Genomic DNA, 72,089 nt, shown 5'->3' with positions numbered 1-72,089 from the left:
GGAGAGTTGCCAGTCGAGTTAATGGGAAAAAATCAGTGCTGTGCACTCAACTGCCCTAGCTAATGGCTAGGTTACACAGTAAATTTGTTTACAATCACTTCATACCCTTTCATTCTAACAAACAATAAAGGAAAATTACCATTCTTAATCTATACCTTTACATTTGTAGTCATAAAGGATGGAGTTTACAAGAATGCTCTAAATGTTACCACTGCCCCAATATAGCCTGTACTGTTTGTTTACATTACAATGCATCAAAAACTCTAATCTTAAATCCTATCATAGACAAAATTAATACAAAAGACACGACAAACAAACCTGTCAGCTGCTTAATCAGCTTAGTCCCTCCATTGTCATGGCTCATTTAAAGACAACTGCAACCGTTCATGTGTCAGGAAATAAGTATGGCCATTTGACATCTTCTCTGTACCATAGCTGTCTTCCTTCCTCCACAAAGCTCCTGTTGGGGATCTTAGGCGAGTGTTCGGCTATTTTGGTGTCCGTGTCATGTTTTTGTTCCTTTTTTCAGAACTAGCCTACTAACTGCTTAGCAAGTGTCAAAACTCTTATGCTTTGGTAAAAAATATACAAAGTCTTGACAGAAGTTGCACAGTGGTGAGATAAGGCACTCAAGCTCTTCATATTTTTAATGCACAAAGAGTTTCTTAACTATAAAGTAGTCTTTGCTAATTCTGGTTTTATAAAGAATTAAACTAAAAAGACCATTCATTTTTGGGATAAGGGAAAAACAATGAGTGAAAGCTCAAAGAATTAAAGACAATAAACAACAAATGTTGGGTAGTTAGATTTTTTTTCTGTCATCGGGATAAGGAAGAGTAATTATCATATTTAAATAAATATTTAGCATTTCATAGTGTTTTATTCCATTCAGCAGTCAACAAAGGTGCACAGGGATGCTAACATGTTGGAGTCATTGGGTCTAGACAGCCAGTAACAGTGTTAACCCCCCGTCCATGACTGGAAGGCAAAAGCTACATGCCGCAGAACCACCCAGAGTCAGTGGCAACAAAACATGCAACTGAAACAGAAAAACCCAAACTGTCACAGGGAGATGCATAATTTCCATCCCTTCGAAGGTTGCCGTTAATTTGATCTCAGGATGATTGTGGGAAAAGCTGAGACTGTTGCCACAAAATGACCACAATTCACTCTGAGGGTTCAGTCAGTGAGTCAACGACCACAGGTAGCCGAGTCTAAATGCTACGGCTGTGTTATGATGCCGATTAGTTAGACTCTGTTGATCATTAGAAGAGGTATGTGTGAAGGAGGCAGCGGAGAGAAGAGTGTGAGTCCAGGGCTGTACACAACTTTTTTTGGCACTGTCTGAACAGCCAGATAGATATCGGCATGAGTTTTGTCTTTGGTCATGTATGTCCTCTCATTATTTAGCATGATAATATTATTTGTTGTCTCTCTAATTGTCGTCTTGTTTCCACCTGTCCAGCTCCTGGCTTCCCCCTTTTTTTTAAAACACTTCCTGTGAGGTCAGGAAAGCCCCTTCCAGTCCTCCCCGCCTCTCGCCTTGCTCTATCTGCTTTGTCCAGCAGGCAGTGTAAACACACTGGGCGGACTACAGCTGGTGTACCGGCGGAGCTGTGTGTGTGTGTGTGTGTGTGTGTGTGTGTGTGTGTGTGTGTGTGTGTGTGTGTGTGTGTGTGTGTGCATTGAGTAGGTGTATATATATGTGAGCACATGCAGGAACCCTTTATAAAATTAGAAATGACAAGACATTGACCACAATATGAGTGGAACAGAGTTGTTTGGGTCATTAGACTCCAAAGGATTGAGACACTGTTAAATATGTAGAAACTCTGCAGCTTGTGGGTGTATTGAATGGCTTATTAAGTGTGTGTGTGTGTGTGTGTGTGTGTGTGTGTGAGTTTGTGTGTGTGTGTGTGTGTGTGTGTGTGTGTGTGTGTCTCGGTATGTGCACCGATCCAGCTGTTGCAGGCCCATACAGTGCTGCACAGGAAATCAAAAGTTGGCGTGAGAGCTACACAATCAAAGAGTGCGTTAAATCAAAGTTTTACTGATGTCCACGTGTGTATTTTTAGCTCAATGTGCTGGGTTGAATTTACTGTATGTGTGCATATCTGCACATCTGCGCTGTGTAACCCCAAGAAACCTTGTGTTTGTAGAAGGAAATACCTTGACAGGTTTCTGGAACACCCGTTTGGGTAGTCCTTCTCCATCTCCCGCTTTCCTCCGTCTCTTTTTCTCCATCTCCTTCCTTCTTTCAGCAATGTTTTGAGTGTTATTTTACACTCACGCCCTTCCTCTGGCTCAGAGCAACATTCTCCCTCCCTCTAATTGGTATAACACGGGTGCCATTTGATAATCAAAACTTTTTTGGAAGGGATTAAGGGGAAAATGATTCCCTGATGTTGAGATTTGGATCATTTTATAATGACATTGATTGTAATTTCATTTTTAAATGTCAAAGGTACAATTTTGTCATATCAATCATTTGTATTTGAAAGTCATAAAAATCCACATTTGATGCAACTTTTGCTTCAACAATGGCACGTGAAATATAGGCAAACTTGGAGGAAGTTATTTTCATAGTCAATAGTTGAGCAAGGTCGGACGTCCTACATCGTAAGCACTAGTTTAAATAATTTTAAGTTGGGTTTACGTGGTGCAGAGAAGGTGCAGTAAATTGTTACAAAATCTTTGCTCATGTAATCGAATCAGCTGTATTTCTTCTTTGTGATGGGCTCACCGACATTTGATTTAGCACGCTCACATCCAGAAATGTCAGAAATTTGAGGGGAATTAATACACTGTGGCAGATTTTGTGAAAGATGTCTGATTATCCTCATCTTTATCCCTGCCTGAGCACTTCCACTGCTCTCTCCTTTCACCTTCTTCCCTGTCTTTCAAAATCTTAAATTTGACATACAAGAATATTAATGCTGACTGTCGCTTTCCATTCGCTGATGGACTGATATCACTGTAAGATCTTCGTGACACATTATAGTCCGGCATTTCTATATTGGCCAGTGAGACAAAGATTGGTGTTTAGGTTTAAGAAAATCAACCTCACAAAAGGGTGATGTTCAAGGCAGGTTTTTTTTTTTTTTTTTTTTTTTTAAGTCTCAGTGTTTCAGGCAAGTTGCTTGGATTGTATGTTCATTATACTGACATGTCTGCATTCACAATCATTCATGTTTCTTTTCTGCCATTCTGAAAATGTTCAATTTACACGTGTATTTCAATAAATTAGAATATTGTAATGTTTTGTTTCACTTAATAATACAGACTCCTATCTATATTATGTACATTTCTTGAACATCATATTTCACATGTTTATTTTGTTAATTTTGATAAATATGACAAGGTCTCAGTCAACCGCACCTCCGATGGACGGTTGTACTGAAACTGTAATTTCGATTACAATGCAAATTGTAGTTGACAATAAAGACTGATTGATTGATTACATCAAATGGAGAAAAAAACAGCACATCATGATATTGAATATTAATGAAAATATGCAAAAAGTGAGACAAGGGTGGAATAGCATTGTACCGAAAATGTGCAGTTGAAGCCATTGCTTTTTGTCACCATATTGACAATGTGGCAGACTCTTTTGTGTGGACTTCGGTTCTATGTTACAGTAAGTCTTAACGTACCTGCAGTATTAACTAGCCAGCAGAGCGGCATACACACCAGCAGAAAACGTGTGAAGCAAGGACTGTTATCAGCAATCCGTTGTATACAAGCACTGTCACTCAGCCATCTGCTGGAGTTATGAATAGAAATCTAGCTGGGCAATCTTTGGAGCAAATTTCTGATGTAAATCTTGTAGAGATTTGACTTTTAATATGAAGCACTCTAGTACATTGGTGCAGAATGTGTTTGAAACAAAATTGTTAGTTTCAATTTGTCTTCTTTCTAAGGGTTCACGTCTTTATTATAGCACTGATTAAATTAAGCTGTGAACTAAAATTCCTTTTGTTATTTCTTCATACCATTCTTTTTGCTATGTGAAAATTTGATTTACATTCTGATGCAATATGGTTTTTAATTTGCTGTATTTGGGCATCCAAATGTTCTTTACCATTTTTGCTTTGATTTAAATTTAAAAAATTAATTCCTCTTTAGTAATGATTTGTTTTTAAACAAGTCTTCAGCAGTTGCATAATCATTTTCCAAGCTTTTTTTTAAAACTTTTTTCCTCATGTTTTCCTTTTTTCACACACCATCACTGCCATTGACAGGAAGGCTCTCACATTTTTTGTGAGACATACGTGTAGACGTCCCGTAATGATGAAACACGGCCTTCCACAGAACTCGGAGCCAGAAGACAGGAAGCACAGCTCAAAGATCACAGGAAAAGAGGAAGCAACCAAGGGTGAGCTTTACAAGTCGCTTATGGTTAGTCATTATAAAGGTTGGGGAATTGAAGCTGCAAATGCAGATTGGAAGGATTTAGTCTTTTAATGCCGATTTAAATTGCAGACAAAATGAAGGTGAGTAGCGTTGTGTTGCTAATGTTCAAAAGGAGAGCGGAAGGAATCCAGCACGAATACAAAGCTAGTTTTGAGCTGGAAGGTCAAAGTCAGACCTGGGATCTAAAATGAAAATGAACTGTTGCTCTTACACTACACTTTGAAAAAAGAGGGAGCTAGTGTACAGGGTAACGCCACCTGTGTACACACTTTGCCCTCATTTCCCACTGTTTTATGTTCTAAATGTTTGGATTTCTTATAGAGGTATGTTTAAGCAAACATGGGGAATTTATATATTGAAACATTAGAGAAAGTATGTACAGCACAGTGTTTCTTTTGCTTTGAAGTGATTTAGTCACGTCACTCTTCTTTTGCGGCATCACCTTGACATTCTGTATTTGTTACGACAGCTGTGTTTTTATGTGGTTTCTGATTATTTTTGTTAATGTTGCTCCGCCTGAGGCTTTCGCATTGGAATAACCCATTCCAAATCTTTATTGCAAAAAATAAATAATAAATGGATGATTAACTTAATTAACCGACTAGCTTATAAAAGGTCCATGAAAAGCAGAAAAAAAAAAACTTTATATGGCTTGCGTATTGGTGGTTTTGAAGACTTTCATGAGTCATCAGCAGGTTTTTTTTGTACATTCATGTTCATTTTGCTAGAACCCCATCTGTGTTTTTATTAGTCAGAGAATACAAACTTTCTGATTTTGTTACAAGGTTCTTTTGGACCAGAAATTATAAAAAATTGACTTATAAACAATGAATGTCAAGACCACTGTGTAAATGCTAATTTTTGGGTTATTAGAAGCTTTGCAACACATTTACAAAAACAGCAACAAATCAGAAATGAAGTATTGATTATTTTTGTAGAATTTAACCTTAATTTTAGTTTAGTTTAGTTTTAGTTTAGACCTAATCGAACAGTAAGGCAGTGATGCATTATTCACATGAGTACGCTGACACAGATATAGATGCTCAGTTTCTCAGCTGGATCTTAGCACAGTACTTTACATTGTTAGTTTCCATCTATAATTTTGGTAGAGGGCATAATCAGTTTCAATTTAATACAGTTCAAATAAATTAAATTCAGGTCAATTCAGTTCAGCTAGCTTCATTTTACAAATTCACATATGAAGGCATTTAAAAAAAACAACCAGGTTCATTCCACTTTTATTACAGAGGATCTAATTTGCACCAATTTCATTTTAAATCAGTTCTGTTCATTTTGGCAAATAATATTGTGTAGTGGCGCAGGTGATAGGGAGTTTGTCCTGTAACAGGTGGGTTGCTGGTTTAACCCCATGGTTTGTCCCAGGGCAAGGCACTTTGACTGGTGGCTGATGTATGGCAGCCTTGCTTCTGTCAGTGGTGGCTACAAATGTGGCTCACCACCGTGAATTGGTGAATGACTGAATGTAGCGTGATGCGCTTTGGGGTCCTCTGGACTTGATAATGCGCCATGCAAGTACAAACCATTTGCCATAGTCAGAATAAAGCCCACATAAATCTTAGGAAAACAAGTCAAATTCAGCTCATTACATGATGCTGGGTAAAAAGTTATCTATCTGAACAATTACTCTGCCTGTGCATGCATGAGGTGACTCGTTCCTTCTAATGGAAGGAAAGCACTAGCAAAACTGGGGATTGAGAGGCCACAAAGGTGATGCAGATTAAAACAAATAGCCCAAATTTAATGTCACTAACAACTCTTTCAATGGCTTCTTCCACTAAATAGATACCACTAAACACTGAGCCCTCAGATAAGAGTCTTTTTTCCGTTGAAAATAAAAAGTGAGCAAATCGACTTAATTCAGATAGTAGATCCACTGAGCCAAGAATATTTTCTATAGGAAAAGAAAATGAAGACAGTAGACGTGCTGTACTTTATGTTCACCGGAACATCCAGCCATCCTTTTGACACTTTTATCAAATATTTTTTAATGTTTAAAAGGATTTTACACATCAGCATCAATTAATCATTGAATGTTTTTGAAAGTTATTTACTTTTAGTTTATATTTTTCTGGTCTCCATCTCAGAGAAAATGAGAGCGACCCCATGGTCTCTTCTTCATGATGCTAAGAACTGTTCATTTTAACCTTATGGACATGAAAGCTTTTCATACTCGATTTGAGATTGTTTTCAAATGGATCAAATTTAAATGAAATTGCTCTCTCTGGGTTAAGATTGACAAAAATTTCTAAACATAACTGTAAATTACCTCTGTATTACCCATATGCGCTAACTGAAGAAAAAAAATACTCAGCTCTCCTAGAGCAGCATGAAAATAAACCTTAAAATTATTTTTTAAAGCCTTTTTAGATCATATTTACCAGGTAGAACACAGTTCAAATGCAAATGTATTTGCTTTTTACACAACTTGGTGCTTTGGTAATTCTAAGATTGTTATGATCTTCATGATGCTGTGTCATACAAGCGGAGATAATATAGTGTCACAAGGAAAATTTCCATAAAATGACATTTATGCAAGTTAACTATGTTTTTTCAATCCCAGAAATAGTCCCACATAGTCAGTTTGTAATTTTTTTCTGTTTCAGCATGCCGATCTGCGTTGTAACGAGTGTCTGTGATACTAACAACTCCATATCTGAAAGAGACCAACCAAAATGCTGTTGCGAAGCGGATGTGCTTCAGCACTGGGTTAAATGGGGAAGCAGGTGAATGGCTGCCTGCCAGCAGCGAGTGCCAGGTGCAGAATATAGGGCAGAAAGGTGTCCTTCCTCAGCTCCTCTGTGGAAGAAACCAGCCCATGCTGTATATCCACTGTCCCAGTACCCTCCACTGCAGCAGAACCGCTTTTCGCCCTCAGGGCACCCAGCTGCCTGGAGGATCTCGCCCTCGGTTGCTCCCTGCCTCTGTCACAGTAGAAAACAACCATGTTCAAAACAGAAGAAGGCGACTGTGTCAATTAAAAGGTATAAAATGTATGCCACAAATCACACACACATGTTCTGCACTACCTCATCCCTCTCTTTCAATGCATCCCCCCCCCCCCCGACTCCCTTAGTGTCTATATGTTGGCTGGAGCCATGCAGCTTTATGGCTTGTGTGTGTTGTGACAGTGTGAAAGGCACAGGAAGGAAAAGCCACACTTCCTCCGATGCTCCCGCTGCTGTGGACCAGAGGAGATAAGGACACACACACACACACACACACACACACACACACACACACACACACACACACACACACACACACACACACACACACATATGGATGCACACCCAGGCATGAACAAACAATCACAACACAGATCCATGCTGCCTGCATTAACACACCCTCCCCTCTCTCTGCTTCCCCTGCAGATCAGCTTCCATGCGGTTTGGCCTTAACTCCTCGCGTAGCCCCACCTCCGCCTTTATCCCCACATTTTTTGGTTCGGTTTCATCCCCGAAAATCATTTGCACTCCCCAGACCGACTCAAAGTGTTCCAAAGGCCTTTTTACGTCTGCTAGTGAGGGCAAGCGATCACTGAATTAATACGGATCGAGAGGCAACTGTCCCAGAGACTGAAACAAGTTCCTGGAAAGTGGATATGCTGTGATATGCTGCGATTTTTCAGGGTTAAGAATAATGCCCGGAGTGCATCTTGCCGTTTTCTGCTGTGTGTGTCCGCTGACGTAAGCCCCTCTATCTGATGATGCCCTTCTAATCCCCACAGTGATGTGTCATGAATATGGAGTTTAAGACTCAAATCCCCAGGGGATACACAGGCTATAGATAGCTCGAGCCTTCGTTATACACATACACACACACACACACACACATAGGTGTATGCACAATGTTAGCAGAAGTCCAACGCAGGGGCACACACTGCACCTGACTGGTTTGACGTTAGAGAGGCAAAACATGGAGGAGGCACTAAAAGGTGATAGGGGGAGGTGTGTGTGGGGGGGGTGGACAGTTTAAAGGAATACCTCAAAGTACAAAACACAAAGAAAGTGCTCCAGGAGCTGGTGATTGGGTGATCCCGTTTGATGTTATTTGATGAACATTTGAAATTTGACTCTCTCCTTTTTAATTGCCATCGCTGTAAATAATCGTGCATTTCCTTTTTAAGCATTGAAACCCAGCTTCGGATGGTGCTTTTGTTTAATGAGAGTCAGAATCTACTGTTGTTGCCGTCAGTAACTATCTCACTCGTAGAGGAATGTCTTGTTAGTGAGCAACTCCTTCTGCCCTGGATTTGAACTTCATAGAACAACGTCGTAGGATGACTTTGGAAGCCACACATGTATATAATTACAGTCAGTGCTTGTCACTGTTATCTACAAAATGCCCAATTTAAACACATATAATACTGTATCTATATTTATTAGGACTTAGCACTATTTTGTTTATTTATTCATTTATGTTTGCTCTCTCTTTTTTTTTTTTTTTTTTTTAGAAGCATGTTTATGACTCACGGCTTAAGGAGCATAGCTACTTGGCTATTTTACCATTATACAATTTCATATCTGCCTTTTGTTTAAGTGCAATCGCAAGATATTTTGAGTTTGATAAATACCATTACAACTCTGTATGTCAACACCCACAGAAAAGCCGGCAGTCTAAGGGGCTCTTGGGACATTCCTGAAATACGGAGGCAATGTATGCTGCAAATGTGTCCCAGTGCTACGGTATTGATGCGAGTGCTAGCTAATTTCATACTATGCTATGCAGACGCTCTGTTGGCATGGATGAAGATTCATTCACTTCAACATTACCACTGCCTTTAGTTGTCAGCGGTCAGACCTATTTTGTTATTAATTCTGTAGAAAAATGTTTGCACACTTTGGAATAGTCATTGATCACTGAGCTTTCATGAGGAGGGGATGACACTGCGAGGTCAAACCAGCTGTAACACTGTGAATTTTCATCCTTCATCACAATACAACAGGAACTATACAGACAGCAGTGCAAGAAAAGTAATGTAAAGATGAGGGGATGACAGGATCTGTCATTATACAAAATACACAATTTCTTAACTTTTATACCCATGTAAAACATGTTTTGGATTAATTGATATAAATATGCCAACAGTGTGTGGAAAGATGAGAAAAGTTTTGACAAGAGTTTAGGAATGAAGAACTATTTAAAGCCTTGTTTTTTTTTTATTTCAGCTCAAGACTAAGCAATTGGTTGTGTAGGTGCTGCATTCAAATTTACCCAATTATGGCTTGTCATTAGAAGTGCTGGGGTTTACATTAAAATAAAAATAAAAATGTAGACACAATAAACATAAATTACTAAATAAAAAGTCATTTTTACATTTCCTCTTTCATAAAATGAGTTTGGAAATCCTTTTTTATTTTGTATTTATCTAGTTTTATTTTTTTTGTGTAGGTGAGGTATACCAAACAGATCAGTGTGTATGTATGTTTTAAAATTTTTGGTTCTTCTTGCTGGTCTCTAATTTGCTACATAAAGATTCTCCATGGGGTGCAGCTCTCTGCTCCAGTGGCCAATAAGGTTTTTTTTTCAAGGTCATTCTTCATCCAATCAGATTGATTCATGATACCTGTCAATAACTACATTTACATGGACAAGCCAATTGGAATAAAATAGTATTCTGAATGAGAAGGGTGGTTTATACCAATTGATAATCTGATCTACATGCATGTAAACACTTGTCAGGATGAAGTTATTCCAAATGTGGCAAACTGACCCAAGTGCGCATGTGCGCCCGACGTAAACATGACGTATTTCCGCGTTGTTGAGTGGCTGAAATATTTCAGGAAGCAGAACTGTCAGGGCTCCCGATACAATCTCATTATTCGAAGCATTAAAGGAGCTCAAAATTTACATTTATTCAGTAACATTTCAACCGTAATTAGAACCAGTTGCAGGTCCATTCTGGGCACTCATAAGACAAACCAACTCCTAGAATACTGTTTTGTTTACTATTTTCTGTTGTTCGGTAAAGATGGACGATCTTCTTCTTCTGTGTTTTTTTTAAAGGAAATTTGACAAATGCGCATGTCAGAGTGGTTCTATTCTAAATAAACCAAGGTGCATATAAACGCACCTTATGATCAGATTAATTGACTGTGTGCTAATATAAACAGTGCAATCCGATTATTTTTATTTTTTTTATACAAATCTCTTTCAAGTTTTTTCAATCTGATCGGGAATGTAAACATAGCAACTCAAAGTGACACCCCGACTGCAAAGCTGAAAGGGAGCAAATGTCAGCAAACATATAAATGCAAACGCTAAGAGTCAGACAACGACAAGACAGTAGAGAATGGCATAGCGGAAAACAACTCTGTGCTTTAGTTACAAATTAAGAATTTATTTTGCTTGAGGAAAGAATTGGATAAAGGAGCTTAAAATTAGAACAGCAGGCAAGTGACTGCATACAAATTTATGTTCAACTGAAGTTTATTATTTTGTAATTCCTAACTTCTAGTGTGACCCCACAAAAGTTTATCACCAGACGCAATTGAGTTTGACATAGCTGTTGAACATTTTGAGGGCAGAACAGACTGTTTCAAGAGCGTACTGACATCAGAACCACATTGAAAATGGACACGTGATTAAACAAGAGGAAGTAACATAAGAATGCTGTCAGAATAGCTGCACGTAACAGATAGCAGTCTTTTAAAGTTCTGAAATACAGACATTTAGATTGTGGTTTGACAAAATATTTTTGAAAAATGTTGCACTTGCAACCAGCTTTTTTGTAGTAAGTGTTTGCAAAGCAGAAAACCCAATGGAACACACTGAAGCCATAACAGGACTCAATGTAATAATGTTCAAATGCTATAAGTAGTTTTGGAAAGCAATAAAGCAGCACCACTTTACCCGTAGTTCTGACAAAATCTGAATGCAGTCTACTGAGCAGATCTGGTGGCATGTTGAATAAATAACTATAGACATGTGTTACTTCATCAAACCTGTGTTTTAGATGGCTTTAACACTCCTCGGATCTGTTTATTCATGCTACCTGAAAAACGTTGATCCCCAGGGATTCAACCAAATGCTCAAGCCATAGAAGGTCCTCAGCTAAAATGTTGGAGCAAGACACCTCAGCACTTAAGGGTTCCAAACCTGCAACGGATGATCTTGTTTTGGTTGCATGAGTGGGACTTACAGGATCTCAGAAAATTGTTTTTGATGTTGATGCTTATTACCATACGATAAAGCAAGCGCAGACTTTAAACTGAGCAAGATAAAAGGCTGCAAACTACTTACTTGTTTGAATATTTGTGCGCTTTATTCCTTGGAACTATGGAGGATGTTGCCATGTAAGAAGAAGTGAGCACTGAGTGTAGTAAAAACTGCACCAGTGCAAGTGGGAAAAGTGATAAGCACAACAAAGAAATATCCCAGTTTCAGTAAATTAGAATCTTCCTTTATTCTTAAAGCTAACAGAAAGCCCAGAATGACACAATATCCTCAAGTGATGGTTGATCTCTCTGCAGTTAACTCGTTATTTCTCAAAAAACGTGCTTGTTCTGTGGTTATAATGCTGTAGTATGTATTTTTAAGTAGGTTTTGATAAGGTGGAGATGCTTTTTTTTATGTGTATATAAAAAAAAAAAAATAATAATAACTTTCAATTCCAAAGAGAAAGGTCATTGTCGTCAAGAACACAGAATCGTATCGCATGTGACAAAAGGCATAATTTAAGTTTAATCACACTCCCCGACTTACCCTAACTTACCCGGATACATGTGCACACGCACACACTAATGCATCCCACCACACCCCGTAAGCCTGCCAACCCATATGGCTTGGGGATAATAAACTGAACAGCCAGCAACACGTCTCCTGCGCTCCAGAGCCAGGCAAACCAAAGGAATGCACATCCCTCCAGTTAACCCCTGCTCTTTATCTGTCTCTGTTTTCCCTTTCTTCCTCTGCTTGTTTGTCAGCGTCCTTCTTTTCCTGCTCGACTACGAAACACCCAGCGAAAGACCCCTCGGTCGAAGCGGGGAGGTTTGCGTCTGAGTATGTGTTGGCACCCCGGCGTGTGTTTGTGTGCGCGAGATGTGCCAAAGAAACCAGTCCGACTGGTCTGCGAAGAGCTTGCCCTCGGGATGGAGGGAAGAGAAGGGAAGTGGGATGGAAAAAGAGAGGGAGTCTAAGGATGAAATAAAAAGAAAAATAAACAGAGAAGTGAAGGAGAGGAGGGGAAAAAAGCGTTATTCGAGGAGGGAGAAAAGTTGCTCTGATGAAGGTGTTTCACAGACTCTCCTGCTTTCATTTCTTCTTCTAAAACGTCACACGTGGGTTCAGACCAAACACCTCTCCCTTGTCTTTTCCCTTTCTCCGCACCTGCCCCCCCCCACCCGCTATCTTCTTCTGCTAGGCCCCCCCCACGTCTCCTCGGTGCAGCGGGACAGCCAGCGAGGCCCGCGGCGTAAGCGCTAAGCTCGGGCCTGGATTTAGAGCGGGGTTGCTCTCGGTTGAGCGGAATCCAGGCCCCCTGAGGGCTGAAGGGTGGAAGTGGAGGGTGGAGGGTGGAGGCTGAGGGATTCACGGGTGGGGAGGGTGGGTTCAGGGCAGAGAGGGAGGAAGGCAGAGGCAGCAGCAGCAGCAGCAGCAGCACAGTTCTGGATCACCTTCAAAGAGCTCCGGTCCCAGCGGAGAGACTGGATTCCTCTGTGGAGTGAGGGAGAGAAAAGGGGGAGGGCGAAGAAGGAGGGAAAGAGGCAAAGACATGGGAGACAAGAGGAAAGTGTGAATACAGGGCCGATTGGGTTGTAACTTCTTTCCCACTCCTTCCTCCCTCCCTTTTTTTTTCTCTCTCTCTCTCTCTCTTCGACGTGCAAGCACTTGCCCTTCATGTAGAGGGCTACACTGAGATGATCTATCTGAGTTGGAGCAGGAAGACATGGGAAATCTGGCTTGCACAAAGGCATCGTTGTGCCTGCCTGGAGCTTCCTTTTGGGGTTGTCATCTATACATCTGTGGCCATGTTTGTGTGCAAGAGTTTACCTTCACCTACTACGACTGTCCCTAAAAAAAAAAAAAGTTGTTCTGCAGAGGTCTGAGGGCAATGCAGCGCACAATCAAGGTGACTGACTACCGTTCTAAGGGAAGGAAGATTTGCCTGATCTGACCATAATGTGCGCGTGCTATTTCACAATCCCTCAGATTTGTTCCAGCTGAGCTGTGCGTGTTCACGTTTTGTGAATTTTAGGACCAGCAAATAGACTTTATGGTTAGTTTGGGGATTGTGTGTTTGTGTGTGTGTGTGTGTGTGTGTGCACATCACTGACAGACCTTCGAACTGAGTTTGGGTCAGCAGTTTGTTTAGCATCAATTAGAGCCTCTGTGTTCCTCAATGCAAGCGTGAAGGGAGAATTAACGTGCAGTGGCACATTCCCATCAGCGCATTACTACACACAGCACATCAGCTGGAACACTGCAATGTGTGTTTGTGTTGCGCTCTCGTATTTTTTTTTTTTTTTGGTGTGTGCGTGCATGCACATTTGTAAAAATGATTCAAATTAGATATTTCTGTAGTTTTTTTCTCCCCCCCCTTTTTGCCATCTCTGTCCTCCTCCCCTTGCTTTGGTCTCCCTTTCTCTTTCAAGGACTATGGCCTGACCACAGCCATTTCCCTCCGCCTCTGCTTTGCCTTGCAACACACTGCGCATACTTTCCGTTGAACATGCGTTTAATGGGAGAGAAAATATATAGATACTGGAGAAAGCCTCTTGTAAAGAGAACTTGGTGTCCTCGCGCACTAAGACTGAAAAACACATGTGTATGGGGCTTTCATGTCCGTTTCCTCTTTTTCTTTGCAGAATTTCTTTGAATTCAGCCCAATTTGAGTTGTTTCAAGCATGAACAGCCCGTTTAAGCATCTCAGTCGAATGAATTTATTTATTTTCACCTTGTCATCTCCAGCTTCATGCCGAAAGGCTAACTGTCAGTGGACAACAGACAGGCGGCGCGTTTATCTGGTCTCTTCGAGAAACAGTCCTGCTCGGTGCCAGGGATCAGATAAAGAAGCGAAAACACAACTTTTGTCTAACATCATAACTAACAGCAGCCATTGCCCTAGGGTGATATTTAACATAATTAGCTGTTTTAAATTCACCCACATCTGTTTTGCCTGACGCCTCAGTCCCTAATTGTGAGAGATCTCTGTCCTTTTTCATTGAAAAAGTCTCATCTGTTAGACATGCTGTTGGTAGAATGTGGTCGTCACTGTTGTCCTTGCTGGTTCTGCTGTCTTTCTGCAGTTTGGACCACTGTCTCTTTCTTATTTGAACAAAATTGTGCGACACACGAGAAGTACTTATTACCCCTTTGACGTTTTTTCCTACTAAGTAATTGAAAGAGGTTTTTAATATCATTGGTCCCACTCTCCTGTCTTTTGTTAACTCCCGTCTTAGCTCAGGAATCGCACCAGCCTTCAAATGTGCTATTGTAAGCCCCCTTCTTAAAGACACCTCCCTGGCCCATTTAATTTTGCTCATTTTAGGCCTATTTGCTCTTCCTTTCCAGGATTTTAGAAACAAATGTTTAGACCCAGCTAAAGCTATTTTAGAAGTTAATTGTATTATTTAGAAAGTTCAGCCTGGCTTCAGACTATAACATTGCAGAGTCTGCCCTACATATACAGTAGTACATGCTATGTCTGTTGATGATGAGTGCCCTGTCGTTCTGGTGCGGCTGGACCTCATGGCAGCCTCTGATACTTAAAATCATTCTGTCTTTCTGTTTCGCCCCTTATACGACTGTGAGCCACTTGTATCACTGATGTTGGTATAAGTGGCCTAAATGTTTACATCCTATCTGACAGACAGTTCTTTCACAGTTATGATTAATGACACATCGTCCTCCAGTGCTCCCCTTTCATGTGTAATGCAACAGGGTTCTATTCTTGATCCCCTCTTTTTTCCTTCTATATGCTGCACCTCGGACCAATTATAACACAGCACCACTTGTCTTTTTACTGTTATACAGATAAACTACAGATTTACCTGTCTTTACAAGCTAATAAAAGTCACATTCAACACTGCCTCCTTGTTGGTATCTCTGCAGTGCTGGTGAAGGTTCTCAGTCATCCAGGTCATGGATATTCCAAAAAAAGGTAAAAAAACAAAGCAACTGGACTTGTTTTCCGTAGTTGAAGACGTTTCGCTTCCTCTCCAGGAAGCATTTTCAATTCAAAAAGTCTGGAGTAATGTGGAGTAACAAGCTTTATACAACTGGCAAACAAAGGCCTTGTAATGGCTTAGATAACATGCACATTGACATGCAAAACATGCAAAAACATGCAAAAAACAAAGCAGTTGCTTTGTTTTTTACCTTTTTTTGGAGTATCTCTGCAGTAAAACAGTGATTAAACCTTATTTCCCTATTTCCCTATTTTTCAATAAACAAGAGCATGAATGCATTTTGCTCTGAACTTTTTATTTAGCGACACTAACAAATCTTAGACTAATGTGTGACAGAGATTTTAAATTCAACAACTTCATTGATTCAGTAGTTAAATAGAGCTTTTACCACTTTGGTCTTTTAGCTAAAAATAAGCCTTTTATAAATTTTCAGAAGCCTGTACACGCTTTTATCAGCTTAAGAATTGATTACTGTGATGCTCTTTTTGTTAGTGTATCTCAGTTGTCCCTGAACAGGTTTCAATTGGTCCAAAATGTGGCTGCACGTCTTTTAACCGATACCTCCAGAAACGATCCAGAAACATCTTCCCAGTTAGATTTTGCCTCCGCCGGCTGCCTTTCCGATTTTGAGCAGATTTTAAACTTTGTTTGTTTTAAAAGCGCTTAATGGTTTTGCCTCACTCTACGTTTCTGATTTATGAGTTTCTGCATTTGTGGTAGATCCCTGAGGTCATCATCTCAGTTCTTTGTTTTTCCGAGAACTAGATATAAACATTGGGGAGACCGGGCCTTCTCAGTCACGCTGCCCAGACTCTGGAACCAGCTCCCTCTGGATCTCCCCTCAATCACTGCCCTGGGCCTGTTTAAATCCAAACTTAAGACCATTTTATTCAGGAAGGCTTGAAATACTTAGTCCCACTGTGGTATTTTGTTCCAAATTTATTTTCTGTTATATTTGTTTTTGGTATTTTTTCTGATTTTATTGTAAAGCCCTTCTGTCTTGTTGGCTGTTTTGAAGGGCAATGTAAATAAATAAATCAAATAAAAAGCCTGGTCCAAATTTCAAGATACAATCCCTTGCAATTCCTTTAAAGTTAGACAGCAGTCACACAAAGTAAACGCACAATTTAGAGGACTTGCACCAGTTTTGATCAAACAACTTAAAAGTAAGCACAACATGAGCGTTGTTCAATCCAGAGTCAAACTGGATTGTGTACACATACCTGACAAGTAAAGCATTCTGAAATAGGTCAGATTTGCTCTGGATAGGAGAATGAATAGTGGAAGACTTGGTTCAAAGACAATCGGAAGACAGCTGCTTTCTGATCCACATCTCTAAGACAAGGAGTTAAAGCGTTCTGCCTTGTTTGATTTGTTTTAAATGATGAAACCGTGTTGAATCAGTGCACTGCCATCAAAAACAGCAGGCTAGCAAGTTGAAACCTGTTTACATGCGCTGAGTTCTCGCAAGTCTGACAAGACTGAGGTAAAAAGGAGAAACAGTTCTCAGGGTCAGTTGTATCCATTACATCACCATGGTTAATTAGTAATACTGTAGATGCAGAAGTAACAATCTATATTTTGACTGCCTTTTAGATTTTTGTGGTTTTGAGCAAAAACTCCAGACCATGAAGAGTATATGTAATCTTTTTTTTTTAAATGTTTCCTTTTTAATTGTATTCAGGCTTTGAAAACACAACATAATTTCCAATTTGAAATAAAATTAAAAAGAATATATACAAGAGATATAGAAGAAACAGAGCAAGCACAAGGCAGTACAGAAGGTAGCCAAAAGTTGTCAAACAGTAAATCTGGGGCATTACTAGAATAACACTATTGCCACAATGGAAAGGTTTTTAATTTTGTAATCAGAGAGTCCTATGACAATGTTGTTTAGGTGCCGCACAGTTTCGAAGCATTACTTTGCTGTTCAGTTTTGATAGACTCGGTATGCTAGCTAAGGAAAACAATATCTGAGAACATCTTTGCACAACATCCATTGTTTCGATCATACTCACACATGTTAAAATGAAAAACTAAAACCATAAATAAAACTTTCCTCCCACTTAATTCTAAACAATTTGGCTGAATTTTGTTGGTGTAAAAAAAGCTTCTTGGCAATTAATCTTTTACAGTTTTGAACCTCTCAATTTCCCCTTACATCGCGCAACAATTGTAAGGAAAATTTATGCAAGCAGCAGCAGAGTTTGGCGTGTGGGTTGCTTCCCTTAAAAAATGCCAAGCATTTAAAGTGCCAAGCATTGGTATTGCAATGATGTGAGGCAGCAGCATCTCCTTCTCTGGAGAAAAATAGGTTGCAGATAGGAATTGAGTTGAGATTTTGCAAAGATTTCCATTTTTATATTTCCGCAGTCTGGAAACAAACTCCGTCTTTAGAAATGTCACTGCTCACCCCCACAGAGCAGGGTTTGTTTTTTATTTTTTTAAAAGTAGAGAGGATGGAACGGCCTGCCTGCAGTCCTGACCTCAACCACACTGAACACTTGTGAGATCAGCCAAGGTGCGTCGTTCGGGTCAGAGTCGGGTCAGAGTGATTAACACTCTGACCTGAACACTTCATATTAGCTGGATGAAGAGTGGGAGGCTGTCCCACAGCAGTGTGTGACCAAGTTTGTGACCAAGATGAGTAAAGATCTGGCAGTTGCTGTTGTGTATGGGGTTTTATTTCACTACTGAGGTTTTTTAAAATGAATAAATTGTAAAATTGCCAGTATGTCTTGTTTCTCAGAACCTTACTCATAAAAGAAAATTACATTAAACAAGAGTCAATAGATGAATGAGCTGTTTGGGTATTCAGGGACCACACCCATACACTTGTTTCAGCTACTCAACCCATAACCTATTTCTTACATATGTGGCATCATTTCAGGGGAAATAAACATAATTTTCAGTTTTAAATTTTTTTTCCTCCAAGAAACTTTGTTGCGACTAAAAATTATCGACCAAACATAAATTCCCTTACTATTGGTTTGTCAAACAGTCCCATACACATTATACACGATGAGCGTCTTTGTTGGTTCTTAATGTTTTTGAGCAGTCTTTCCAGGGTTATGCATGTCATGATTATTTCTCATTATCACATTATTGCTTTAGAAGTGATTAGAAACATGTCTAAACTTCTTAGGGTTTATCTGACTGAATTCATGCCAGGAAATAAACCACACTGAATTGCAATATTGCCAAAGTTTCTTGGTGAGGCACCGTTCATGTTGCTTTGTTCTTTACTTTGATTGCTCTATTTGCATAAATGTGGAATAGTGTTTCATGGCCTTTTTTATGTGCTGTTTAAAGAAGGATGAAATATCATCAGACCTCTGCCAGCAGAGAGACTTCCCAGCTTCGCCAAGGTATACCCTGGTCTCCTCTCTGTGCCATGTGAAGCATGACTCTGTGCTCGCTTGTAAATAGCAAGTTAAGTGTGGCTTACGTGTAGACGGGGTGTAAGGTGCACTCAGCGCCACCCTGACATGCCTGTGCCAAAAACCCAACAGGGGTGTAATTACCTGGGACTGGGTCAGCACTTTATCCTGGATAAAAATACCTGCCTACTTAAAGAAGGAGGAACTGAGAGGGCAACTCCATGCACAGGGTAGCCTGTCTTCGCACATTCAGGGAAACTCTTCACCTTGATGGTCAATGCTTGTTTCTCCAGAACTCCTGTAGAATAATTTTATACAAAACGATAAGATTTTGAAAAGTAAGGCATGCTATTTAAATGTCTGGTACTTCCTGAAATATTCATAGCCAACAAAGTTTTCAATATTTTGTCACTTTACAGCCACAAACTTCAATTAATCTACCAGGCTGTGTTGAAACTCATTGTTTTACAAAGAAAGAAAATAAAATACAAATTTTGCTGCAATTATAGCTGCCAAATCATCTGGGAGATGTCTATATCTGCTTTGCAAATCCAGAGACAAATATTTTTGCCTATTCTTCTTTGCAGAATAACTCAAGCTCAGATGGGATGGATAGCATCGGTGAATATCAATCTTTAATTCTCAGGTTGGTTTACTGTTGATTTATGCTTTGACTGGACCATGCTAACACATTAATTTATTTTTTGAGATGAACCATTCCATCCTGGCTATATGCTTAGGATTATTGTTCCCCTGGAAGGAGAACCCCGTCCTGAGTGTGAAGTCTTCTCCAGACTAGCAGGTTTTCTGTCAGGATTCCCCACTAATTTAGCTCCAGCCCTCTTCCCATCAACTTAGGCAACTGTCACAGTCCTTGCTGAAGGAAAGGACCCCCCCCCCCCCCCCCAGTATGATGCTGATTTACCACGTTTTACCACGAGTGTGTGTTGAGAGCAATGTGCTGAGTTATTTTTTTTTTGCCACATGCAGTTTAGCATGTGGGTCATAAAGTTCAAACTAGCATTTTACATGTTTTTTGTGTCCCCCACATGTTTTTTGCAAAACAACAAATGAGTTTCTTTGAATAATGTTTTTCCCCCCGCTCTTCCATAAAATATAGATTTGCTATGCACATAACTTTTTTTTATATTGATAAATTCTTCCATCTTAGCTGTGGCTCTCTGCAGCTCCTCTAGAGTCCTCCTGGGCCTCTCGGCTGCTCTCCTCTATGTTGATCAGCGTAGACAGTTGGCAACTTCTTATGATCAGGATCATGATGCTGTTTGATCACTAATGTTCTCTAGCAAACCTCTGAGGTCTCCACAGAACAATTGGATTCATAATGGGATCTCTTATAAAACAGGTTGACTTTATTTCCTAATTAGATGATCCTTTTATGAAAAGTTTAAAGATCATGGCAAACAGACTCAAGAGTTCATCCAGCCTCTAAAGTATCCAGATGCCAGTCAAATGGGCTCTGATGGAATCTGGGGAAAGCAATGCTTAATCCAGGGCAAACCTGCCACTCAAACCAAATGCTCTAAAAGATCTGCTGATGACAACAAGGTACCAGCCATGCCGGGGTTTCGGACAGTGTCTGGTCAGAGTTGTCTTGTTGGCATAATTGGGACCTACTTAAGGTAGTCATACAGTTAAGGCTTTATGTGTAATTACACTTTGTGGGGGCACTCAGACAAAACCTTTCCATCCTTGGATTGACCCACAAAACTCACATCCAACGTTCCAGCCTTAACCTCTAACCACAGCCAACTCTCAGCCCAGTACCTTTCCACACTCGCTGCATACTCTCCCGCTCTGCTCCCCTTTCACACCACATCTGTCTGTCTACCCTCCGAGTCAAGGACACAGAGGGCCAAGCAGACATGCAGACGACAGCCCTGCACCAATCGCGAGACAGAGATAGCTTGTGTCAAATAAATGGTATGCGCTTATGCCGCTAATCACAGACACATGTCAACCCCCCCTCCCACTCGGAGGCTGTTGCCACTCTTCTGCACCACCTATTACAGGATAATCATCCTCATTACCTAATGAGACTCCACTGTTCACAAAAACTCCGCCTCTCCCCCTCACACATGTTTGCGAAGAACAGGCAATCGCTCAAACAAAAAAAGTGCACAAACATCTGAGCCTCTGTTACACTGTCAACAGTGTAGCGCCTAATGCCACAACAGTGTAAAGCCGCTAATGCCACAGTAATACTATTGTAATGTGCATTATCAACAGGACAGTGAGCACTGAATTAAGCTGGCAGCTGGGGAGGGAAGAAACCCCTCATTAGCTCCCTTCAATGTATCTACTTCTCTTAATCGCTTGCAATAACATAATCTCTTTAAAAGTGCTGCAGCTTAGGACCAATCTGCCTAAAACCAGACACGTGACTGAGGTCAATCCCCAGTAAAACCAAAATGTGGGGTCCCAGGAACTCACACCCTTCTAAGCCTCAGAACAGCAGGCATTATATTGTTGTACACTGGGCAAAATAAGAAAAAAGAAAAATGGAACAAGACTGCCGAACATGGTCCCCCTTGCAAACTTCATCCTTTCGGTAAAGACGGAGCCAGGTCTGCCAGCTGTGGAGGCCTCTGATTCCTGTGCAGTTCGTAACCTTTTTTAAAGCCTCTGGTTCTATCTCACCCCAGTAGCGTAACACCGTTTTGCTTTTTATTTCTTGTTTTTTTTTTTTTTTCATCGTGCCTCTTGCCTGCAAACCACTTACAGATGTTGGCAGCGGGAAAACGTCTTGGCAGTTCCAAACTCTGTACGAGAAAATCTAAATAGAGATCAGGCGATGTAAAATAAAATAGAAAGCCTAAGCTTAAGAAGAAAAAAAAAATTAGGCGGAAAGCAAGAAAGCAAATGTGAGGATCGGATGAATGGAAGAGAGAGTGAAAAGGATATAGAAAACAGTTAGCATGAAATTAGGACAGAAAACCATACCTACAGAGCATGTTCTGTGTTATTGGATGGGATAACACAGCATCTTCTATTTCAGCTCCTGAATGACAGAAAAGTATACACATTTACAGATAAAGCAACATATTGCTGATTACCAATCTCAGCCATTTCTAATATACTCAGACAAACCCATCTGTCCCCAACAACCATCAGAGTCCTGTAAATCCCTTTTCATTCCCACTCTGATGCTGGTTTTGATCTTCAACAATTCATCTTCAACACATTCAAATGCCTAAATGCACTGAGCTGCTGCTCTTTGAATCAGTGTTTAACAAGCGATTGAACAGGTGAACTTAATAGGTTGGTAATTTAGTGTGTTGACACAAACCTAAATATGGCTGAATAAACAAGCAAGATATTTACTGTAAAATCGACCTACATCATTCTCACTTGTCACCTGGGATGGAAGTAACATTCCCTATAAACAATCAGTCCTCTCCATCAACAATGTCTTAGTGACGTTTTTCTCCTTTCAAACCTAGAGGTACGGTCCGGAACTACTTTGGTTCATAGTGTAGACCATGTTTGCAATTTGCATGCAATTTGCAATTTGCATGTTCATGTGTGGGATCTCTCCAGGTACTCTGGCTTCCTCCCACAGTCCAAAAAGAGGACTATAAGGTTAATTGGTTACTCGATATTTTTCTTAGATGTGCATAGTTGTCTGTCTCTGTGTTGCCCTGCATTAGACTGGCAACCTGTCCAGGGTGTACCCTGCTTAAAAGTACTTTAAAGAAAGAGACTTTTAAGAAATATTAAACCACAATTAAAACCATCTTTTTTTATTGTATTGCAGTGGATTTTAAAAAAAGGACGTGAGACAGTGGTAGCACTGTAATTACCAGGATGACTGTCATCATTGATGCAACAAGGAACTCTGAGAATGTAAGGATGTCTGTCAGGAAATAGATTTTCAAAAAAATGTGAGAAGTGCAGGACGTTGGAAAATTTCCTGAATTGTTAAAATTAAATGTTTTGGTAGTTCCATACACAACAATTGACTAAACTCTGTCTAAACCTATATCTGTCAGGTCACAAATAGTAATGAGTGCAAAATGCTACGGTGCATAAAATGGCACTATGCGGGGACTATGTTATTCTAAAGTCAATACTTTGATACTTTGTCTCTTTTGTTTGATTAATTTCATTTTATTCCAGTATGAAAATGTATGCAATTCCAATGTATTTATGTATTGAAACAGAAAATGTTCAATGTGTTACAAACTCCAAAACCCCGCTGTGATTTCTCAGCTTAGTGCTGCTGCTTTTCAGTAGCTGATAATGACCCCCCTTTTAAATTCTATACTCTCCAAAGCCACAATGTCGTATTCGCCTTCGCAGTTAAAGCTCCCTTGGCAGGGTTTCATTTTAAATTTGCCAGTTATGGCATAGAGAAATACATTTTACCAGCTGGAATTTACCGAGTCCAAGTGGAAAACAGGTTGACTGAGGTGAAAGTAGACCAATCTGTGGCAGTAGTTCCATGCTGCCTTCCTCCACCTGTTTTACAGGAAGTGGCTCTGTCCCAGCGGATCAGAGGGGAAATATGTTGAAGTGCCACTTCCTGCTCCGACCTCCGAGCCACAGTTCAGCACAGCTAATGCTTATAATGTCCAGACACCTCCTTGGGAGAAAAAAAAAGAACACAGGGAGGGGGAGTATAGAGTGTGTTTGCAAAATTGCCACTCCCTGCTCGGTGATTGTAAAGATGAGTGATCTGTCTCTCACAGCTCTTCACTGTCTCCCTCACTCTTCCTACCCTCCCCCCACCCTGCACTTTATTTATTGATGGATCCATTTAATTATTTACCTCACATCTTAGTGAGACAGCAGACCAGGGCACAAAGCATAGGGTTGGGATGATGGGGTACACATGCAAACAGACAGCTCTGACGAAAGACAGCACAGCCTTTAGAAAAGCGACTAACAGGTTGGTTGGGAATTTTCAGGTTTTCAGGTCGTAAGCAGCAAGCACAAGAGGGGCCAAGACCCAAGTGCACGTCTTGTATCTTAAACATCTCATCTCAGAACTTTCATAGTAGTTTATGTCAATGTTATGTTCTGAACCTTAAATCACTTTTCATGTGATTTCATGTGTTTTCTTTTAGGGTTGTTTTCAGAGGGGATTCAGGACTCTCCATCGTCCTCCATCTACTCACCATATTCATCTAGATTTATACTAAAAGAAGACACCCGAAGGTAAGATACAGCGCTTTGGATGTCACAACCACAAACTTCAAAGTATTTAACTGGGATTTGATATGATAGAAACAACACAAAGTAGCACATACTTAATAAAGGGATAGAAACTGAAAGATTGATTTTCACACATGTTTCTACATGTTAAAATCTGGAAAGTTTGCCATGCATTCAGTTTGCTTTACTTTGATACCCCTGAATAAAATTCAGTGCAACCAATTGCCCCCACCTGATTAGCGTATACAGGACGCCTGTGTGTAATTTAATCCCATTAAGACCTCAGAGGTTTGCCACAGAACATTAGTGAACTAACAGAATCCTCAAGGCAAAGAAATAAACCAGACAAGGTTAATGATATACTGTAGTTGTGGAGATGTTTGAAGCAGGGTGCGGCTAAAAACACATGGAGCACCGTTCCATCCATGGCCCTAAAATCTGTCCAGATGAGACCAAAACAGAACTTTCTATATATTACATCCAAAACCCTGTTAGAGAATTGGTTTGTGCAAACCATCCTCAACATAAAACACGTTGGTGACAGCATCATAATATGGGAATGTTTTTCTTCAACAGGAACAGGGAAGCTGGTCATAGTTGAAAAGAAGATGAATGGAGGTAAACACAGGTCAGTCCTGGAAGAAACCCCTGTAAGATGCACCAAATGTCTTCATACTGTGGTTGAGGTTTACCTTCATGGAGGATGAGTCTAAATATACAACCAGAGCTGCTATGAAATAGTTTAGATCAAAGCATGTGCATGTGCATGCGTGGGTTCTCTCCGTGTACTCCGGCTTCCTCCCACAGTCCAAAAACATGACTGTTAGGTTAATTGGCTTCTCCAAATTGTCCTTAGGTGTGAGTGTGTGCATGAATGGTTGTTTGTCCTGTCTGTCTATGTGTTGCGCTGCGACAGACTGGCGACCTGTCCAGGGTGTACCCCGCCTCTCGCCCATTGAACGCTGGATATAGGCACCAGCAACCCACGCGACCCCATGAGGGATTAAGCGGTTTGGAAAATGGATGGATGGAAAGCATATTCATGTTTTAGCATGACACAATCATAGTTCAGAGGTAAATGCAAGAGAGAATCTGAGGCACGACTTGAAAACTGATGACCACAGATCCTCTGACTGAGATTAAGCTTTATTGCAAAGACAAAAGACCAAAAATATTCAGTATCTAGATTTGCAAAGCTGGTAGAGACAGATCAGCACAGCTGATCTTGCAGCTGTAATTACAGTGAACGTAAAGACTTATATGAATGCAAAATATGTCCACATCACACTATTTTTTTCTCCTCTTGTTTTTGGTGATGTTAATAATTTGAAAACTATGCCTCCCTTTCCCTCTATGTTAAAACTACTATATGCTTATATTACTTTGTTTTTGTTGCTAAAATCCCAGTTAAATACATGGACGTTTGTAGTCGTAACGTGACAAAATGTAATGTAACCAACCACCTGAATACTTTTGCGGGGCGCTCTATTAAATGCTTATATTCTTTAAACGGAACGTCAACACAAAAGTCCTGAAGTACCCTTTAATGTTTTTTTTACAATATCGATGGCAAGAAAACAAGGATTTGAAATGTATCCATTTAAAGAACAAAGAACTTGTGTGATCTGTGATGTGCTAGATTTTTTTAAACCTCACATTTAAAACATACTGCAGCAAACTGTTTACAGTAGAAGTTGATGGTTGGAACGTATCGTTGACCACTCAGCGTCTTATCTTATCTTCTCCCTCTGGTCTTAGCCCCACTGTGGCCAGACAAGGATCAATCCCACCCGGAATTGGGTTTCACATCCTGGAAGCAGAGGCAAACACATGGGTCACTTTCATCAACTTGCTGTGGCCATGGTCATTGGCAGACAAGGCCATTGACTGACTGGGACCATGAGGATGCACATTTATTATTAAGTGATGTTGGCAGTGGAAATGAGTGGTCCTCTTTGATAGGAACTAAACTTGTCTTGATGAAATTAAATCATGAAATTGAGATAATGTTAAGAAATATCATTATATATTTACGCTTTTTTCTTTCCAATTTCCTCAAACTGTCATATTGGGATTAAATGTGTATGTGATGAGTAAATCCTATTTTTCCATCTGCACAATCATGTAAAATTTCATAAAACTGTCATTATTTTGTGTTTTCCTATTCATGCATGTGTGCTTTGGTGGATTGTATCTGAAAAACTGATGCTGCCATAATCTAAACTATCCAGACTTGGGTATGCTTATTGAAAGATTAAAGGAGAAATACTAAGATAGGGAACTGTTTATAAATTTTCTCCAATTTCTAGCATCATAACTACAAACAGCAATGCAGTTTGTTAAGACTGTGTGAGACTGACCAACACAAAGTGGTAGATAATTGGGAAATGAAAGGGAATAGTATTTTTTCCAAAAAGTAAAAAAATTAAACTCTTTTCTTCCATGATTGTCCTTTTTTTGGCCTCATTCATCTCCCTGTAGGGTACGTCAGACTTTCCAGTCGCTGCTGAAGAACTGCCACAGCCTGATGCAGCCACCAACATGGTCAAGAATGGAGATGGGGATGTTAATTTTCTGTTTTATCCAACACTTACAATTTTGTATGTAAGGTGACGAGTCTAATTTTTGGCCTCATCGAATTAGACAACCTTCTTCTAGATGTATTGCTAAGTACTGCAAATTGAACTTCTTATAATTTGCCATCAAAAATGGCCTTATTGCTGCTACCCTTCCATAAAAGCTACATTTCTAGAGTATAAAACTAGTTATTATACTTTCAACAGATCCTCCCATCTGAACTATGGAACTGAAGCTCCTCCAGAGTCAGCAACTTATTTTTGGCTTTTTTATTTTGGATGGATGCTTTCCTTGCCCAGCCTGCCAGTTTAACTAGACGGCCATGTCTCTATGGGTTTGAAGTTGTCTTATTCTGTCCATTTTCAGGTGGTGGATTAAACAGTGCTCTGTAAGATGTTCAAAGATTGGAGTATTATTTTTATCACTTAACTGTTCTTTAATGTTCTCTAACAAGGCTGCAAGGCTATTAGTGAACGGCTGCATTGATATTGACAATAAACGAACGCAGGTGGACTCTATTTGGTGACTGATGACCATGTGGTGATCGCTCAAGGCAGATGGTTACACTGGATCTTGTTGAGGGGCATCAGAGCAAATGAGACAAAACACAAATGTATGCCTCAGTTTTCAGATGAAAACCATGCATCACTTCTCATCTCACTTCACATTTATATGCCATCAAAATCTCAATACAGTGTGTTGAAGTTTGCAGCGTGAGAAAAATGTGAAAGAGTTCAACGGGTGTGAATAGTTTTGCGAGGCATAAGAGAGAAAGTGATCAAACTAACCATTGTAAAGGAAGAATAACAGACAGATTAGAACGCAACTTTATCTGCCTTTTCTTATTTGAACTCTGAAAACCACTTTCTGTAATGACTTTATGAATTTCTGTCTCTTGAGGAAATCCTTTTTTAATTCCTTAGAAAACCATTGTGCTTTAGTGGAACAAGGGAATCGCTTCCAATAAAAGTATATCGACTGTTGGTGTGTGAGTGGTAGGCAATTCGCCTTTTCTCTTCACATGCGTGTTCACATCAAAATTTAAATGTTCTAAAATGTAATTAAATCGTCAGCAGATCAAACAGAGAACACTTCGACCTGAGAATGAGATTACTAAAAGAAATAAACAACTCGTGCTGTTTCAAATTATGCATCGATGCAAATTAGTTTGTGGCGTGTCGGATCTGATTGTAGTGAGGAGCCAGAAGTGAATTCACTTCAGAGACTTTGAAACACCTGCAGCAGGGCTCAGGCAGAAGCTTCAAGAGTCTCTGGCTGCAGGGACTGACTGTAGATCTTAGACATGTTGTGGGGTTCGGGCAGTGAACAGAAACAGGCCGGGTTTGAAGCCACCGCCTGAGGATTCCTTGCTGCTGCCGAAGCAGCTGATGGTGGAGCCTGGCAGAGCTGCATGCAGATAGGATCTCCATGGGTGGGGTGGGGGGGTGCGCGAACTTGTGATTGGAGACTAAAATCATTACAGTACGCCTGGTCACTGTGTCCTTGGCTCTTCCGCTGTGCTGAGGCTAAGGCTTTCTTATATGTTCGCCGTCTGCCTTTCTCCTCTCTCACTTCTTCACTCTCTGGAAATGTCGACTCTCGGTAAGGAGAAAAACATCCCTTCTGGACAAAAAACTACGGGCCAGTTGCCACCAAAAAGTTGTTTCCGTTTAGTTTTGTCCAAAGCCGACACAAGGTTGAGAGGGATCTTACGCAGAATTGCATTCGGGGGTCCGCTGCCAGCAAATCCTGCTGCAAATATCCCAGGCCGTGTTGAGCTTTGAGGTGAAGTTCAACATTTTGTTCAGATGTAACCAGAGGAAAGAGGGCAATACATTTTTATTTACTTGCAAACAGTACAGTATGAATGTGACCCCAGGTCACGCACAAGCTGCAAAACCTCTTAAAGGTATAGTGGACGATCTTATTTCGGCTTCACGTTCCGGGTTGTCGTGTTATCTATACTATACCTTTAAATTAACAACAAAATATGACTTTGTTCACTGTGTTAAATGAATAATTTCCTTAGTATGTTTAGGTATGATAGGTAAATTATAGTCTCAAGGTAATTAAGTTCAATAAGTGAAACATATAATAAATTGATTCATTACATACAGAGGGACACGTTTCCAGTTTTTCTTTCCGTTGTATTTAGGATCTTGACTTAAAATTAAAAACCCATAATCGAGATTGTAAAAAAATTTGAATATCACATAAATTCAATGGAAAAATTATTTTGAACACAGAAATATTGGCCGATTGAAAATGATGTCCGCGTACTGGCAGCATCATGATGTGGGAATGCTTCTCTTCAGCAGGGACAGGCAAGCTGGTCATAGTTTGTTAGAAAACCAATGGAGGTAAATACAGGTAAGAGTTGGAAGAAAACGCTGTTAGAGGCCGTGACAGTTTTGAGACAGCGGTGGAGGTTCACCTGGAAGACGACTGTAAACATACAGCCAGAGCTGCAATGGAGTGGTTTAGATCTAAGCATCGTCATGTATTAGCATGGCACAATGACCCAGTCACATTTCAGAAGTAAATCCAATGTGGCGAGACTTGAAAACTGATGATCACTGATCCTTTGACAGAGATTGAACTATTTTTTTAAAGACAAAAGACCAAAAACATTCAGTATCTAGATTTGCAAAACTGGTAGAAACATACCCCAAAGTTCTTGCAGCTGTAATTACAGTGAAAGTAAAGACTGTGTGCACATCACAATATTCAGTTTTCTGGGGGAATAAGAAGATAGAAAACTATGTCTCCCTTTCTTTCTGTTCATATTACTTTGTTTTTGTTGATAAAATACCAGTTAAATACAATGAAGTTTATAGTTGTGGGGTGACAAAATGTAATGCAAAGGAGCACCTGAAAACTGAGACACTATTAAATGATTATATTATTTTATCAGAACTTTGAACATCACATAGGATCAATGGAAAACTAATTCCTAACACAGATGAGTTGGCCTGCTGAAAAGTGTTTATGTTTTGCACGTAATAAGCATCTGGTATATATTGAATTACTGCAACAATGTGCCGTTGAATGGACATGTTCAGGTTGTGGCTCTGCTAAGGTCTCATGGAAACCCAGGTAGCTTTAATAGTGGTTCTTCAGCGTGCCTGTATTGTTGGGCCTGATGTATCTCATCTTTTTCTTTACAGTTCTCCATAGAGACTCTATGGAGTATAGATAAGGGAGGTTCTCAGGCCAATCAAGCCTAGTGTCACTGTCATTAAAGCAGGTATCGGTACCTTATGTCAGTGTGGGCAGGTGTCCAGCTTGAAAATTAAATCAGTATCTCCACAAATAGATTTAAATAGATTCATTAATCTCACTTGTTATAATTTAACAAAATCTGAAGATTCTGTTTCACTAAAAAAATGTCTGTTTTAATGAGTAACTTGATTTTGAAATAAATAGCAAAACAGACTTTCTTCTGAAAACAAGACTAAGCCAGTCCTTTTCCCCTTAACCCACAATGTAACACACTTCAACCATTGTCTCTGGATCAACAGTGACCTAATTCAAAGAATGCGACAGTTGCAGCTCATCTTCTGGGCTACAATGGATCGTAGACCAGCATATACCACCCGTCTCGTCTAAGTCCGAATACAATTTCACGACAATTGAGCCTAATCAGATCACAATATTCCAACTGTAGCGTTTACATGAAGCATTTTCATTCCGATCGGCCCTTTATTCCAATTACTTATGTCCATGTAAGAGTAGCTACTGACTTCAGCCTCACCCCATCCATGCCAGCCCCCCCCCCCAACCAAACTCTTGAATGGGATTTCACAATCGTCTCAAAGCTGCAGTTAACCCTCTTGCTTTGCGTCTTTAAAGCATACTTTTTCTTTCCACTCAACTTTCTTTTGCTATACTTAGATACAGACCCTCTGTGAACAGCCATGCCTCTTTGCCATCGGAATTTGTGGCTTGTCTCCCTTTTTGGAGGATGTCAATGACTGTCTGCTGGACAACTGTCAGGTCAGTAGTCTTCCTCGTGAATGTGCAGGCCATCGCATTTCTAAGAACTAAAAATCAGCAAATAAACTGAAGTTTGGGGTACCATAAACAAAAATAAGCACTTAAAATATATAACTGTGTGTATAATGAAGACTGCTAATTTTGTGAGTGTCACTTGATGTACTGATTTACTGAAATAAACTGACCTTTTAATGGCGATTTTTTTTTTTTTAAGGTACATACACCTGCAGCACCTGAGCAGAGCTCCGGTGACATATATGCACTCATCTGTTTTCTCAACTACTCTAATACAAGTGAAATCATTCATAGCATAAAACTAAACTTTATCACAAGAAAGAAACCGGATTCAAACCTCAGCGTGGGGCTTATGGTGACATTACATTCCCGTTTTCTGCACCCAGCAGACCATTTTGCCTTGTGTTGACATCTTAAGCCGCAGCGCCTCAATCTGCTGCAGAAACGCACGCCTCCCCCGTCCTCTTCCATACATCCAGTCTCCTCGCCGCTGGCTCTCTTTAAAACGGTCTGAACCGGCTCATCTTAAATCACTTGTTTTTGTTATTTTTATTTTTTTGGGGGTTATTATCGCTGCCCGGGCCTCTCTCTGCTGCTTCACCCCAGCTGCACTCCTGCCCTCGGGCTGCGGTGGCTGTCCAGAGGGAAGAGAGGGAGAAAGTAAACTAGGCGCACCGCGCTTCGGTCTCATTGGTCGGCTCTCTCTTGCCTGGCAGTTTTTGTCCTTGAGAATGTGCAGACACGGAGCAGATAATGTTCTGACACCAGAAACTCTAGAGCGGGACCAGATCGACACTTACTCCCTGGCTTCTCCTGCTTCAACTGTAACACTATCGGGGTTATGCGGATTGAGGAGCGACATGCACGCTGTGTGTGTTTCTTTTTTTAAATGTTATATTATTTCATTTCTAACGTGGCACCTGTGTTATTTTAAAGCAAATGAATAAGATAGTTGGCACTCACGTGTTTGCGTGGAGGAATGTAATGGGACGTGTCAGTAATAATCTCACTGACTAATAAAAAACCCCAACAACAAATAATTGAAAATCACACCCGCAGGCGTGCATGACAGGTTATTGTGAGGCCGTTTGGCTCGGCGCATCACGACAGGGTCGGACTCTGAAGCTTAAAAATAAAACTCCAAATTGCGCAAGAAGCAGCTGGATATAGCCTGTGAAGTGTATTCGAAGCCACGCACGGCGAAAGTGAAAACTATTTTACTCCTTTTAATGTAAATCTGATGTTTGCTTCCCTTTCTCCAGTGTGTTGCAAGGTCAAAGATCTCCTTTTACCGAGCGCGCCTGCAACGACGGGCTTTCTGCAGGAGTCAGCAGCATGCAGGCGGAGCAAGGAATCTCCCTGCAGCAGCGGACATGCCAGACCCCGGTGATCTAATCCCTGCAGACCAGCGGGCTTCGGGCCAAAGTTTGCACATCACTTTCAAGTCAGGAGATAAATTATAAAGTAAAGATACATTACACTTTAGAGGATGCTGAAAAGTAGCTAAGCCACCAGGCTCCTTTTATAATTCACTATTGGTTGGATTTATTGCAGCATTCAGCGTGAATTTGTTTGTTGGCGGGTAAAGTGGGGGAAAAAAGCTCTGAGATCATAATTGCCATTTCAATGACTTTAATAAGCAAAATATGAAACTTTATTTTTTCCAAAAACAACAACAAAAGGACAAAACAGAAACCAGCCTGAATGCAACAGTTCAATTTTTTTTAAGTATTACTCATTATTCATATATAAACAGGATTGAAAATTGATCCCCTCCCCCCACATCATCGCTTGAAGTAGGTATACATGGAGTCGGTGGAAAAACAGAACAAAACAATATCCCGCTGCTGCTGCAGTTTTAGTTCGATTTCAACACAGTTGAATCAACAAACCAAAAAGATTGTTTTCAAATGCAATGACTTTTCAAACATGTTTTCAATGCAAGCACCATGCTCAATCGATATGATCTGACACACTTTAATTTAAATCATTAAAATAAAGACCTATATAAACTACGCATCTGGCCAGCAGAACCAGAATCATCAAATAATAATAAAAAACAGACAAACACACACAAACAAACAAAAAAAGTGAGAAAAAAAACTGTATTACATAACATAAACATTGTTTTCATTTTGAAAATTTGCACAACCTGAGTCCCCTTTTTTTACTGACCAGCAGAAAAAAAATCAGGAAAACATAGATCATTAAACTTTGTATCAAAACACACGTGTTATCTAAATATTAGCTCTACTTTAAAACTTTTAGCAAGCAGAATTTCTAAGTAAAGTACAAAGCATTAATCTTAGGCCCAGTGAGAAAGAGCAACAGGTGGCTGCACGTCGGAATGAATTGATGCGTCAATGCAGAAAAAACAAACATATTTCAAACAGGTTTTAAATGAACAAAAAAAACCAATATTGAATCATTTGTTTTTGTTTAATTATGATTCAGAAGCCAATATGCCAAAATGCTCCCAAAATATCAAACCAAAACTGTTAAAACTGGGCCCCTAATATTACAGCATAACATGATAGTATGTCTTCCTGTAGGGAGGTTTAGGCAAAATTCAAAATGAAAACTTTTTAAATCATCGTCAAAAGTGCACTTGACACACAGTTTGGTGTATTTAAATGCAATTAGATAAAAAAAAATGCACTTTTCCTTTATTTACGACCCACCCGCCACACATGATAGAAAACAAATCGTAACAAACAATAAATGAAGGGAAATAATAAAAAAAAAAACACACACACAAAAGAAAAGAAGTTCATCCAGCCTCCTCTATCTTGTTGTGCAGTTGCGTAATATTTACAAGCCAAAAGAAAACCGTGAAACCCCCCCTCACCAAAACGGTACTGCACCGGCAGTCCTGTGTTCTCTTAAAAAAACAGAAATACAAGAATAAATGGAGAAGCGCAGATCAACGACATGCTCTGAATATACAGGAGAAGATGAAAGTACAAAATAGAAATTATTACCATACATGTCCAGCATGCAGGATTAATATTTAATGCAGAATTTTTTTTCTTTTCTTTCTATATATATTCGAATATAACCAAGCAGGCAATAAATCAATGAGATGTTGCATAAAATGTCACGTCCCCTTCCCACCCCGCCACCCTCCCTCCCTGGTAGACAGGAGCTGAATTTGCATAAAGTGGAGTCACGCTTGTTCGATTTTTCTGTTCTTTTTTTTTTTTTTTTTACTTTAGTTTTTCTTTTTTTCTTCTTTTTTTTGAGAGGGGTGAAATTTCGGGCGCAACTTTGCAGGCTGTGATGCTGTGAGGCCGGGCCTGCTTGTTTTATGTTTTCCCAAACAGTGTCATGAAATTTGCAGAAACCAAAAATATGTCAAGACAAGACGACCTCACGCTCACTGGTTAGCTGAAAAAGCTGCAGCCTCGGGGGAGAAGAAATGTTCATCGGAGTTTCCTCCTCTTCCACCCCCCTGCGAAGAGTCTCTTCACTACAAGCAACTCTAATCTACAAAAAAAAAAAAAAAAAAAGATGCGGCGACTGATCGGACTCTACTTTGCTCGTTGCGCCTCCGTTGACACGTGGAGGCATCCGTAGATGGGTATTAGGTGAGAATAATAGCTATCTGATGGGTTACTCTTCTAATAGGAATATAGTTTCGCTGTTATTTAGCAATAATCAAACAGCAAGTGTGGATTATCACTGTCTGTTCGCGAGGAGTCAGTCAAGGTGTGGAGGAGGCGCAGGGGGTGTTGGAGGGAGCGCGAGAGTTTGTCTGGGAGACGGTGTGCGCGCGCGGGTAGGTGGGGGCGACTCACATGAAAAACTCTGGCGATGAGGGGTTGTCGCTGGTCGAGCCGGCCTCGCGGAAGCCGCTCCCTGCCCCCGACCCCGTCAGCTTCTCGCACTTGAGTTTGTAGGCGTCCCTCTCCCGCGCCAGCCGGTTGATCTCCGCCTTCAGCTGCTCCACCTGGTTCATCAGCTGCGTCTTCTCGTTCTCCAGCACGTGCTTCTGCTGCACGCGCTTGAACCTGCACGACTGCGCGTAGCCGCGGTTCTTCAGGGTCCTCCGCTTCTGCTTGAGGCGGATCACCTCGTCCTTGGTGAAGCCCCGCAGGTGCCTGTTGAGCTCCCGCACCGACATGGACACCAGCTGCTCGTCCGAGAAGCGGTCCTCCACGTTCAGCCCTCCGCCCCCGGCGCCGTGGTGACCGGCCGTCTGGCTCAGGTGGCCGTGCGCGTGATGGTGGTGATGGTGGCGGTGGTGGTGGAGCGGCTGGTGGGACTCCGGGGAGACCGGGGACGGGCTGTCGGGGTCCTGGCTGTGGTGGTGGTGGTGTTGGCTGTGCGGGTGGCTGTGTCCCCCCGGGTGGCCGGACAGCTCCTCGGCGTGGTGCGGGATGCTCCCGACGTACGGGTGATGATGCTGCTGCTGTTGCCCGTGGCCGTGGTGGCTGTGGTGGTGGTGGGGGCCCCTGTAGCCCTCGAAAGCGCCCTGCTGCTGCTGCTGCTGCTGCTGCAACTGCTGCTGGACGTGAGGCGCCTGTGGGTGACCGTGAGCCGTGGCTCCAATCAGGGCCTCCACGGCGTCCTCCGGGGTCAGGCTGAGCGTCTGCGGGTCTATCTGTTGGTGGTACCCGTTGTTCGGCATCCAGTAGAGCTCCTCCAAGTGGTGCTTCTGCTCCGTGGGGCTGAAGCTGGGCGAGGAGGGCACCGAGCTGCAGGGCGTGCTGATAGGGGTGGATGACACGGAGCCCTGGGGTTGGAGGCGGTTACACTGGCGCACCCCGTTGCGATCCAGCCCGACCAGGCCTTCCTTCTTCACGTCAAACTTCATCAGGTCAAAATCGTTGACATATTCCAGAGCCAGAGGGCTGCTGGGCAGCTCCGGGCCCATGCTCAGCTCTGCGCTCATGTTGCCGTCGCGACTCTTTTGCAGATATGCAAAGGTACTGGCGAGCGTCGCAAACACGGACTTATTAATCAAAGTCTCTGCTCTTCTTTCTTGTTTCATGCAATAGTTCTTTTGGCCTCTCCACAACTCTGCGCCGACTTGCTGTAGCATGAAACGCCGTGTGATTGGTGGGGAGAAAAAAAAGAAAAAGGGGAGAAAAAAAAAAGTTGTGGAGAAAAACTTTGAGACTAATGCTCTCAGCACGCTGTTTGCGTCATATAGCCTACTTCTGCTGGAATAATCTGGCATAAACCGAGGAAGAGGTAGAAAACAGTGCTGCCTCGGTTTAAAAGTAAAAAAAAAAAAATACTCAGTCCTTTCAGCAGAAGTGTATTCACAGAGAAAAATGTCAAGATAAATAGAAGAAATACCAGGTTTGCTGCGCGCTGAGACGGGCACCAGTCCACGTCGCGACTTCTTGGTAAAGTCCCTTTTTTTTCTCCAGGAAAATTAAAAAAGGAGCCAGGAAGCAAAGCAAACAGGACGTCTGTTTTTCCTTTCTTTCTTTTTTTTTCGCCGAGAAGCTGCTTTTCCAGCTCTGCACCGCAGAGGTTTAAAGGCTTGCCTCTCTCTCACTCTCTCTCTCCACTCTCTGGTATCCAGCAGACTGCGCTCGGAGCAAGCCGACGCTTTATCCTTTTAGCGCACTGTGACGTCGCGCTGGAAGGCAGGATCTATGGCGATCGGCGCGCCAATGGGAGAGAGAAGCAGAGGATGAAAAATAAGGTGGGGTGGGGGCCAAACCCAGGAAAGAGCGAGATAGAGAAAGAGAGGTGGCGGAGAAGGCGCTCAGTTCGGGCTTGACAGCCAGAGTCAGCTGACCGACTTCCCTAAAAGCAGAAGGTGGGGAGGACAGAGGAAGAGAGACATGCCTTCACTTTATGGAGTCTACTCTTCTTCACTGTTTAAGATCTTAGTCAGATTCGTGCCAGGCACGTTAAAGGCTTCGGTTAAAACGCTGACTGAACACTGCAGCACCACATAACCAAACGTCCACGTAAAATGGACTGTGTTTTTTTTTTCCAATCTCATGAGAGAAACCGCCGCAGTTGTCCTTGTGTCACTGATAACTGCTAAAGAAACAGATGAGACATTTGCCTCAACCACGTCTCGGCGTGCGTGCATATCGAAACGTTTAGAATTGTGTGCACACGCAGTCCTCTCAGCATCGCAACAAGTCGGAAGTTTGCTTTCTCACTAACAAAGATCATGAAGTGTGCGAAACACATTAAGAAACTTCAATGCCAAATCCAGACCAAGCTCCCCCTCAAACAGGCTAAAGACGCATCTTTTGACGCGCGCGCACGGACGCACGCACGCACACACGCTTTTCTCTTTGACAATTACAGTTCTGGAAACAATGCTTTAGGAAACATTTTCCTCTCTAATAAAACAACATACGGATATACTTGAGAGTACATGATCTTGTTTCTGAATGATTCTCCAAACCAACTTTCTAAAACCACATGGCCATTATCGTCAAATATATTTGTTGAACCGCTTTTTTTTTTTTTTTTTAGATTCTTCCCCACAATGCGTGGTATTGCTTCAAAATGCTCTTCGGCTTGGCCTGTGTTTTTCACACGGGGGATGAATCAAACTAAAAGCAAAGGAAACAGGCTCAAGGCTGCCCCTGCGTGGACATCACCAGGACAGACGAAGCTGCTTGGGAAGATGCTGCTGAGGATGGAGATCTCTAATTTTTTTGCGCTCTGATTTTTTTTTTCCTTTTTATCTCCGCGCTAATTCCTCCCTTTAAAGGTCACATCCTGCCTTTAACACTGCTAACAATTCATCTCCGTCTGTTGAAACTCAATCAAATATATGTTTTTCCACGTCACTTTTACTGTTTAACAGGTTGCTTGGCCAACACCAGAGGTTTTATTTAAAAAGTATTTCTACATTTTTACGGTTTGATTAAAAAATACCGTTTAGTTAAGAAGTAAAAAAAAAAAAAACGTCAAGATGTGAGCACACGTCTGGCTTCCTTGCCAAAGAAAGGGAGAAAGTGTCAGTAAATGAGCCAATTTAAAGGATCAATAGGATTATAATTTCGTTTCCAGACCATATTCACGGCTGAGCACGACCGCGATCAGGGGTTATTGATCAGCCAGGGCGCAGGAAGACGCTGCCAAAGATAAGAGCCGATAATGGAGACTCATTTGTTCAGCCTAAATTCTTAATCACTCTGAAGCAATGGAGCTCTGCGTGCGCGCAGGATTCCACGGTCACCCCGATAAAGTTTTGGGCTGCTGTTGTTTGAGGCAAGACTGATCTGAATCTAATTAAAAACAGCAGAACTCAACGATAAAAATAGGGAAAAAAAAGCTCTATATTAAAAATTAAAAAGGTGTTTGTTCAAGTGTAATAGTTTAATTGTAAAGTCGTAATAAAAATATTAACAATAATATTAATAATATCATGAATAATAAAATGTTTAAATAGTCTGTTTCAACAATATTTTTTTAGCTTTTAATAGGAAGTAATTCTAAACCATCCTGAGTTATATTCCTCGGAACATTAACAGTCACTTGTTGTAATATTTCACTAACAGAGTATCGATGTCATCATCGCCAGGCTCAAGTCCACATTTTTCTCTCTTTCTTTCCTTATTGCAGTATATATATAAAAAAAGCATCCCCCAATGTTCCTCTGCTAATTCCCCTCCACCTGCAGGCGAGCTTCAGCTTGCAGCTCCAACCTGAGAAGCGCCCAGAGCGCAGCGAGTTGTGCCGTGCCGTGCCTTCCGAGTCGAGCTGCGAGCCTGAAAACCTTCTCCCTGCGAGGCCGACCCAGCGGCAGCCTCATTAGGTCATAATGCTCGTCGATATAACCCGAGTCCCCCCGTCTAATAGACCCAGGCAGGCCTACCGGCGGCTCTCTCCCCCCCCACTCCTGGTAATCACAAGTTGTAATGGAGAGACGAGATGTAAAAAAAGCGTCCATGTCAGCAGCATATCGGTGGTTAATGATCTATTAAGTGATCCGTGTGCTTATGGACAGCGAAAAAAAGTGTTGATGTTTGCTTATTCGGCCCTCTAATGAGAGTCTCATCCTACGGATTTTAGGAATGAATAACAGAAATAAAATCCACCTTTAAAATGTTACATTTAACAGTTGACTCACGGAGGCTGGAGAGGCTGCGGAGCTCCCCACAGCTCACACCTACAATGGGCCCCGCTGGAGTCACGCAGGAGGCCCTCGATCCGCCTGTCTGAACCGGTCTAATATAGGACGGAGACGTTTGGCCATCATATATGAAGCATTTTTCCGCTATTTCGGGACTTATCCAAGCGTGCGCGCACGCATCTCAGGGATCTAAATTCAAACTTTCTGTAAGGATATTCTAACAAGGACATTTTTAAATTAACTTTTTTTTTTAGGTGGAGGCAATACTTGGAAGGTTTTTTTTTCCTTTCTCCTATATTATTATTTTTTCCCCCGGAGTGATACTCGGCTGTATTCCTCCTGAATGTTCCTGGAAATGTTGGAGAGCAAAACGGCGTTGGATGGTAGCCGCTCTGAGAGGCCCGTTAGAAGGGAGGATGAGAGATGGTGATGGAGATGGAGCGTCGCTGCTTTAGGAGCGGAGCTTTGATGCGCTTTGACGCAGGAGGGAGTGGAGGGATGCGCGGAGCAGAAAGCCCTCTACCGAAGCACAGTGAACTCTTTCAATAATACGTGTGTGTTTTAAGCTGAAAAAAGTTATGATTCAAGTGTTTCTCCAACTCTATAGTTTTATTTTATCCTGTAGGTTGCAGCTGGTTTTATTGTAAATGGATGACTTTTTCCCGCATTACTTTCTGATAATTTAATTATTTATAGATAAATAATTTTATAGTTACGCCTATATAAATGCTTTTTTTTTTTACCAGTTCCGTGATCCAATGCAATCGCAACATAGCCAACAGGAATTTAACGATAGTTCTTTGAAAAGCGTTAACAGGTCCTTATGCGCCTATTTCCTTTTTTTTTTTTCTAAAAATAACAGTTGCAGGGTTGAGCATCAGTCCACTGCATTGTCCATTTACAAACCGAGTTGCTTCAAGAGACTCCGCGCTGATCGATTATCTGTTAAAGCATATATTATTAAGATGCGCCGTAAACAGGCACAGTCTCTGTTGAAAGTAAACATCTACAGCATGGACGGTGGAGAGGGTAAAATCGTGATAGAGGTAAGATTTCAAGAAACGTTTTCTTATCCAGTAAAAAGGCGCACATTATCCATCATCTTTAAATCATCACCTTTCTGACGTGTTTCTTGTGCACAGGCCTTTGGTTGACTCTCGGATTTCTTTGCATGGATTGCATCAGTCCCACTCTCGCCATTCAGCCGGTAAGAGCATCTGTTTGCGAGGAACAAATGGGTCTTATTTCTTGTGGCAGGGCGCCTCTTGTGGCGCTCCCACTTAGTGCGGGAATTTTGATGTGCTCAGTGACATGATGCGTTTTGGCTCCAGCTTCTAAACCGGGTGTTTTTTTTATTTTTTATTTTTTTTATATTTTAGTCTTGAAATGGCAAGCAGGCACAGAGAATATATAAAGTTGATTGGGAGGCCAGGGCATAATTGTAGGCCCTTTTCTTAGATTAGATGTCCCTGATTGGCATGTAGTAAATATAACAACAAATAAATGTCAGTGTGCACTGTACTGGCTTAATCCCAGAAGAAAAGGGACAATAAATCTGTCTTTTGCCGTGGTCATTTCATTAATGTAAATTGCAATGATATGTATGATAGTTTGGCTTCCCTCCAGTTGGCTCTCTGCACAGCCTTGTGCATGATATTAGGTTTTGTTATGAATTGGCACAGTGTGGCCACAGAATGCAGGCGACGCCACAAGAACCAAATATCAGAGTGCAGGCTTAACATAATTAAAGGCCCTATCCTCGGTCATAACCACAATTTATATCTGTGTTTCTCTAGGCCAACTATTGCCTTCTGAAACCGAAAAGAAACTTATAACATACTGAAAACCTAATTAGAGTTGATATTTACTCACGTTTTCATGTTTTCCTTAAAGAAATTGACCCAGCTCTTCCATTTTCTCCCCCAAATCCCTGCGACATGTCACCATTTGTGGACGTTTTCTGTTCATGAATCTGTCACGCCATATCTGTGGGTTACATTAAAGACGGGTTCGATGAATATTCTGGAAAATGTGCGTCATCCGCAGCAGAGCTCACACGGCACCTGGATGTTATTAAGCTAAAAGTAAAGAGAGAGATTTAATAGGCTTCAAATGGCTCTGCGCAATATCTGAAGATACTTCTTTGCTGTCAAGCGTGCAACGCATTAATGTTTATGACTGAAGTTACTTTGTTCTCACTGTCTGCTGTGAACCCTGGAATAAAGCTGCTCATGCAGAAGCTATAGCCATGCAGACGTTTTCAAAAGGCTATTGGCCTCCCAGAAGCCATAAATATGCGGTATAATCCTGAGTTTCCAGATCACTTTTATCGAAGAGAGAAGAAGAGAGTGGGGGGGGGACCGACCGACCAACAGGGGATGCAAAAAAAAAAAAATGTTTCAGAATCACTGGCATAATACAGCATATCCACTTTCGGTATTGGGCCATCAGCAATAGGATTGTGAAAGGTGCCTTACTTTTGGTCCAGCACATGCTGTTGTTCACCTTTCTTTAGGGAACCTGGTTGGCTTTTGTCAGAAATTCCAAACCCACATTGATCTTATGATTATCTTATGATCGGGTATCTCCTTTTACAAGCAGCTGCCAGCCAACAGGCCACCGGCTGTTCTCTGTGGCACTTTTTGGAAGTCCGCGCAGGTTGTTCACTTTGGAATCTTAACTGATGGATATGTGTAGAAAAAGTTATTCAAGGCCTAAAAAATATGTACAAGACGTGAAAACAAAAATGGAGTTGTGAAGAGCTTCAATTATTTATATAGACTGCGTGACGTAGCACCCAAAAAAAAATGTATTATTGCAGCTGCAGTCAGTAAAGGTGGATCAGGTCCCAGGACTGGGTCAGGGCCAGTCCTCCTAGATGGGAGAAAAGTAATTATGAGGGACAGAGTAGTCAATCAGAAGCAGAAGGTCAGAGAAAAAAAAAACATTCCTTATTTTTGAGAAAGCTGCTTATTATTTAGAGACTGCTTTTTAAAATTAGGGGTTCATTTTGGCCAACTCATAAATTCCAGCCGGCCAGCTGAAGTGGGTGCCACAGCAATGAGTTATTGCAAGGAAAAGGTCAAAATTAAGAGGTGTGTTGCCATGTGCATAATGTGCCATGTCGATGGAATAGATACAAATAGTTGCTTGTTCGGTTATATTTCATGCATTCATCTCAAAGCAGTTCTGTTTTTCCCCTAAGTATGGAGGACAAACCAGATCATTTCCTGAAAGTAGGATCCATAAAACTAAATTTCCACTAACGACTGCAACTGTGGAAGGAAATCCTTATTAAGGAAGTTTATTTGATATTAGACAATTAAATGTATATTAAAAAGGAAGATTGTTAATTGAGACATTGTATATGCACACTCTTATTCTGTAGTTTATGAACTGCTGATTGTGCAGATGTTTTGGTTGTCCATCTGACTGTTGAAATATACATTGGAAAATGCTGCCTGTTGTTTCCAAAGTTTAGGTCAATTTGAAACAGTTCCAACCTGACCAATTTATTTTCTGGAATCTTGTGAAATTATTAATGTAAAATAATCTTACAATACAGTTAGGTAAAAATTTTATTGGTTAGAATTTAACAAATTGATTTAAGTGTTCAGCTGTTAACTTACGAACCACAAAACATTCACACAGACTGCTACACCAGTTTTGTTGGCTAAATTCAAATAGTTTGTCTTATCAGTACGTTCGCACACAATCTTTTAATCAGTCTTCTATTTCGCCTTCATTTTCCTTCGTTCCCTCTGCGTTTCAGTCTCCTTTCTTGATGACCTCCTCGCCTCTCGTCTCCCTCACCCTTCTCCTCTGGCCCTGGCCCTGCCCACCCCGGGTCATTTATCATGGGCCAGGAGGGGAGCCCCCAGGCCTGCAGGCCTCTGTCAGCCCCTGCAATCGCCTCATTGTGGCTCCCAGCAAACAAGTGTAGGATCAGCAAAAGTCTATTAAAGCCTGGTGGGCCTTTCTCAGCCAATTGGGTTCGGGTCACTGAGCTGCTCTCCTTGCTGCTCCGAGAGCTCTTTGTGTCGCCGCCGTTCGCTGACACAGATCCCCACAAGATTAATGATTTTTAGCAGCTATTTGAGTTTCATTCACAGGGTCCTTCTCTCTGTCTCTCTCTTTCTTTTGCCACCTTTTTTTCTTTTCCCCTACCTCTTCTCTTCTTTTTCATCCAACCTGTCGTTTCCTCTGTTCTCCCTGCCTTCTAATTTCCCGCTTCCTCCTCCTCCTTTTTTATTGCCTATCAGTTTTAAGTAGTCATCTGTGTGTTTTTTTTTTTTTTGGGAGAGGGGGTTGGGGGAGGGGTGTTATTATCCATACAACTGTGGTATTTTGTTTACCTAACCTGTCATATTTTATCCCAAAGTGGACCTTTATTTAAGGATAAATATCCAGATTTTTATTTAAGGATAAAAAATCCGGAGGACTTTCAGAAACCAGATCAACAATCCACATTACTGCACCGGCAGGCTTCCCCGCACTGTCCCTCAAGAGGCTCAGAGTAATTTGAAATCCTAGAGCCACTTCCACAACTTCCATGTTGTCATGTTCTCAGTGTAGTTTCCAGTAATTACTGCAGGTTAAGTGCACATCCCGGAGCTCAGTGGAAGCAGCTCTATCCCTCACCTGGGACATGACTCAGCAGCGCTCAGGTCATCTGGCCATTTCCCTGACCGCTGGACCACACCCCAACCTACTTTAAACCCACAGGACAAGCACTATTTATGAGCGGCGCACATTTACTTCCATCACGTAATGTAATGGTAGTTTTATTTACTGGCTCAACTGTTTGCACAAAGACAGGCCAATGGTTCAGAACGTCGAAGTTGAAATACTTTGCTTTTGCACAGTGGATGTTTGCAGTTTTTCTTCAAGAGATCTTTCACATTGGGATAAAATGTTGTATGCATTTAAAATGCTTCCTATTGCTGTGATTGTTTCTTTTGTCTGTTCTAGGCGCTGTTGTTGGGATGGGCATGAAATACACTGGCGACCAGTCCAGAGTGTACCCTGCCTCTCGCCTAATGACTGCTGGAGACAGGCACCAGCCCCGCCCACAACGCTGCTCGGATAAGCAGGTATCGACGATGGATGAATGGACATGAAATACAAATCTATGGTTTGAGTAAATGGCAATTACATTGATTTAGACTTTCTGGTGGAATATTATTATGAACTGCTTTACTCTGTGGTCGATTGCCCTTTATGTAATTTTATTTGAAGAATTTTCCTTTTATGAAAACCTGTAAGAAGGACTTAAAATAATAGGAAAGTGTGTTTCAGTGTTGCAATACTTGCGCCAGAGCTCAGAGACATTGCATTTTTATCCCTTTCATAGATGAGATATTTTTTTTTCAATTAGTGATTGGAAAACTGATTGTGTAATAACTTTTTAATTTTGTAAAACAAATCATGCTGTCACAAATGAAAGTTTTTCAACATGCTTAACTGTCCCTCAACCCTTTAATGTTTAGAATAGGATATTTATACACAGAGGCCTCAGAACCATTAACCTTATCACATTAACTATGATGAAGCTCGCAGTGTTGTGCAAAAGTATTCATACCAATGTAAGTGGGAGGTTCAAAAGTTTAGGCACAAAAACTAATTAATTCATTCAATGGGCCCCGGTTGCCCTTTGTTTTCTGTTTTCCCTCTTTTTCCTGACTTTTGCCAGTTTCAAAACTAGATGAAATGAATATACTGCCTTCTGCAGTCACAAGGCTGAGGTTTTATAATTACATATAAAATGATGTCAGTTTATATTATGTACGGATTTAAATATAAGTAGCAAAGCAGGAGGTTAATTCTATCCATTTGTGTTATCTAGCCAGGCCTAAAACCATTTAATGTGTATGTATCATTAGAGACACATTCACACTTAATCTAGCCTGGCCAGCCAGACTAACTTATGCCCTGTGTAAGTCAAAGTATGGAGCCTGGTAAGGCACCATTCTCTCTGGACCAATCACAGCACGGAAGGTGGGAATTTACAATACGTCACTCTCAGCGTCAGCGGCAGAATTACCCATAATCCATCAATGTTTTCTGTAACCATAACAGTCAAGATACGTCTGGAGATCTTTGTTGTTTGGTGCCTTGGAAAATGACGAAAGTACAAGTGAGAAGGCCATGTTCACTCAGATTTTGTTAGACAAAAGTGGCAAAAAAAATCATTCACTGCAGAGTTTGTTTGATGGCATGACATGATTCACGGACTACAAATGACAAAAACTGAGCTTGGAGTTTCTTGCGTCACATCCGTAGTTATCTGATTGGTTCTAACCTGTTGATGCTGACCCTGTTAGTCCCGCCTTTGAAATCGGGCTCTACCAGCTCCTTTCCAGAGTGATATGCAGTGTATACAGCGTAAAGTCAGTCTGGCCAGGCTACTTTCAATCACCATAACGATGCAACAGTTCGTGCCATCTGAAAATGTCCAACAAAATGTCCAGAAAGCTAAAGAGTTGTGCTTCACAGACAACATTTCGGTAAATTCCCTGGCTGTTGCAGGAAGCAACTGGCTCTGATTGGTTGTTAGCAGTGTCAATCACTCTATTGTTTGCACTGCTCACACCCCTCTCCCTCACAGTGCTACCATCATTAAAGCTCAAGACTGCCGGTGGGCTGCAGCTGTGTGGAGAAATGGTGGAGAAGCAACCTGCTTTACAGAAAAGCGGACAATTTCTGGAGTGACTCCTTCTGAGAAAACAAAGACAGGTAAATATCGGAGCAGCACAGCAAGCTCCACTGTGGAGTAGGAGCTGTGGAGGGAGGGCTATAGCGCAGTAGAGAGCAAGGGGGAGTGACCTTTATGGTGTGCTTGTTGAAGTCCACGTTATTCTAAAAACTTTCTACTCCAGCTTTAACTCACAGGACATTTTCTGTCCTTTTCTACACCTAAATGAGGCAAAGAAAAGACCAGTGCCCGAAATCACAAAGATTATCTGAGTCCTCTCAGAGAGCTTCTATCTTAACCTGAAAATTCCTACCAGGGAGTTTTAGCTTACGATTGATCCAGATAGTTGCTGAGAGCGACTCGGAGTAAGGCAATTACAGAAATGTTTATTTTAGTAAGGAGGTGTGGTTGAATTTGTTGCTAGGTGTGATGCTATCTTTTAAGAGTTTTGATTGGTTGCTAGTACAAAGGAAAAAACACACACACACACACACCAATGTGCTTCTAGTGATCAATGGAGAGAAATTAAATGATCTGAATGGAAATATCTGATATACTGTATATATATATATATATATATATATATATATATATATATATATATATATATATAACAAAATTAAATAATTGTCACCATCATATTGATTTGCTTTTTATGTTCACTCGCCATATTGGTCATTTCACTACTTCATCTATTTGATATTAATATGCCCTTAGCTAATATTAATATGTCCTTAGGCATCAGCCTAGGAAGTGGGTAACACTCTGTGTACAAATTAAAAGCCAGAAAGGTGGTGGCATCACAAAAAACAACAACTTCTAGATGACCATTTAGGCTACTGGTCTTACCAAGTACAATACAGAAGATACTCACCTCTTTTATCATGCCTAGAGCGTGTATTTTTGTATATATTTTTCTGCAGCTTTTCCAATTCTTCTAAAATGGTATTATTAAGAGCATTTTCTGTAAATAATATAAAAATTCCTCTGTTATATATTCTTTGTAAATTTATCCACATTGTATTTATGGTTATTCCCTTTTTTCCTATTATTTTTTTTATCCTCATTAAAATTACGTTACAAGAACTACAGCTTTAACCTGTCGGGCCATTGAAACTAATTAATTCCTCCTATGGGGATGAAGTCTATTTGATCTACATATTAATAGTTGTAAGATTGCTAAATAAGTTTATTTGCTCATTTCCTCCACTGTTTAGGTGATGGATCAGCCGAACAACTCTCTCTGTTTCTGCCATCTTCCCTGCTTATGACACTCTTAGCCTCACTAAAAGTTCTCCTCACTACTCTTAACATTTTTTTTCATTTAATGACTAAGGTGATTTGTGAATAACGTTTATCTTACTGGAGTAAAAATCTTGAAATTATAATTATTTTCCTAAAGTGACGTCACTTAGAGCTACTTTTAGACTTAGGATTCTCTGTGAATATGGGCATAGATGGACATTTTGAGGCTTTAAAGACTTAAGCTTCACCCAAGGAGATTTTGAATAAAACATACATCCATAGCGCTCATACAATCATGTGTTTCACTTTATTCAGGTTACGCCCTCCCTTAACTCCACATTGTTGTGAATGTACCTACTTGCATTTTGTTCTAGTACAACCACAAAGTTCTAGATATTTTATATATATTATCTGTAAGTAGCTCCTTATTGTGAAAAGAAAAGGAATAGGTTTATCAGAACTGATTACACTTAAAAAATTGGAAAATTAGGCCTGAATTTGTATTTTTTTCTCACTGAGTGAATAATTTGTAGAACCACATATGACTCTACTAGCTTTGTTATATTTACAGACTCAGATTTTTGCCATTCCTCAACTGAATTTAGGTCTTCCCTTCCATTGTAGCTCTGGTCCACATCTTTGATACGGGAGAGCTGTATCAATTTTTGCCTCCTGTAAAAAAGTCTGCCAAGTCTGTCTGCAAGTTGTAATGACTTGCTGTAGTGACCCCTGAATAAGGGAGCAGCTAAAAGGACTCACACATAAAGTTAACAGGCTAAAAACAATGCTACACTTTTCATATTTAATTTATGAAAGATTTTGAAAAACATGTTTCGTTCACTTTTCAAATCACTTTTTCTTTTGGCTTTTTCCTCACAGAGGTTCGCTACAGTGAGTCAATCCTGATAAAAACATGCATTAAACTTTGACTTTGTCTTTGTACTGTGATAAAATATCAAAACGTTAAAAGGGACAATACTTTTGCAGATCACTTTATGTTTAGGAGCACTTTCTGATTCTGGATCTTAATATATCATGTCGCGGCCTTCCATGTTCCAAAAAACCAAAATTCCAATATAGGCCGTGGGTGGTAACAGGTGGTTTGATTTGTACGCACTTCTTACTTCATTGGTTTGCAAAAATATGGGATTTATTTCTTAAAAAAAAAATATAGACAAAATAAAGACTAAAAAATGTCTTACAACTTGTTGAAAACGAAAAATAATCTAAATTTGCCGTTTGAAGTTCTAAAAGTGGTCAAAAAATCATTTACCAAAACCTCCCGTCCACACCAGACATTTACCAAACGATACATCTCCACCAAGCACCCGGTGTGTTCTTAATTACTTAAATTAATGGGAGGGTCTAACAATTAACAACGTAATCTAAACATTTCAAATCTAAAAATTAATTACAAATTTTGGTTCTAAACTAACTTAAATATATTCCAACTACCCAAAAGAAGAAAACTAAATTGTTAGAAAATACAATCCAAAAAATATATCATAAATGGCCACAACATCCCGGCCCCTAATTCATGTACAAGAATTATGTCTAATAGCTACATAAGTGGCCAATAACCAATGCAAAATTTATATCAACATTAGCAGAATTAGCTCTTCAATATCTTTCTATTTACAAAAATTATTTAAACAAACTTATGCAACAGTCCATGATACACTTTTTTTTTTTTTGCAGTCCATATGTCTTCTTAATAAAAAATAAAGCAATTTTTGCAGTCCATATGTCTTCTTAGTGAAAAAATAAATAAAGCAAAAACAGTCAGTGTTCCATGACTTCCATGTTCTTCTCTTGTCCATGTGTATGGTCTGTGTGTGTATAAAAAAGTGTATGTAGCAGAATGAGATGTTCAGCATGTCAGTAAATGAGTATCAGTGTAAATGTAGAGCCAGAGGTTCTAGAACTTAGCTCAGTTGGAGACAAACGTTTGCTGTTGTCTCTACACAGCCTCCAGCAGGAGACATATCTTGTTAATCGGCTTTTCCAGCTCATTTGTTCTCGTCTTGACCCGAACACGTCGTACCAATCCACATGCATCGGCCATGGTTTCTGTGATGCGTCCAATAGGCCAAGAATTTCTTGGAGCAGCCTCGTCAACAATTAGCACCACATCATCAATGGCAAAGTTCCTGCGAGTCTTGTTCCATTTCCGTCGTTCTTGCAACATGGGGAGATATTCTTTCACCCACCGTTTCCAGAACAGATCCACAATGTATTGGGCTTGTTTCCAACGTCTCCGTATGTACAGGTCCTCCTTTTTGAACAAACCTGGCGGCAGCACAGGCTTACCTTTTAACTGGAGCAAATGATTTGGAGTAAGAGCCTCTAAATCATTGGGATCTTCAGAAGAAGGTGTAATCGGGCGATCATTTAATATAGCCTCCACCTCACATAAAACTGTGTGCAAGCCTTCATCGTCTAGTACTTGCTGGTTTGTGATGGAGCACAGTACTCTCTTTATTTCCTGCACCAGGCGCTCCCATACACCACCATGATGGGCTCCATAAGGAGGGTTGAAAGTCCACTTTATGCCATCTTGTGCTAAGCATTTTTGGATGTTGCTTTGCTTTAGCTCCAACATGGCTTGCTTCAACTCACGATTTGAGCTGACAAAGTTGGTTCCGTTGTCCGACCGGATTTCCTTGACTTGTCCTCTGCGGCAGATGAATCTCCTGATGGCGTTTATGCAGGAATCTGTGTCGAGAGAATGTGCCACCTCAAGGTGAACTGCACGACAGGTTAGGCATGTGAAGAGAACTCCATATCTTTTAACAATAGTTCTCCCTCTCTTCACTTCTATTGGTCCAAAGTAATCAGCACCAACATACGTAAATGGTGGAAGATCAGTTGAGATTCTGTCAATAGGAAGATCTGACATTTTTTGCTCACCTGGCTTTTGTCGTTGTTTTTGACACACCATACAGTTTCTGATGATCTTTCTGGCTGCTGAATTAGCATGAGGGATCCAGTACTGTCGCCGAAGGGTAGAAAGCATGTGATTTCTTCCTCTGTGTCCAACTTTTTCATGGATGTGTTGAAGAATGAGCTTTGAAACATGGCTTTCTTTGGGCAATATTGCAGGATGTTTTGTTTTTTCAGGTAATGCTGCTTTGCTCAGTCTGCCGCCCACTCTCAACACACCATCAGTAACAACAGGATCAAGCTTGTACAGATGACTTGACTTTTTCACTGCACCAGAGCTCAGGGCAGCCATTTCAGTACCAAAATGTTTTCTCTGCACAAAGCTCACTATGGCTTCCTCAGCCTTGAACAGATCATCAGTTGTGAGCTGAGCATCCGTTTTATTGTCCTGCTTGTCACACATTTGATTTCCACAGTGTGCAGTTAGCAATTTCTTTGTTCGTAGCATTTCTTTTAGTTTCAGGATCCATGCTACACATCTTTTTAGCTTTGTCCAACTGGAAAAGTACATTAGCAGCTTGGTGGTGGGACACACTTCTTCCAGCACAGCTGCACATGTCAAGACCTGCTCTTTAACCTCTGGATCAGCTTCCAAATGGACAGGTATTTGTTTAACCACTGCTGGCCATTGGATCTCAGGTTTTGTGAGAAATTCCGGCCCACTGATCCAGGTGGAAGACTTTAAAAAAGAACCAATCTTCATGCCTCGAGAGGCTTGGTCAGCTGGATTCAACTTTGAGCTGATGTATCTCCACTGAGTGACCTTTGTAAGATCACGAATAATGGACACTCTATTAGCTACATATGTTTTGAACCGTGTCGTTGTGTTTGCAATGTACTGCAGGACGGTTGTACTGTCAGACCAAAAGACTGATTCACTCATATTGAGTCCAAGTTGAACTGACAGCATCTTGTCGAGTCGCACAGCTAAAACTGCAGCAGCAAGTTCAAGTTGTGGTATAGTAATTTGTTTTACTGGTGCTACCCTTGCTTTACCAATAACAAAGGAAACACACACTTCCTGTTTACTATTAGATAGCCTAAGATAAGACACAGCACCAAACCCAGTTTCACTGGCATCACTAAAGTGATGCAGTTGTGCACTTCTTATTTCCCCAAATCCTTTGGGTGTGATGCATCTTCTGATACTTAAGTTGTCAAGAAGAACTAAATCTTTGACCCACTTGTCCCAAACTTGTGCTATTTCTAGTGGAATTGTCTCATCCCAGCCAAACTTCAGTTTACATAAATGTTGAAGAATCTGTTTAGCAGTGAGAATAACTGGAGCTAAGAAACCCAAAGGGTCGTAAATAGAGCTGACGATGGACAAAATACCACGTCTTGTTAGTGGTTTGTGCTTGTTTACAATGCTAAAGGTGAAAACATCCTGTTCAACGTCCCATTGCACCCCCAAGGCTCTTTCAGTGGGAAGCTGTTCCCGGCTAAGATCTAGCATCCTTACACCTGTTGCTCTGTTTTCCTCAGGGATCTGAGAGAGGACAGAGCGCTCACTACACACCCATTTATTGAGCCTAAATCCCCCCTTGGCACACACCTCAGTGAGTTGTTGATAAAGAGAAATGGCCTGATCAACAGTCTGGACAGACCTGAGACAGTCATCTACATAGAAGCTGTGTCTGATTGTATTAATAACCTCTTCTGGGTACAGATGTTGGTTGTCATCAGCAGTCTTTAAAAGTGCATATGTGGCACAACTAGGGGAAGAGACTGCACCAAAAATATGGACCAACATTCTATGCTCAACAAGCTCTTTTGTGATGTCACCATGGGGCCACCAGAGAAAACGTAGGTAATTTACATGTTCCTGAGCAACTCTGACTTGGTGGAACATGCCTTTAATGTCTGTCATAAGGGCAATTGGACCTTGCCGAAAACGAAGGAGCACTCCTAATAAGGTGCTAGTCAAGTCTGGTCCCTGTAACAGCTCTTTGTTCAATGATGTTCCAGCATACATTGCAGCACAATCATAGACAACACGCAGTGTTTTCTTACGGGGGTGGTAGACCCCATGATGAGGTATGTACCACACCTTTCCTTCTTCATGTTCCATTTGATCTTGTGGTATGATTTCTGAATGCCCTTCCACATCAACATTATGCATAAATTCTTTGTACTCGTCAAAGAATAGCTTATCTTTCTGAAATCGTTTTAACAGATATTGCGCCCTCTGCTGGGCAACCTGTTTGTTGTTGGGCATTTTTACTTCAGGATTACGAAAGGGTAACTTCAGGTAATAATGACCATCTTTAAGCACCGCTGACTTTGACATGATGTCCATGAACTGTTTGTCTTCTACAGACATTTCAGTATGCTCATTGCACTTGTGCTCTACAAAATCCTGGTTATACTGACTGACCAGCATTTCTTCCAAACTTCTTATAGAGATACGGTTCGCCTGCATAGAACCAACAACATGTCCATTTTCTTCACTACCCTGACTGAGTGGACCATTAACAACCCAACCAAGGCGTGTTAGCACAGCATAAGGCCCACTACCTTCACTGTTAACTATTTTCCAAGGTTCCAATGCTTTGGGGGAATTTACACCAATGAGCAGCCCAATGCCAGCATCTATTGGTGTCAACTCAACAACTTTTAGATAAGACCATTTTCTTAAGTCTTCCTCTTTAGGGATGTTTTCTTTAGTGACAGGAATGGATTGTTGAGTATAAACATCAGGCAACTTCAAGTATTCATTTTCTTTTAAAGCAGCTACTTCCAAACCAGATATTCTATAGCTACTTACAGGCTTTTCCTGACCCATGGTTTTTAGCATGATTTCCACTTTTTTTCCAGATGCATTTAACTGCATCATCAAAGCCTCTGTACAAAATGTTGCAGAGCTGCCTGGATCTAGAAAGGCATAAGTCTCCACAATCTTTGTTCCCTTTTCCAACTTTACTTTTACTGGGACGACTGACAGAACACACTCATTAGACCCGGCCCCAGTGTAACTACCAACATTTAAAGATACAAGAGCATTTGAGACTAGTGACTCTTTATCCACAGCCTTAACTGCTTGGTACTGTGGCTTTGTTGGTTCAATATGCAGAACAGTAGGGTGACTTTTATTACAGGTGAGGCATGTTAGACGTTGTGGACAGTTCTTACTCATATGCCCCTTCTGTAAGCAACCAAAGCATAAACCTCTACTTTTAAGGAATGTCACCTTTTCTTTGTTGGCTTTCTGCTTAAATGAGTCACATTTTTCTATGCAATGATTTCTATCACAAAATAAGCATTGAGCTTGAACTACCTTTGTAACCTCATGGTTACACTGGACCTGTTTGTCATTGTTCTGTTTAGAAACTACAGCAACAGAAGTGGCAAAACTGCTACTTTTAGTTTTAAAAGAAACCTTTGATGGTTTTAAAGCCATCTTTTCTTTCGCAGTTTGACCTTCTCCAAAAACAGGATCTAATGCAGCTTTTGTTTGTTTTTCCAGAAAATCAAGAAGATCTTTAAACTTTGCTCTACGGTTATACTTTTCTGCTATGTCAACCACAATCAGTCGCCAATTGTCACGAAGTCTAAAAGGCAACTTTGAAACAAGAATTCTCATGTTGGTTGAGTTTTCAAGCTCATCGATAAACCCAGCTTCATCCATGGTGTTGAAACAACTTCTTAAAAAGAATGTATAAGCTCTTAAAGCTGCAGCATCATCAGACTTTAAAACTGACCAACTTACAGCTTTGTCTATAAATGCAGATGTTATTTTTGCTCTGTTACCAAAGTTCCACTCAAGCTGTCCTTTTGCTTCCAAATAAGCAGTTTGTGGACTCATATGCATACAACTTCTCACTAAAGCTTTAGGCTGACCTGTGGTAAACTGTTCTAAGTAATAAAGCCTGTCCTGCATGTTATCCGTCTTAGCTTCTATTCCTTGCTCAAATGCCTTAAGAAAGGACCTAAAATGCAAAGGATCTCCACTAAAAACAGGGATTTCTACAGATGGCAGGAGTGACATTCTTTGCTGTTTCACAAGCATCTCAGTGATTTCATTCTGCTTCTTCATAATCTCTGTTAAAGCACTACTATGAACATCAACCTGAGAAGATATTTGTCTTAGGCTTCCCCTTTTTGATTTCACTTTTAATGTTTTATTATTAGGTGTCTCTTGGGGCATTGGCAAAGGGGCAAGAGTAGACAATCGTTTCTGTGTTCTTGGAGCCTTTTGAGCTGTAGCAGCGGGTATGAACTCCGTAGATGTGGCAGAAACTGATGCATCCTGGTTTGCGTCACCAGCGCTGGAAACATGACTTTTCTGATCTTGCGTAGAGTTGTAGATTTTCCTCTTTGCATCCGCCTTCGCCAGTTTGGTTCTCAAAGCCAATGCTTCTTTTCTTGCTTTTAACTGAAGTTCTTCCAACTCGAGCGCATGTTTTTCTTGCAGCGCATCCACCTCCGCTTTCAGAGCGGCTCTTTCCACCTCGGCTTCCATCAGCGCCATTGAAGCTGCATGGGAACTCTTACTGCGCGCACTTGAAGCTTTACTCACTATACTGGGCACTTTGCTGACTGGTTTAGCTGCGGACCCAGATAGCCTTTCAGAATCTTTGTCGATTTGCTGCGCAATCTGTGAGACGCTGTCATCTGGATCAACGTTATGGTCATGAGATGCCGCCTTGGTTTCAACATCAAACGCTGAACACACTTGGCTCTTCTGTGCATCAGGATCTTCATCCATCCAAGTTTCAATGTCATCCAAGAACTCTTTAAAACTGATCAGCTTTGGTTCGTACCAATCACCATGATCGGTTTCTTTTTCCTCATCGCTCAGCAGTCTTTGAACTGAAGATTGCAAGTCCATAAACTCCGCTAAATAATTATTAAAAGTTTTCATATGCTCGTCTATGGAGGATTTTGATTCTCCAGCATCAATTAAAGCATGAATGTCATTTCTTTTTCTTGTCAGCACGCCGAGTTTGGCTCTGCGCCTTTTAATTAAATTAAAGAGTTCTCTTTCCTTTTGAAATCCTTCATCTTGTTCATCCATTTTCAACACAAATTTCGTTACTCCAAATCCAAAAGAAAATTGTCCAAAACAAACTTTTTTCTTTACAGTTTAGCGTCTCTGCTCTTTCCATCAAAGTATCGCATTTACTCACGAACTTTGTGCGTCTTCTCCAAGTCCATTCCGTGAAGTTTCAGCCTCATAAGTGCGATCATCCAATCTTCCAAGCTTTGTCGATCTCCAAACTTTCCAAGCTTGTTCAAAAAATGATTTTTTGACTTAAATGTCGCGGCCTTCCATGTTCCAAAAAACCAAAATTCCAATATAGGCCGTGGGTGGTAACAGGTGGTTTGATTTGTACGCACTTCTTACTTCATTGGTTTGCAAAAATATGGGATTTATTTTTTTAAAAAAAAATATAGACAAAATAAAGACTAAAAAATGTCTTACAACTTGTTGAAAACGAAAAATAATCTAAATTTGCCGTTTGAAGTTCTAAAAGTGGTCAAAAAATCATTTACCAAAACCTCCCGTCCACACCAGACATTTACCAAACGATACATCTCCACCAAGCACCCGGTGTGTTCTTAATTACTTAAATTAATGGGAGGGTCTAACAATTAACAACGTAATCTAAACATTTCAAATCTAAAAATTAATTACAAATTTTGGTTCTAAACTAACTTAAATATATTCCAACTACCCAAAAGAAGAAAACTAAATTGTTAGAAAATACAATCCAAAAAATATATCATAAATGGCCACAACATATCATAAAGAGAATGTTTCAGCACATTTAGTCACGTATAGTATCAAAAACAAGGTTTCTGTTGAACTGCTAAGGGCAGCTGCAGCTAATGCAAGGATTCAGACTACAGTAAAGAACACAAACATGCACCTGTCTAATATAACTCAAAACATAAACACTTTCAGAGTGAAATAAATTGTTCTTTGATTGTTCTTGATGAATAATGCAGATTTTATTGTGATTGTAAATTTATAATAAAGGACATGTTCTGCTGGGAAAGGCATTGTGTGTTCTTTTAAAAAAAATAAAATTATATATTTTTCTGCAGTACTATCAGTGAGGCTGCCTTACACTCCCAGTGTGTTTACAGCATGTCTGTTTTAAGACTGGATGGATGAACCCTGCCAGCCGCTGTGTCCATCCACCTGCCCTGTTTCCTGCCTGATTAATGTTCTGCGTGTGTGTGTTTGTTTGTATGTGCGGCTCTGTGTAAATGGTTATAGATGGGACAACAACACCACGCTGGCAGTCTGAATCATTACTCACACGGATAGGGAGAGACCCAGGGCCAAGAAACCCCTAACACATCCTCCACCTTCCTGTGCAGACGCACACACACTCCCATACATGTTTCCTTTGGGTTATTCATTTTTTAAGCAGAACGCCTGGCATTTCACTACATCCTCCACTCTTTATTAGGATCCTGAACCTCCAGGTTCACTTGAAGGGGGGTGGAGTTGGGAGAGATAGTTTCGCTTTGAATACATTTTACTTTTGAGAAAGAAAACATGCAATCTGCAAGTGTTGAAACTTGTGGAAAAGCGCAGGTGAAAACATCAGGGCTTTATAAACTTCTGATTTCAGAACAATTGGGTTAAATGGAGACACACCTGTCGATGTATTTTAAGGCAACACATCAAACACACTTTTTTTTCTTGTGAGACATCAAGGGAATATCAAAAGAAATTAGCCCAAAAAAGCATCAGATCTCCACATATCTGGTTAATTTAGTGCCAGATATACCTGAAGGTGCCTTATTAATCTGTTAAAACAACTACTGAATTTACAAGTATAACCATCATATGAATCTCAGGTGATTTTTTTTACTATTTAGGAAGTGAAATAATTTAAGTATTTTGGTGTGATAATTTAAAACAAACCCCAGAACAAGAATAAGAGCGCATCATTATCCACTGTATAAGAGTGGATAATGAAAATGAGATCAACAGAAATGAGTTGACATTAATTCAATTTAATCAAAATTGAAATCTATTAAACTTAACTGAATTGAAATGGATTAAACTGAATTAAAATTAATTAATCATATGTGTTTAAAAATATGTGTAATAGTTGTGTAGTTATGTCTTTTGTGTCTCCATGTTGGATTGCCACAGTCCAGTTTATCCCCTGTGTTTTGATGGCTGTTTAAATGGACAGGTGTCAAGAGCCTGTTAGTTAAGGTTGGCAGACATGTCAGGGGAAGAATGGACAGAGGAAATAAACAGACTCACCACTTTATTATGTACACCTGTTTATTTGCTTGTTCGCACAAATAGCAAATCAACCAATCACATGCAATCAATTCAATTAGGCATCTAGACATGGTGAAAACAAATTGCTGAAGTTCAGATGAATTATTAGAATGCAGAGAAAAGGGTTTTTAGTGAACTTTAATGAGGCATGGTTGTTGGTATAACTCAATCCAAGGTATGCAGAACGGCATCTCTGAATGCACAACATGCCAAAGCTTGATGCAGACGAGCTACAACAGAAGAAGACCAAGTTATATGCCACTCCTATCAGTTAAAAGCAGTTACTAAAATTTGCACATAAAAAAATAATAAATTATCCAATGTGTCTTGACGTCATCTGCAATATTCAGATAGTAGGGAAAGAATTTGATGTAAATAACATGAAAGCTTCCAAATTATTACTACAAGGAAGGTTTCCGTCCTGCCTTGTAGTAATAATATGGGGGATATTTTCCTGGCAGACTGTGGTACCCTTTATTGCCAATTGAGAATAATTTGAACACCAAAGCCTTTCTAAGCCTGTCCATCTGAATGGAGACATCAACATGTCTCATGTTCTGATGGTGACATTCTGGGATAAAGCATCATTTCCGGAAGACTAAATAAACTCTAGGTGGTTTCTTGAACATGGCATTGAGTTCGCTGTGCTCTGGTGGTCTTCACAGTTATCAGTTCTCAATACAGCACCATTGGGATGTGGAAAGGGGAGCTTCACATAATGGATGTGCTTCGGACAACAGAAACTGTATGATGAAGTCATGTTAACATGGACAAAAATCTAAAAGAAAAACATACTAAATCTACGACAAAATAATCTAAGGCAGCTCTGAAGGAAAACAGGGGTCCCACCCTGGTGTACCCCTGTTATCACAACATGTACCCAATAAAGTGGATGGTGAGGTTAAGCAGTGTATGTTTTACTTGAGTTGCTCGCCCCAAAGCGAACAAGTCATCTAAAGTAGGTGCATTTATCAAAGGCCATATCAGCCAAATTGTTTTTGCACTTATGACTCCATATATTTACAAAAATGAGAAGGGACCAATTCTTTCCCTCTAGCTTATTTCTTTCCTTGTTGTCTTTTGTCTTTAGTAAAAGCAAGAGCGATTGGAGTCCCATCAAGACAGGACTGTAAAGTTAAATGGGCTAGTTAAACAGAAAACACTTGAACAGCCTCATTGGAAGCACAAAAAATGAGAGTAGTTCAGCGCAGCGGTGAAAATAAATGCATGTGCATTTGGTCGTATGCACCGTGCGTGTATACCTTTTATATCTGTGGTTTCTCAGTGTTTGAGCATCTCTGTTTATACGCATGAGAGTACTGTGTGTGTGTGTGTGTGTGTGTATGTGTGTGTTTGTGTGAAACTGCATGTATTCCTGAGCTGGAAGGGGGTTTATATGAACAGGAAGAGAGCCTGTAAATAAATCTGTTTGGGGACTGGGGGTGTGGGGATGAAATATGGTCCCAGGGATGTGGAGCAATGTGAAAAACTCGGCAACGCCAGGGAATAACAAATCTCCCGATGTCGCCTCGCCGCAAAATAAATACAATCCCCTGTACAAGTCATCCATCTGGGCTATGAGTCTCAACAAAGACGGCCCCAATACATCCCCGGCACACACACAAAACACACACACACACAACCAACACCCATACCCGCACAGCAGCCATGTTCATTTACACATTTGTTTGTTTGTTTGTTTGTTTGTTGATGCACATTTTTGTGAATGAAACGTGAACTTTCTCTCTCGCCCTCCATCTGTGTTGGGCTTTGTGTCTTAAGGGAGTATTGGAGGGGTGGTGATGAAAAGCAGGAGTTTATTGGTTGTTTTAACTAATGATCAATCTCACAGGATTAAATAATTCAATTTCTGCCCGACAATTTAAAAGTCTCCCGCACACAGCAGCAGACGGGGAGATGAAAGATTCCACCTGCAGCAATGTATCAGGAGCATTCAACATCCAATATATTACACACAGGATGTTTATTACAAGGGTGTGCTCTTTTTAGATTATATGCATGATGCATATCCACAAACACTCTCATCCAGACATATAGGCCACGATGAATACATTCAACTATCCACGCAGCGGCACCAGATTCATCTTCACTTTGTTTATCTAGGCCTCCTCTGCCAGACACCATATTACTGCCGCTCTCACAGATTGTATAAAGGGAAATATGCGTCCACGTTTAAAGGGAGAACAGCTAAACAACAGTAGCACAAAAGCAGTCATTTTTTCAATATAGACTAACATGGATTCTTTGTTGTTCTTTTGGGAGGGAATTTTATTTTTTGCAATTAAGCTCTATTCTCTACGCATAATTAGGTTATGGTGGAATGATTTGTGTGTGTGTGTGTGTGTGAGTGTGTATTAGAGAGTGAGAGATAGAGGGTCATTCTGTCCCTCCCAGGAATAAATATTAGCCCACGTTGTTTGCAAATAGGTGATATATGGTGGCCATATCTCGCGGTGATGAATGTTTTTTAGAAATTTCCTCTGCTTTATCAATTGACTAACAAACCCATGTATCACTGCCACTCTCTCCCACTTCTCATATAAATTAAATAACCATATCTCTTTTTTTTCCCCCCCGCTCACATTTCTCCCAACTCCACCTCCGTGTTTCACAATTCCCCTCTTTCATTACACCTTTAAGCTCTATTACTTTTAATGTGTTTTGGGCGCTTTACCTCATTTCACTCATGTACTCACAAGTAGAACTAACAGCAGTCACATCTGCTATTACGGAAAACTTATGATACTAGTGTTAGAAATCTCAATTTTCTCTGTGATATCATAGTGATAGTGTGAGGTGCCTCTCAACCCTTGCCTTCCAGGGTTATATTTGATGTACATGAGATCATCAAGATTTCTAGAGAGCAACAACTCAAAAATTACAGCCAGTGCTAAATATTAATGTTAATTACTTAGAAATGACTGTTTATAGATGCTAATTTCCACAGAGAAAGGGTAAAAATGTCCATCCTTAGTTGTGTAAATCTGATCAAGACCTCACTTTGCAGATTTATCTTTTTAGAAATTTGGAAAATTCTGAATCCTTCTGTTTTACTTCACAATTATGTACAGCTTTGCACTGGTCTATCACATAAAACATGACAGCAACAAAAAGTATAAAAAAGTTTAGGGGTAAACATATTTTTGTAGGGCATTATAGACAGTAATAACAACATTTCAATTTCTATAATATCATTGTGATAGTAAAGGTGGATCAAACTGATTATCACTCTACCTTCCATCAAATGGCATGTTATTTGATGCACTCATCTTCTGATCTTTTTCAGTAAAGCATGTCTGCGTGCCCCTTTTAATCACTGTGAGACTCTCTCAATCTGCTGCCTTTCAGATGGACCGGGAATAAAAGAGCTACAGGCTGCAACTGGGTGGGTTGCTTTCTGTCACGGGATGATGACAGGAGGCCGATTATGCTGGAGCGACATATTGTAAACTACTCATCATTAGCAAAGCCATCCCAGCTAACGACCGAGTTGGAGATAAACAGGAGCGAGGTGGAGAGGCATCTTCATCAGGAGGGCTGTTTAAATGTGGGGCTCTCTCATTAAGCACAGCTGTATCACACTAGGAAATGGGAGTTGCTGAGCTGTAAAGCCGCACCATGAAGCTGGCTGCCATCTCAGCCCCGAGCTCTGCAGGGATCCACTGTTTATCTGATTGGCCGTTTATTCCCGAAATGATCAGGAGTAGGATGATAAGTACCTAAAAGACATCAAGCAACATTAAATGATTACCAGAGCTCCAGGCAAAGAATCCCAGAGAAGCTCTTAACTTCCTTTTGCAGGCTGAGAGGTTACACGAGTAGAATTTGTAGTTTGTGTGGCTTTTACTCCCTCTCTCCTTCTGTCTCCTTCACTGTTTATACACAAAACTCCCCTTTTCTCCTCGTCTCCCATATCACAATAAGGGAGAGAGAAATCCAACAATGATAACTTAGAGTAAGACTCTGAAAAAACACCCTACCAAACATAGCAGCTCCTTGAAGGATTTGTTGGTCTTTCCAAGCCAATAATCTTGCTCTTTATAGAAACAAGCATAAAGTAATATCTTTCCTGTTGAAACATGTAAAAATCATCAGAAGCAGAACCCTTTTTGAGTAAAGGGTTTTACAAGAGAACATTTGTTGACTTTTATGGACACATTGAAAGTTGTTACCGCCATTCTCAGTTACCATCACCTGTTCTATGTGTAAAATGTAAAAAGTTATTTCCTTTGCAATAATGTTGATGAAAATAATCAATTTAATCACATCTGGAAAAGTGATGTGGGCTAACCTTAAAAATTGCTGTCTTATATAATTGAAGTAAACAATATTTATTATATACACTCATACTTTTTTAAATCAATATGTGGTGTAGTATGGCAATTTTATAATCTGATATAAAGTTATGTTGTCCAGGTCTGCCTCTAGACAGCGTTCATGTTGAAGATAACTTGCTGAAGTTCAAAGCAAGTATGAGAATGGGCAAGTAGGAAGATTTAAGTGACTGTTAATTGTTAAGTGATTATTAATTCATTGTTGGGGCTAAAAGGGCTGGTCTGCATGTTTCAGAAACTGTTGATCCTGTGGGATTTTCCCTTATAGCCATCTCTCAAGTTTAAAGAAAATGGTCCAAAACAGAGAAAACATCCATTGAGTTGGTGTTTTGTGGATAAAATGCCTTACTGATGTCCGAACTTAGGATATTTTCCCTATTAGCTGCTGCCATCTTTACTTCAAACTTTTATCTTTGAGATTTTAACACATTTTTATTAGCCCGTTTTCCTCTACATACCTAGTTCATCTCATTCTTTTCATTTTTGTGTTATTGTCACCCAGAGCTTAAAGCAGCTAATTGTCATGTCCGTTATAGATTGGACTGCTGTGCAGGCAACAATTACAGAAACAAAATGAAAGGTTGAGAGGTTTACTGAAGACAGTGTAGAGAATAATGAATCTTCTGAATTTTCCGCAAGGTTCAGGGTTGGCATTGAGGAGGAGAGGCAGGTTATTATTATTTTGCAGGAATGGAAGTGGGATGATGAACAGTTAAGTTGCAGAAGAGTTTTTAATGTTGCTGTTTAGGGAAGAGATTCAAGAGGAGATGAGAAAATCCATGGAATACCAGTGTAGTTTCTAATGTTGTCTCTGTTTTTCTTTCTTCCAGGAGTCAAAGGAGTGGAGAACTTTGGATGATAGGTGAGTTAGTGATAAGCTGCAGAAGGATCCCAGCAGCTGTGATTAGGAGAACGGTCTGAGGAGCCATGCGATTCACAGAAGAAAGCTTGAGGGGTTTTCTCCAGAGAGCCAAAGAGTGAGGCAGTGGAGCACAAGTGGGAACTGGTTTCTGTAAACCAGGAAAGCAAGGGTTGGCATGAGCACCAGGAAGGACAGGTAACAAAAGACAAGACAGACCTGATTACTGATTGGTAAAGAAATACAATGTGACATCTGCTTCAGGAAGTCTGCTCCTCTCTATGCTCCTCCTGATAATCTGCCAGTCACACTAAACAAGGATGAGGTGAGAAAGACACACTTGTTCACCAACAGCACACAGATATGTGCTACACTCATTCAAACATAAATAAAATTAATAAGAAACAGAAAATCGTCACGTGTATGTTTATCTACCTCCTTTGCTATAAAAACCTTGAAAACTTCTGGTGCAAACAGTTACCTTCAAAATTCACACAACTACTGAGAATTGCAGATGCTGCATGTTGAAGTGGGACTTGTTGGTGTATCAAGTTTGAAATGTTTCCAAATAGCAGATTTGGCTCAGTCCGGCTGAGCCTCCCTGGTAAGGTTTATTCAGGGGTTCTGGAAAGGAGGGTCCGTCGGATAGTTGAATCTCGGATTCAGGAAGAGCAGTGTGGTTTTAGTCCTGGCCGTGGAACACTGGACCAGCTCTATACCCTCAGCAGGATTCTGGAGGGGGCATGGGAGTTTGCCCAACCAGTCTACATGTGCTTTGTGGATCTGGAGAAGGCATTCAACCGTGTCCCTCGAGGGATCCTGTGGGGGGTACTCCGGGAGTATGGAGTACCGGGCCCTTTAATAAGGGCTGTCAGGTCTCTGTATGACCGGTGTCAGAGTCTGGTCCGCATTGCCGGCAGTAAGTCGGAATTGTTTCCAGTGAGAGTTGGACTCCGCCAAGGTTGCCCTTTGTCACCGATTCTGTTCATAACTTTTATGGACAGAATTTCTAGGCGCAGCGAAGGTGTTGAAGAGATCCGTTTTGGTGGCCTTAGGATTGGGTCTCTGCTATTCGCGGATGACGTGGTCCTGTTGGCTTCATCAGGGCGTGATCTACAGCTCTCACTGGAGCGGTTCGCAGTCGAGTGCGAAGCGGCCGGGATGAAAATCAGTGCCTCCAAATCCGAGACCATGGTCTTGAACCGGAAAAGGGTAGAGTGCCTTCTCCGGGTTGAGGAGGATGTCCTGCCCCTAGTGGAGGAGTTCAAGTATCTTGGGGTCTTGTTCATGAATGAGGGGAAGATGGAGCGGGAGATCGACAGGCGGATTGGTGCAGGCGTCTGCTGTGAAGCAGGGCACTGTACCGATCCGTTGTGGTGAAGAGAGAGCTGAGCCAAAAGGCGAAGCTCTCGATTTACCGGTCAATCTACGTTCCTACCCTCATCTATGGTCACGAGCTTTGGGTCGTGACCGAAAGAACGAGATCCCGGATACAAACTGCTGAAAGGAGTTTTCTCCGTAGTGTGTCTGGGCTCTCCCTTAGAGATAGGGTGAGGAGCTCAGTCATCCAGGGAGGACTCAGAGTAGAGCCGCTGCTCCTCCACGTCGAGAGGACCCAGTTGAGGAGGCTCGGGCATCTGGTCAGGATGCCTCCTGGACGCCTCCCTGGTGAGGTGTTCCGGGCACGTCCCACCAGGAGTAGGCCCAGAGGATAACCCAAGACACGCTGGAGGGACTATGTCTCCCGGCTGGCCAGGGAACGCCTTGGGATTCCTCCGGAGGAGCTGGCCCAAGTGGCTGGGGAGAGGGACCTCTGGACCTCCCTACTGAAGCTGCTACCCCCGCGACCCGACCCCGGATAAGCGGAAGACAACGGACGGACGGGCTTAGTCCGTCACTTGCTCCATGTTGCTCTATGTTTGCACAATACTAACTGCTGTGTATGCTTTGTGTAACCTCCGTTGCTAACATAGAATAAAAGTGACTAGATCACTGTAACTGTTTTGCTGTGTATGATGTTAATAAAAAAAGAAATGACTGGATCGGAATACCGGATCGGCATTAATCATTTGTCAATATTTGTCAATATCGGAGCCGATATCCGATCCAGGTATCGGATCGGTGCATCTCTATTTCAAGCCCAAATTCAGTAGGAATGCCATAAAGTCAGAAGACAAAGTTAATAAGAAGTTTAGATATGTCAGTGGTACTGTGCAATGTAGGACCATGTAGGATCATTGGTCAGAGGGAATGGAAAGAGGTTGGGGAAGGATAAGTTTTAACGTTTTGGTTAGACATGCCCCCCACTGTCTGGTCCTTAAGGTCTGATGTCCTGCAACTTTGATAAGTGTCTCTGCTTCAACACACTTGATGAGGTTGCAAAGCTTTTTAGAAGTTTCCTCGTCATCCTATTTTGGGCAAAGGTTTCATTCAGCAGATCAAGAAATTCATCATATTTAAAGATTTCGTAGAAGATGTATTCATTGATAACTGATTCTGCCCAACTGAGAGCCTTGTCTTTTAACTGTCCAGTAATGTGGGAATGAACAAGAAGAATGACTGAAAACACTGCACCGAAGCAGAAAGGTCTGACAATTGCAAAGCTAGTAGAAGACAGGAGGAGTAGCAGAACTGGGAGAAACTGAGGAGAGAACAGAGGGAACTCGATTAGTATTTGAAGGGGTAGATTTCATAGAGATGCTGAAACTGACAAGAGAGATGATCCAGATTTCTGGGAAGGAGGATTAGCATGACCACTGGGAAGGACAGATAACAGTAGACAAGGTGGGCCCGATTACCACGCTGGTGGACAAAAACAATCTGGCATCTGCATCAGGGAGTCTACTCCTCTTTATGCTCTTCTTGATTAGCACAGATGATCTGCAGCTGTGGAAAACATCTGCCTGTCACACCCTGCAATAATGACACCAACGGCGCACAGCTCTCTGGATATGACACTCATTCCATCTCATCTTTATTTCTAATATTTCTATCGCTCGTCCCGTGGATGGACAGTCCTGAGTTGTCTGGACAGGCCGCGGCTCCCCCACCAAAAGCTTGAACAATTGAAGGTAAATACATTGGAGACAGCCCATTTGTTTTAGGCCAGTGGTGATGCATGCTTTTGCAGTGAGCAGCACATTTTTACCACACAGCCCAAAGCAGCTGTGAGTAATGGACTGCTCCGGCCTGTCCACTCTCACTGCTATTTTTATCATTGTCTCCCTTATAGTTTTCATTTTTCATATCGGGGAAAGGAGGAAAAGAGACTCTGCTATTGCCTTGCAAGTGTTTTATATTTCCTGAAAGAGATAGGAAGCAAGCCGCTTTCCCCCCATCACTCAGTTTAACAACTTTGATCTGCGGTCACGTGGGCAGATCATGGTTACATTGTATATGATTCTTATTTTCCAAAACAATATTAAATCTGGAAAACATGATTTGTAAATAAAAGTTCAGCTTTGCATATCTGTTCCACGTTGTTTTCTGCTTCTTGGAAGACAAGACATCCCAGGATTGCAAAAGAGGAAGAATTAAGAAGATAAAAAAATGACTTGAAAAGAACATGCAATATAAAGATGCAGTTAATGCGCCGCCAAAGAGCTGATAATGCTCGGGTCTAACTTTGAAGATGATTCACTAAGCAGCTAAAATTATCTGCTGCCATTGGCCCCAGGGAGAAGTCTGGTATTTTGCATGAGGTGCTTGTATGGGCACCTATAATAGGTGCCTCTTAATTCTGCTGACACCTTTACAGGACCAGAGTTATGAAGCCACGGCTGAGCCCGAGTTATGAAGCCATGGTTGAGCTGCTTGTTAGGCCCTGGCCAAGATTCACGCAGGGTTACACTAATACACCCTCCCCCCAATCACACCACCACTGCCGCACATGAGCATAAAATCATTAGCAAATTCACCCTTGATAGGCCTGCACTGTCCCATAAAGTTCTCATATCTTTTTTTCCTGTGAAATAATTCTGCTTTTTTACTCTTTATTTCCTTTCTTTTTTCATTTTCTTCTTATTCATTTTAGAAATCCCCCTACCACGAGAAATCCTAACCCACCCCTGCCACCCGAGCCTCTCTCCGTCCTGTTCCTTTCCGCTCACAGTACCAGAGCTTGGACTCGCTCGGTGATCCATCTCTGTCAACCTGCTAAAATGATAATGCCAATTAAAGCAGAGGAGTAATTGCCCTCTGTTGCCTCTGATCCCTGCAGACCCTCAACAGGAGCAAATATGAATGAGACCCCCCGAGCCCCTGGAGGCCACTGCCTGGGTGAGGGTGAGGACGGCGCAAGAAGGGAGGGGATGGGGGAGGTGCACTGGAGGACAGAGGAGAGGGGAGGAGGGGTGATTTGTAACTTTTAACCTCCACTGATCACCAATGGCCTTGACAGGGAAGGAGCACAGGGGGAAGAGTGAAGAGATATCGCAGACAAACACACAGCCAAAGATGCTGGTAATTGTTGCACATGGATGAACACACCTGTTCAAGGTCACTGTCACAGGACTTATGGCCCTTGCCACGGCACACAGACTCTCAGGGTTGGGAGCCTAATAGGAAGTGAAAGGACTATCTGGCAGTGGACTGTAACACCACTGATCAGAGGTGACATAGATGCACTTTTGGGTCATCAGGGCAGCCATTACTAACCCCGTCCCAAACACAAATTCAGGATATTGTTTTCAGATAACACTCACCACTCAGGGTTTGATCCTACCATTGCAAAAAGTGATCTGTGAAGCTTGGTGGGTCTTTGTCTTCCCAGGAGGAAAGATGATGGTAATGTACAACACCATTGAAAGCATTAACAATTTTCATAACTCTTGATGTTTTTTGTTGCATTTTTTCACATTACACACTTTGATGTATTTTATCAGTATTTTTATGCATTAGACTGATGCAAATGGATGCATATTTGGGAAGGAAAAGGACACGTTTCAAATTATTTTACAAAATTCTGAAAAGTGTGCCGTGCATTTGTATTCACCCCGAGTGCTGTTACCTCTTAAGCAAATCTAGTGAAATCAATTATCTTTAGAAGCCACCTATTATTGAGCGGAGTACACATGTGTGTTATTTAATCTCATTTTAAATACAGTTGTTCTGCAAAGGTCTCAGAGGTTTCTAAGACAGCATGTATCTGTCCATCTGTCTTCGGTCAATAAATCAATCAATGTTTAAAATAAATATAGCCTAATTGTACTGTCTAAATGTGTAACATAAAAAAACACTTTTGCACTTAAATAAATGGATGAGGAGGACTCTTAACGTGGATTGACAGAAATGTTCAGATTGTTGAACTTGAGCACCACCACCACGGCGTTCGCAGTTTCGCTTTGGTCTATTTTACCCAATTGCCGCCATTTGCATCACTCGTATTTCGTCATTTGAATCTCCGACCATTAATTAATTTCTGATTGCACCTTTAGAAAGGAATAACATGTAAATCACTCGCTCCATTCGCCTTGTTCGCGTTCGGTGTGAACACACCTTTATTCTATCACTTCTTTATCAAGCCTGTACGGAAGAGTGAAAAGTTTCTTTAGAAAGACATTGCCCCATACTGCTCTGGTCAAATGTGACCAAAATCAAACTTGTATGCCTACATGTAAAACGCTACAGGTGATCAAAACATATTGCTGCGCATTATCCTGAATACATCGTTTCCAAGGTGGAACGTGGTAAGGGCATTATTAGAATGATGTTGTTTAGCAGGGGTAGGGAAGCTAGTTATATCTGATGGAAGAAGAATGGAGCTAAATAAAAGGTCATCCTGGAAGAAAACCTGTTGGAGACCAAAGTTATTTAAATTAAAGCATTTTGTTGTGTTGGGATGGCTCAAAGTCCAGACCTTAGTCCAATAGAGAATCTGTGAAAAGACTTGCAAGTCCCTGTTCACACATACTGTCCATCTAGTTTGAGTGAGCTTGAGCTAAGAAGTGCAGGAAAATTTTTTTAGATCTATTTGCAACAGTAGACATATACCACAAAAACTTCCAAATGTAATGGGATTAAAAAAATGTTTTTTTTATATATATTTTTTTTTTTTTTTACAAAGAATTGACCCAGGGAGGCTGAATAAAAATACAGTATATGCCACACTTCTAAGATTTTTGCTCATAAAATTTAAAGATTACCGCCCCCTGTCAGCGGTCTTCCCATTCCTTTACCCTGGAGAAGTGGTCTTCTTTACAAAAAATCCTGTATACCTTTCCTTCAAAATCACAACTATGCTATATTCTGTGTAAAATGATATCAAGCAATATTATTACTTTTCTCACTTTAGTTTCTGTTTATTGAAGAAAAAAATTATTTATACACATCTTTTCTTTCATGGAGTATTGATCAAGATTGCAACATGAAATCAAACAAACAAAAAAATTATAACTTTTTTGTGACACCATTTTGAAAATGATAGAATTTTGCATTATCTTGCACTGCCATGAGAGATTATTCTTATTAATAAAATATGTATGCCAAAGTAACAGCACTGTATCAGGTGATTTTATGTGAATGAAGCAACCTTTTATGAATTTGTCACTGAAAACCAGTACATTCTTATTTGACCAGAATTACCTAACAAAAACCTGCTTTAGCTTTATTAAAAAAAAGTCCCCCTAGTAATTATAAGCAACAGCACTGCTAACAATCAGAAGTCAGATTTGACGTGCCATCATCATGAATGAACAACCTCACCACCAACCAGCCATGGCCATGACAGCCCATGCATCATTGTATGTTCATGGCAGCTCTTGTGGTGAACATATGTGTTTGAGTATATTATTATTGCTCAACTCCAAAAGTGTGTGGGTGGACTGCTGGACAGAGGACAGAGTGAGTAGGCGGCTGTTAGTACAAGGACCGTCACTCGTTGTGACCTGGTGACCTCTGCGCAGGCCGGCGGGAGGGTGCAACAGTAGGGTAGTGGTAGCTAACAGATGACAACTGCCTCTCTATGATCCATAAGCGCAGACAGGCCGACGTTGCCGCAAGAACATCGGCAAAGCAGCTGTCAAGTTCGACCAGAGACTCAAGGAGCTCCAACACAAGAGTAATGATCACCAGAGCCTCATTGTGACAATAATCACTTCTAACTTAATCAGGACAATTTGTACCAGCATGCTTTCAATATGTTCTGCATCGCAAGCCCCCCCCTCCTCACCCAAACTCACTTAACAACGGTGAAACACAGAGGCTCACTCCGATCCTGCAGATCCTGCAACTCTGGCCCGTGCCTCAACACCTCAGCGCCCGCAGAGTGTGAGCAGGATGCTAACTTTGACTTATTACAAGAGAGTGTGCCGGCAAATGTATAATTATGCTCCTTTTGTTGCCCCTGTTGTTGTTGAAAATGTAATTATGAAAGATGAAACACAGCCTTAAATGAGATGGCTGTAAAATAGCATAATTAATATGGGCTTTTGCGAGAACAATCTCCGCTTTACGGGAGCCCCACGTTGGCCGTGAAATTAATTAAGTGTGCCAGGATTTATGGCCCGCGCTTGGAAATGAACAGAATTAATCGCAGGCCGAAGATGGATGGTTGCTGGAAAATGATGATGCCCAGGACCATGTGGGGGGAGGTGTCTAACTGCTTTAGGGGGGTACACTTGGAGCGGCGTAAAGGGTTCTGACACAATTATACACCCCCAGACAACAGCTGGACCAGCGATGGGTTGGAGAACTTTTTGGGGGGCAGCTTCAAATTATGAGCTGTTTTAAAACACTTTTAAACCCACACGCGGACCCCACGAAGCTCCACTGGGGCATTAACATTAGCAAAGTGGAAATTTCTTGGATAGTAACAGAACAGCGTTTGGGCTTGTCAACTGTCGAGGATGAGTAATGTCTCATTTGCCATATCCTCCTCTATCTATTCTCCCTTCAGGCAGGGAAACAGTAACCATGTAATTGGACACAATTATCACAATTATAGTATAAACACAATTATTGCAACAACCAATCCAAAGCTAACAGTATGTGACAAGCAGACAATTATTGAGCACACCACTGGTAATTTGGCTGATCATTTTTTTTTTTGTTCAGTTTTGATTTAAGTTCCTCCCTAATCTTGATTTACTCATCATGTGAGATAATTAGAAGATAATTAAAAAAACAGCGACATTTATTTCATCGTAAGGAAATTGTGTACCTGGTGAACTGTTGACGTACAATACTACAAATGTGAATGAATAAAATTTCAAAATGCTCTTTTTAACTATAGAAAGATAAACTACATTTTGTATTCAAATTTTGGAAAATGTTTTTATTATTATTATTGTACACAATCACTTCAGAACAACTTGCTACTTGATTTGTACTGCTGCATCCATACAGTCTTTTAATGTCCTCTTGAAAACATACTTTTTTCACATTGGGTTTTAGTTTGAAACAGTTTGAGTGTCATCGGGTCCTTTATGCAGTGGTGTCGTTTTGTTTCAGCTTGTTTTAATCCACTTCGCCATATTTGTTTTCTTTGTTTATTTATCAATTGCGTTTCCAAAACTTTTCTAGGTAATCTTGATGTTTAGTAAGAGCTACAGCTTAGTGATAGAGCTTAAAACAGTTCATTCTGAAAGAAGCTGAAAATAGGTGGAACTTTAGGCTGAGGTGAAATCTCATTATCTGAGAATGATTTTGTGCAAAAAATGTAATGAACATGTTTTTTATAACCCATCCTAACTTGTTTAAAAAGAAACATAATAGGCCCCTTTAAAAGTTTGAAATAGCTGAACAGCCATTTAATCATGTTGTTTGAACTATTTACCCCAAAACAACACTGAGAGATCATCCAGCTACATACTTTATATACAGCCAAGGTCAACATTAAAGTGTCAGGTGGCATTTGCAGTGGCTTCTGCTATACTTCAGAACAACTTGCTACTAGATTTGTACAACTGCATCCTTAAAGTGTTTTAAGGTCCTCTTGAAAACATACTTTTTTTACATTGGCTTTTAATTTGAAACAGTTCGAGTGTCATCGGGTCCTTTATTGCTGTGGTTTTGTTTTGTTGTAGTCTATTTTAATCCATTGATAAATGCATTTATCAATAGCATTTCAAATTTTTCTACTACTAGATCACTGTTGTCAACTGTTTTGTATTCAAAAGTTCTGAGGGAATAAGATTTACTCTGACACTGAATAGGAATTAACAGCAGCCTGATAAGTTTACATTAAACTATTAGGTATGGTCAGTTTTATTTGGAAACCTGGAGTGTATGTGCCAACATCAGGTGGATTGAAGAAATAAACCAAAGGCTCGTCATTCGATGTCAATCCCGCCATTGGCTCTGCAGTTAACTGATACACAAATCTTCGACTATGACCTCCTACAGTGTCTTCAGACCCAAAAATGAGTCCTAAAGCCCGATTTCCCAGCCCTCCTACTGCCTCGCTGTTCAGTGAGTGTCTATGTGTTGCAATAATGGAAAGCTAATTACCCACCTCCCCTGTCCCTGGACAGCGCCACAAAGTCTGGGTTAGGTCTCTGTGTGGGATGGTTCATGGTGGTAATTAGCTTGATACACACAAATATGAACACTCACAGACAAGATAAATGAAGGCTGGGTGGGTGTCTGTTGTTGGACACTTGATTGGGCAGACACTCAGGGAGTTTCTTGGGTCTCCAGAGCATGTCCTCTCTGATAATTATGTGCAATTGTGTGTCTGTGCGCACGCACGGGTCTGTGTGTGTCTGCGGCTGTATGTGCTTCTCTGCTGAAAAGGAGCTCTCAGGCCAAAATTGCTGTCTCTTGTCTCATTGTCAGAGTGATTATGAAATATTGTTTAATTTACCGGGTTGCAGAGACTTTTATGATTTTGATGAATCGAACCTTTTATTTCTTCATTCCCTTTATTGTCTAGTGGTTAGGTGTCTCGTGTTTAGTTGCTCAAGTGCGTTGAATGCTCTGTTGGTTCCCATGTGAATAAAGCACAGCATACAGCCTTAGAACAATGTAAACA

General features: G+C 40.9%; 2 protein-coding genes and 2 long non-coding RNA genes across 5 annotated transcripts; 1 reads left to right on the top strand and 3 right to left on the bottom strand.

The window, feature by feature from the left end:
• Positions 1–23,190: 23,190 nt before the first annotated feature.
• On the bottom strand, positions 23,191–31,220 carry LOC118561041. The gene is made up of 3 exons (XR_004929738.1): positions 31,044–31,220; positions 25,788–25,928; positions 23,191–23,546 (listed from the first exon to the last, which is right to left on the bottom strand). It is a non-coding gene; the product is annotated as an uncharacterized LOC118561041 (long non-coding RNA).
• Positions 31,221–34,394: 3,174 nt separating this feature from the next.
• Positions 34,395–36,261, bottom strand: mafba (v-maf avian musculoaponeurotic fibrosarcoma oncogene homolog Ba). The gene has a single exon (XM_021316290.2). It carries the CDS (start codon positions 35,886–35,888, stop codon positions 34,500–34,502), a length of 1,389 nt encoding a protein of 462 aa, XP_021171965.2. The 5' UTR covers positions 35,889–36,261; the 3' UTR covers positions 34,395–34,499.
• A 2,430-nt stretch (positions 36,262–38,691) lies between these two features.
• LOC110368522 lies at positions 38,692–45,869 on the top strand. 2 transcript variants are annotated; one of them, XR_004929743.1, is made up of 5 exons: positions 38,692–39,320; positions 39,631–39,814; positions 39,911–39,975; positions 43,740–43,861; positions 45,376–45,869. It is a non-coding gene; the product is annotated as an uncharacterized LOC110368522 (long non-coding RNA). The 2 variants fall into 2 exon arrangements; XR_002428154.2 differs by lacking the exon at positions 38,692–39,320 and having other exon boundaries at positions 39,505–39,814.
• Positions 45,870–48,281: 2,412 nt separating this feature from the next.
• Positions 48,282–49,904, bottom strand: LOC118561046. The gene is made up of 2 exons (XM_036132791.1): positions 49,618–49,904; positions 48,282–49,422 (listed from the first exon to the last, which is right to left on the bottom strand). Exons 1-2 carry the CDS (start codon positions 49,721–49,723, stop codon positions 48,668–48,670), a joined length of 861 nt encoding a protein of 286 aa, XP_035988684.1. The 5' UTR covers positions 49,724–49,904; the 3' UTR covers positions 48,282–48,667.
• Between the last annotated feature and the right edge of the window lie 22,185 nt (positions 49,905–72,089).

This window comes from Fundulus heteroclitus, unplaced genomic scaffold (genome assembly GCF_011125445.2).
Source record: "Fundulus heteroclitus isolate FHET01 unplaced genomic scaffold, MU-UCD_Fhet_4.1 scaffold_54, whole genome shotgun sequence".
Taxonomy (NCBI): domain Eukaryota; kingdom Metazoa; phylum Chordata; class Actinopteri; order Cyprinodontiformes; family Fundulidae; genus Fundulus; species Fundulus heteroclitus.
Note: the sequence above shows the minus strand (reverse complement) of the source record. Positions and strands in the feature narration are given on the sequence as shown.

What these genes read in the sequence shown, in the direction of transcription:
- mafba (XM_021316290.2), bottom strand. Translation starts at nt 35,888, where the DNA reads ATGCCAGATTATTCCAGCAGAAGTAGGCTATATGACGCAAACAGCGTG.
- LOC118561046 (XM_036132791.1), bottom strand. Translation starts at nt 49,723, where the DNA reads ATGCTTTCTACCCTTCGGCGACAGTACTGGATCCCTCATGCTAATTCA. An exon ending in AAAACAACGACAAAAGCCAG is followed by an intron (nt 49,423 to 49,617) that starts GTGAGCAAAAAA and finishes CTCTCGACACAG; the next exon opens with ATTCCTGCATAAACGCCATC.